Source organism: Salmo salar, chromosome ssa10 (assembly GCF_905237065.1).
Source record: "Salmo salar chromosome ssa10, Ssal_v3.1, whole genome shotgun sequence".
In the NCBI taxonomy this organism is placed as follows: domain Eukaryota; kingdom Metazoa; phylum Chordata; class Actinopteri; order Salmoniformes; family Salmonidae; genus Salmo; species Salmo salar.
In genome coordinates, this window is record NC_059451.1 from 117,692,053 (window position 1) to 117,764,141 (window position 72,089).

Here is a 72,089-nt window from a genome sequence, read left to right on the forward strand (position 1 = left end):
GCTATAAGCTATAAAGCTAAGAGATCTGTCTATAAGCAGCTTTATATAGGCTATATATAGCAGCTAAAAGAGTCTATAGCGCAATGCCTATAAGCATTTAAATTGTAATAGAATTTGAAAGAAGTGATATTGCTTAATTTCATACAGTTTTAGTAGGTGATACACGACATGAGAATTGCAATTTCTATTGGTCATGCTGCTGGACTGATGTTGCGGTACCCACTGTTTCTTTTAAATTGGGAAGGTCACCAATCTGCATCAATGTTCTCTCTGTGAGGATCAGAAAAGGGGCAATGATTTACCCACAATGCAGTCTTCCAGAGTCCCAGATGCTATTTCTGGTAGATTGGGTCTTCTTGGTACATAATTTCTGTTTGAAATGTTTTGTAGTGGTGGCCACGATTAAAAATCTATATAGGGGAAACACTATTGTTATATATATATATCTGTTATCCAACTACAGATTATTTCCATATCTGTACCTTGAATCTTTTCAATAATGCAAAATGTGTATCTCAAGGTATCTGATGGCTTCTTCTGGTGTTTATTATCAGTCTAATGTCTAAGGTGGAAGAAGCGTCAGTGAAAGGGAGGGCATAGACTTACAGTAAGTCGTATTTGTCAATCAATATTTTATGAGAGGGTAGCAGTGACACACACACACTCACACAGACACACACACACACACACACACACACAGGGGTGTATAAGGGTGTGTGTGTGTGTGTGTGTGTGTGTGTGTGTGTGTGTGTGTGTGTGTGTGTCACTATGACCCTGTCTACGCACACTGGACTGTAGCCCTAATCCCTGCTTTGCTGTAGCCACCTGGTGAACGTGTCCTACTAATGAAACTCATTGGTAAGCACATTAAAACTTGATGACCTAGTGAATACGTTGCTGGCTTGTGTTTGTCAGGTAGCCAGGGATCCAATATCCTCGTATCTGATTGTACCGATTCTGCAAGGCTCCCGAGTGGCGCAGCGGTCTAAGGCACTGCATCTTAGTGCAAGAGGTATCACTACAGTCCCTGGTTCGAATCCAGGCTGTATCACATCCAGCCGTGATTGGGAGTCCCATAGGGCGGCGCACAATTGGCCCAGCGTCGTCCAGGTTTGGCCGGGGTAGGCCATCATTCTAAATAAGAATATGTTCTTAACTGACTTGCCTAGTTAAAGGTTAAATAAATAAAAAAGGTCCCTATTGTATTATCAATCAATTGCCTTTTGGTAGTGGGACTATCTCATACTGCATTAAGCTGTATTCAAAAAGGAATCTCAGTGTAGAAGTGCTGATCTAGGATCAGGTCTTCCCCTGTACATATAATCAAAACTGATCCTATATCAGAACTCTGAGTATGGGCCCTGTTCTCTGTCTGTGTTCATTCTGGTGACCCATCACTCAAAAAATATGTTTTTGCATGTAACCAAAATGGCATCCTTTTTCCTTTATAGTGCACTACTTTTGACCAGGGCTCCCTTTATAGTGCACTACCATGGCTCTGGTCCCTATTCCCTTTATAGTGCACTACCATGGCTCTGGTCCCTATTCCCTATATAGTGCACTACCAGGGCTCTGGTCAAAAGTAGTGCACTATAAAGGGAATAGGGTGTCATTTCAGGCACAACCCCAATCCTCACCAATAAATCAAGAGAGGAAGGATTACAGCGACAACACGCCTGTGTGGATTACAGATAAGGTATTCTATTCAGGTAGGAAGACTTCCAACACCTTCAAAGCTCATTTATATTTTCACAGTTTCACAGTCGGAGAACCACCGAGTTGGGCGGATGAAACTAGTCGTAAACACTAAGCAATCTACATGAATACATAAATGAAAAAGGCTTGTGGGACTTGGCCAAGACTAGAATGGTTGGCCTGTTCCCAATCTCATGGCCTCTGGTCCTGCTAGGGTGGATCTCTTTGCGCAAAGAGTAAACACTCAAGGCACTGTCCTTTGTCCTTTTTGTTTCTAGTCCTTAATTGCTTTGAGGGCTAGCTTTGTTTGGTTTGATACTGGCTCCAGGGGGAATGGGTTAGATAAGGTGTGTGTGCATGCGTGAGTGCGTGAGTGTGTGTGTGTGAGAAGAGACTACTGTGGTAGCCTACATTTGTCCTTTCAGATTGTATTATGGTGACATCAGTTTCTGTTGTTTAACATGTTTGGAATGGTTGGAGTAGTGATAGGATTATGATAGGCTGAGACGTTTAGAAACTGCTCAAGTCACTGTCTCCAGTATGGTGGAGGGTGGAATGAAAGCAGGAAAATGTTATAAGGACACGCATGACGCCCAAACCGATATTTCATTTCAGAATGTAATTAGGCAAGGGTTTGGTTAAGGTTAGGGTTAAGGTAAAGGTCAGTTGTAGGTTTTGGCCGGTCGGTTTAAACGTCGGTTGTGTCGTTAACCTCACCCACGGTAGAAGGATAGGGTTAACCTCCTCCTGCTCCGCAGACCTTCAGCAGGGCGGAGTCTGAAGGCACATTGTTCAGTGTTTTCGGCTTTGGAAAGAGAGAGAATGGTCATATCAGTCTGTGTGAAGGGTCGGTCGACAAGGATCATGTCAGACTACAAATGATGAAACATCGTGAACGGAACACTACACCGACTCCAATTCCTAAAGCCAACCGCGAGACCGACTCGGTGATTATGGCCACCGCTGACTCAGCAGTGAGAAGTTTATCAGAAGTCGAAAAATACCTTAACAGCCGGAACGAAATGGTAATAACGACCTTTTCTCATGATTTCTTCTACTCCACATAGCCTACGCTGCTTAAACATAGGAGGCATTGTACTGTATCGTCATCATAATGCAGCGAAAGCATCAATATGCGAACACCTGCCGTGTCCCAGTTTTCGGTCAAATCTGATCAAATCTGATTTTACTCTTCTGGGTCGGTCATTTCTTATGTAGGCTTTTACGCCCATGAACTGGTCTGCTATCCTAGCGTATTGAGGCTCTCTAGTATGTGGGCTACATTGTGTACCATTGCTTGTGTTCATTACATTTTAGGTTAACTTGGAGGTGTTTACCTGATTTTCATTTAGCATTCAATTATTTTCAGCCCTGTTCATATTTTAACACATTTTTATAACACAATCATACCATTCAGAATTGCCTAATACATGTTTGGTTGATATTTGAGAAAATAAGAAAATTGTATCTAACTGTGATTTTATTTTTTAACAGTAAAAAAAAAAACATAGTATAATTTTTTTGGGTTCAATGCAATGTGCCTGTTGTTGAAAGCAATGTTCTGTTCTCTCTTCTCGGTTCCGTTTTCTGTTCTTCTGTTCTGATCTCTTGCAATGGTTACTGCTCCAAATGACAGCTGGATAGACATGTTAGGAGTCTGATAAATGTTTTAACAGCTGGAGAGTTTTAGCTCATTCCATGTTATTACAATGTTACAGCTGTACAAGTATTATCAAATCTCTCAGGGTCTTATTGAGTAACACGGACTTGTGCACATTATGTAAACGACTTGAGCACTTGGTAAATGTATTGATAGTTTACACCTTATTCGCAGTAGAGGATAAAACAACCTTATGTTTCAAGATGCATTTAAATGGTTGTAAATATCAGAGTGGCACAATTAAGGAAGTCATTGTTGAACACTGATCCTAATAGTAGGTCATCATGCAAATCTAAAACAAAACCGGTCTTCTCTTATAGGCGCCACACACACACACACACACACACACACACACACACACACACACACACAGTTTCCTCCTGCATGGTGTGTCTCGTGATTGTTTGTGAAGACATTACAAACCAGAAAATCACTCAACTGTTAAAACGAGAGCAAGTTGTTTCTCTTTCTCCTGTAGCGATCGTGCCTTCAGGGCAAATTTCATTTAATGGATTAACTGATTTGTATGACTGTTGACTGACTGTGTCACGCCCTGACCATAGAGAGACGTTTTATTTCTCTATTTGGTTAGGTCAGGGTGTGATGTGATGTGCATTCTATGTTGTCTATTTCTTTGTTTTTGGCAGAGTATGGTTCCTAATCAGAGACAGCTGTCTATCGTTGTCTCTGATTGGGAACCATACTTAGGCAGCCTTTTCGCCCCTGTGTTTTGTGGTTAGTTGTTTTTGGTTTCGTATCTGTACCTGACAGAACTGTGCGCTTTCGTTTAATTTTTGTTTGAGTGTTTTTGGTGAAAATAAAACATCATGAACACTTTCCACGCTGCACTTTGGTCTCATTCCGACGACAGCTGTTACAGACTGGTTATTTCCAGGCAGTTTATCATGTTTGAACCAGAGTGATGTCTTGACCTGGTTGTTAAAAGTGTCAAGTCCAAGTTCCTTTTATTACTTCAGTCACTGTCTCACCTCTCCTTCACAATATGAGTAATAAATTAACATCCACATGGTTCATCTTGTCAGTTTTGACATTTATCACCTCAATTATAGCTACACAGATCCCACTTCAAGTCAAATGTTATTAGTAACATGCGCTGAATACAACAGGTGTAGACCTTACTGTGAAATGCTTACTTACAAGCCCTTAACCAACAAGGCAGTTCAAGAAATAGAGTTAAGAAAATATTTACTAAATAAACTAAGGTATAAAAAGTAAAACAATAAAATATCAATATCGAGGCTATAAAGAGTGGGTACCGAGTGCGGGGGTACAGGTTAGTCGAGGTCATTTGTTAATGTAGGTAGGGGTAAAGTAATAAACAGCGGTAGGTAGGGGTAAAGTAATAAACAGCGGTAGGTAGGGGTAAAGTAATATACAGTGGTAGGTAGGGGTAAAGTAATATACAGCGGTAGGTAGGGGTAAAGCAATAAACAGCGGAAGGTAGGGGTAAAGTAATAAACAGCGGAAGGTAGGGGTAAAGTAATATACAGCGGAAGGTAGGGGTAAAGTAATAAACAGCGGTAGGTAGGGGTAAAGTAATAAACAGCGGTAGGTAGGGGTAAAGTAATAAACAGCGGTAGGTAGGGGTAAAGTAATAAACAGCGGTAGGTAGGGGTAAAGTAATATACAGCGGTAGGTAGGGGTAAAGTAATATACAGCGGTAGGTAGGGGTAAAGTAATAAACAGCGGTAGGTAGGGGTAAAGTAATAAACAGCGGTAGGTAGGGGTAAAGTAATAAACAGCGGTAGGTAGGGGTAAAGTAATAAACAGCGGTAGGTAGGGGTAAAGTAATAAACAGCGGTAGGTAGGGGTAAAGTAATAAACAGCGGTAGGTAGGGGTAAAGTAATAAACAGCAGTAGGTAGGGGTAAAGTAATAAACAGCAGTAGGTAGGGGTAAAGTAATATACAGCAGTAGGTAGGGGTAAAGTAATATACAGCGGTAGGTAGGGGTAAAGTAATATACAGCGGTAGGGGGTGGGGGAGGGGGGTGTCAATGTAAATAGTCTGGCTGGCCATTTGATTAGTTGTTCAGCAGTCTTATGGCTTGGGGGTAGAAGCTGTTAAGAAGCCTTTTGGACCTAGACTTGGCGCTTTGGTACCTCTTGCCGTAAGGTAGCAGAGAGAAACGTTTATGACGGGTGACTGGAGTCTTTGGGAAAAAAATTGGGCCTTCCTCTGACACCGCCTAGTATAGAGGTCCTGGATGGCAGGAAGCTTGGCCCCAGTGATGGACTGGGCCGTACGCACAACTAGTATATAGGTCCTGGATGGCAGGAAGCTTGGCCCCAGTGATGGACTGGGCCGTACGCACAACTAGTATATAGGTCCTGGATGGCAGGAAGCTTGGCCCCAGTGATGGACTGGGCCGTACGCACAACTAGTATAGAGGTCCTGGATGGCAGGAAGCTTGGCCCCAGTGATGGACTGGGCCGTACGCACAACTAGTATATAGGTCCTGGATGGCAGGAAGCTTGGCCCCAGTGATGGACTGGGCCGTACGCACAACTAGTATATAGGTCCTGGATGGCAGGAAGCTTGGCCCCAGTGATGGACTGGGCCGTACGCACAACTAGTATATAGGTCCTGGATGGCAGGAAGCTTGGCCCCAGTGATGGACTGGGCCGTACGCACAACTAGTATATAGGTCCTGGATGGCAGGAAGCTTGGCCCCAGTGATGGACTGGGCCGTACGCACAACTAGTATATAGGTCCTGGATGGCAGGGAAGCTTGGCCCCAGTGATGGACTGGGCCGTACGCACAACTAGTATATAGGTCCTGGATGGCAGGAAGCTTGGCCCCAGTGATGGACTGGGCCGTACGCACAACTAGTATATAGGTCCTGGATGGCAGGAAGCTTGGCCCCAGTGATGGACTGGGCCGTACGCACAACTAGTATATAGGTCCTGGATGGCAGGAAGCTTGGCCCCAGTGATGGACTGGGCCGTACGCACAACTAGTATATAGGTCCTGGATGGCAGGAAGCTTGGCCCCAGTGATGGACTGGGCCGTACGCACAACTAGTATATAGGTCCTGGATGGCAGGAAGCTTGGCCCCAGTGATGGACTGGGCCGTACGCACAACTAGTATATAGGTCCTGGATGGCAGGAAGCTTGGCCCCAGTGATGGACTGGGCCGTACGCACAACTAGTATATAGGTCCTGGATGGCAGGAAGCTTGGCCCCAGTGATGGACTGGGCCGTACGCACAACTAGTATATAGGTCCTGGATGGCAGGAAGCTTGGCCCCAGTGATGGACTGGGCCGTACGCACAACTAGTATATAGGTCCTGGATGGCAGGAAGCTTGGCCCCAGTGATGGACTGGGCCGTACGCACTACCTTCTGTAGCGGCTTATGGTCGGATGCCGAGCAGTTGCCGTACCAGGCGGTGATGCAACCAGTCAGGATGTAGAACCAGTCAGCTGTAGAACTTTTTGAGGATCTGGGGACCCATGACAAATCTTTTCAGTCACCTGAGGGGGAAAGGATTTTGTCGCGCCCGCTTCATGACTGTCTTGGTGTGTTTGGACCATGATAGTTTGTTGGTGATGTGGACACCAAGGAACTTGAAACTCTCGACCCGCTCCACTACAGCCCCGTCAATGTTAATGGGGCGTGTTTGGCCCGCCTTTTCCTGTAGTCCACGATCAGCTCCTTTGTCTTGCTCATGTTGAGTGAGAGGTTGTTGTCCTGGCACCACACTGCCTCCTCCCTATAGGCTGTCTCATCATTGTCGGTGATCAGGCCTACCACTGTTGTGTTGTCAGCAAACTTAATGATGGTGTTGGAGTCGTGCCTGGCCATGCAGTCGTGGGTGAACAGGGAGTACAGGAGGGGACTAAGCAGGCACCCCTCAGGGCCCCCTGTGTTGTGGATCAGTGTGGCAGATGTGTTGTTACCTACCCTCACCACCTGGGGGTGGCCCGTCAGGAAGTCCAGAATCCAGTTGCAGAGGGAGGTGTTTAGTCCCAGGGTCCTTAGCTTAGTGATGAGCTTTGTGGGCACTATGGTGTTGAACGCTGAGCTGTAGTCAATGAACAGCATTCTCATATAGGTGTTCCTTTTGTCCAGGGTGGGAAAGGGTGGTGTGGAGTGCGATTGTGGATCTGTGGATCTGTCTAACACCAATGTCCTTAATGCATTGCACTGGGCTGCAGTCCAACTGTAGGCCTATACTTGATATACTTATAGGGAAATGTATCTGCATTGATATACATGTTTTATTCCTTAGCCTACCAAGGTTAATATACTTTTGTGATTTAATATTTTCAGACATGATTTACAATTTGTTATTTAGTTTAAGTTTGATAAAAACATTTCTATTTCTTTTGTATATCGCTTAGTTTCAGTTTCAGTGTTAGTGACAGAAAGTAGCATATGCGTGGGAGGAGCCATTTATGTGTTTTTAGGATGTCACTTCTTTCCCCTGGGGGGTCAGAACGACATACATTTGGTTAGGTTTAAATATTAAAACTATCCTAATGTGACTTGGATTTAAAGGATAAGCACTCTTTGTTTTTACTTTAGTAGTAGATGTAAGAAGAATCAAGTACCTTTACCTTTATCTGACAGAGAGAGGAAACAACAAATGAAGTTATGTTATGTAAAGTTATGTAAAGTTATGTTGATGTAATATTAAACATGTATCACTGACTAACCCCTTCAAATAGGGTTGATGAAAACAATGGCAAAAACAAACAATACAACACTTCTTCACAAATCTGTCATGTCACAGCCAGCTTGTGTTTGTGTGGGGGTGTTTCCGTTCAACCAAACACGATTCTCTGGTTTATCTTCAAGAAGACTCTGTGTTCCAGAGAAGTGGTTGTTCGGTTTCTCAAGCCTGATGAAAGGCTGAATATTCTCTCCACAAATGCTTGGGATGCAGGGACAGAAACCAGATCCACTGTCACAGAGAACAGATTGGAATAAACAGCCATTCTTCCCTGCCAGAGCTGGAGAGATGACATAATAAACATTTCCCCTTTTACCTCTTCCAGGTATTTCCGCAGCTCACACAGGTTACTTAATGCCCTGCCAGGTTGACCCTTCAAATGGACAGTGAACTCAGACACAATCAAATCAAATGTTATTGGTCACATACACATGGTTAGCAGATGTTATTCCGAGTGTAGCGAAATTCTTGTGCTTCTAGTTCTGACAGTGCAGCAATATCTAACATGGTAATCTAACAATTCCCCAACAACTACCTAATACACGTAAATCTAAGTAAAGGAATGGAATAAGAATATATATACTACCGTTCAAAAGTTTGGGGTCACTTAGAAATGTCCTTGTTTTTGAAAGAAAAGCAATTTCTTTTGTCCATTAAAATGACATAAAATGGATCAGAAATACAGTGTAGACATTAATGTTGTAAATGACTATTGTAGCTGGAAACGGCTGATTTATTATTAAATATCTAAATAGGCGTACAGAGGTCCATTATCAGCAACCATCACTCCTGTGTTCCAATGGCACGTTGTGTTAGCTAATCCAAGTTTATACCATAAGACTTTTTTGGTCCTCCAATAATCGGTATCGGCGTTGAAAAATCATAATCGGTCGACCTCTAATTTAAACTTGAAACTTGCTTTCCTCCTTTCCTTCCCTCATTCTTTCCTTCTTTCATCCTTTCCTTCCTTCATTCTTTCCTTCTTTCCTCCTTTCCTTCCTTCATTCTTTCCTTCCTTCATTCTTTCCTTCTTTCATCCTTTCCTTTCTTCATTCTTTCCTTCTTTCATTCTTTCCTTCCTTCATTCTTTCCTTCTTTCCGTCATTCTTTCCTTTCTTCATTCTTTCCTTCCTTCCTCCTTTCCTTCCTTCTTTCTGTAGAAAACGACTGCACTTTTCCTTGAAATCCCCAACTTCAACTAGATGCAGGGATCGGGGGGCCCAGCGGTGATACAAGCGCTCCTTCAGCTCGTGCTGTAAACTGCAGTACTGCTTATTTTACGTTTCCACAGCCTCCTTACAGCTGTGGCTCTAGTCTTTAACTGATTGAGGTCAATAGTACATCGCTTTCTCAGAAGATTGATGGACTGTAGCTATCCCTACTTGAACTCAGCCTTTTTTGCTGATTATATTTTTTTGCGCTGTTTGACAAAGTGTCCGTGTTTCCATAACTTGATAATGCCACAGCTTCCTTACAACTGTGGCTCGTGTTTGAACTGATTTGGCCCTACAGTACATACAGTGGGATCCGAAATCATTGACACCATTGAAAAAGATGAGCAAAAATGACTGTATATTTAGATGCCAAACCCACCGCTGGTGAGTGTAGCCAAACAGCTCTATTTTCATGACCAAAACACCAGTTTCAATCCAAGAGCCACTGCTGTTTAGCAAACCCCAGGCGTTTACATTTGTTGAATGACATGAAAATAGAGCTCTTTGGCCACACACACCAGTGGTGGGTTCGGTGTTAAAATGAGAATGTATGAGCAGAAAATAACCACATACCTTCTACAAAATATGGTGGATCTTTGATGTTATGGGCCTATTTTGCTTCCACTGGTCCTGGGGCCCTTGTTAACGGTATGTTTACCCACTACCAGATTATTTTTGCTCCAAAACCGGTTTGCCTCTGCCGGGAGGCTTATACTTGGCCATAAGTAGATCTTCCAGCAAGGCAATAACTCCAAGCACACATCAAAATACACAAAGAAATTGTATACTGGCCACAAAATCTACATTTTTGTAATGGCCAATCTCAGTCTCTGTACTTGAACCCCATTGAACACCTGTGGTTTGAAGTGAAGAGGGCCGTCCATAAGTACAGGCAAAGGACATCAATGATATTGAAGTATTCTGTACTGAGGAATGGTCTACAATCCCTCCCAATGTGTTCTCCAACTCATGAAACATTTGAGGAAAATGCTCAGTGCCTTTATCCTCACAAGGTGAGGTGTTGAAAAACAGGCGTGACAATAATTTTCACCCCTACCCTTTAAGAGAAAAACATGCTTGTTAAACAAAAAATGTCTCTCAACAATTGTATTAGTAGTAGTATTTCTTTGAGCATACAATATAGCTCAGTGTTTGAATTATATTTTATACAGTAATTTTTGCTCATCTTTATCAAGGGTGTCAATCATTTCGGACTGTACACATGGCTGGAGACCTAGGTCTGGTCTATATGATACACATGGCTGGAGACCTAGGTCTAGTCTATATGATACACATGGCTGGAGGTCTACAGTAGGTCTAGTCTATATGATACACATGGCTGGAGACCTAGGTCTGGTCTATATGATACACATGGCTGGAGGTCTACAGTAGGTCTGGTCTATATGATACACATGGCTGGAGGTCTACAGTAGGTCTGGTCTATATGATACACATGGCTGGAGGTCTACAGTGGGTCTGGTCTATATGATACACATGGCTGGATACCTAGGTCTAGTCTATATGATACACATGGCTGGAGGTCTACAGTAGGTCTGGTCTATATGATACACATGGCTGGAGGTCTACAGTAGGTCTGGTCTATATGATACACATGGCTGGAGGTCTACAGTAGGTCTGGTCTATATGATACACATGGCTGGATACCTAGGTCTAGTCTATATGATACACATGGCTGGAGGTCTACAGTAGGTCTAGTCTATATGATACACATGGCTGGATACCTAGGTCTGGTCTATATGATACACATGGCTGGAGGTCTACAGTGGGTCTGGTCTATATGATACACATGGCTGGATACCTAGGTCTAGTCTATATGATACACATGGCTGGAGGTCTACAGTAGGTCTAGTCTATATGATACACATGGCTGGAGGTCTAGAGTAGGTCTGGTCTATATGATACACATGGCTGGAGGTCTACAGTAGGTCTGGTCTATATGATACACATGGCTGGAGGTCTACAGTAGGTCTGGTCTATATGATACACATGGCTGGAGGTTTACAGTAGGTCTACAACCTTCAATGTTATGTCATAATTACGTAGAATTCTGGCAAATTAGTTCACAACGAGCCAGGCGGCCCAAACTGTTGCATATACCCTGACTCTGCGTGCAATGAACGCAAGAGAAGTGACACAATTTCACCTGGTTAATATTGCCTGCTAACCTGGATTTCTTTTAGCTAAATATGCACGCAGAGTCAGGGTATATGCAACAGTTTGGGCCGCCTGGCTCGTTGTGAACTAATTTGCCAGAATTCTACGTAATTATGACATAAAATTGAAGGTTGTGCAATGTAACAGGAATATTTAGACTTAGGGATGCCACCCGTTAGATAAAATACAGAACGGTTCCGTATTTCACTGAAAGAATAAACGTTTTGTTTTTGAGATGATAGTTTCCGGATTCGACCATATTAATTACCTAAGGCTCGTATTTCTGTGTGTTTATTATATTATAATTAAGTCTATGATTTGATATTTGATAGAGCAGTCTGACTGAGCGGTGGTAGGCACCAGCATGCTCGTAAGCATTCATTCAAACAGCACATTTGTGCGTTTTGCCAGCAGCTCTTCGCAATGCTTCAAGCATTGCGCTGTTTATGACTTCAAGGCTATCAACTCCCGAGATTAGGCTGGTGTAACCGATGTGAAATGGCTGGCTAGTTAGCGGGGTTCGCGCTAATAGCGTTTCAAACGTCACTCGCTCTGAGACTTGGAGTAGTTGTTCCCCTTGCTCTGCATGGGTAACGCTTCTTCGAGGGTGGCTGTTGTCGATGTGTTCATGGTTCGAGCCCAGGTAGGGGCGAGGAGAGGGACAGAAGCTATACTGTTACACTGGCAATACTAAAGTGCCTATAAGAACATCCAATAGTCAAAGGTATATGAAATACAAATTGTATAGAGAGAAACAGTCCTATAATTCCTATAATAACTACAACCTGTAACTTCTTACCTGGGAATATTGAAGACTCATGTTAAAAGGAACCACCAGCTTTCATATGTTCTCATGTTCTGAGCAAGGAATTTAAATTTTTTTTACATTTTTGTCATTTAGCAGACGCTCTTATCCAGAGCGACTTACAGTAGTGAATGCATACATTTCATACATTTTTTTCTTCCGTACTGGTCCCCCGTGGAAATTGAACCCACAACCCTGTCGTTGCAAACGCCATGCTCTACCAACTGAGCCACACGGGACCTAGTGATGGGGAAAAAATAGATATAGTTACATATCAATATTATTTTGGACAATATTATATTGATATTTTGACTCAAAGTATCGATTTGCTAGGTAGTGTTAGCTCGCGCTAATCGGCTGTACCTGCACCAAAACTGGTATTTGTCATCCTATAGCTTGTTCTCCTCCATCTTCTTTTTAAAAATAGTTAGCCAACATAGGACGTGGTCTAGACCTAACATACACGGACATGGACTAGACCTAACACACATGGGACGTGGACTAGACTTAACACACATGGACGTGGTCTAGACCTAACACACACGGACGTGGACTAGACCTAACACACACGGACATGGACTAGACCTAACACACATGGGACGTGGACTAGACCTAACACACATGGGACGTGGACTAGACCTAACACACATGGGACGTGGACTAGACCTAACACACACGGACATGGACTAGACCTAACACACATGGGACGTGGACTAGACCTAACACACATGGGACGTGGACTAGACCTAACACACACGGACATGGACTAGACCTAACACACATGGGACGTGGACTAGACCTAACACACATGGACGTGGTCTAGACCTAACACACACGGACGTGGACTAGACCTAACACACACGGACATGGACTAGACCTAACACACATGGGACGTGGACTAGACCTAACACACAGACAGGCAACCCGGTTCATTCAGGAACTAATCAATAGCATATTAACAATACATATGTAGGGTGACCTTTCAACACATAGCCCTGCCAGAAGCCCTGCTCTCCCCTGTGGATTGACAGAGCACAGAGTGGAATCTCTTTTAGACCTAGTTAAATACTGCTATCTCTATTAGACTAAATGAAGTGAAAATACTACTTAAAAGGGGTGAACTCAACTTTAAATTGTCTCATCCATGTTGACAGCATCCTCGATTTCCAAACTTGCTGGCCTACATATAGGGCCTACATAGCAGTAAAAACAGGAAAACAGTGAGTGGAATTCTACTCTCCATTAACAACAACAAGGGAAAAAGGGGATGAATGCTGCATTGAGACCAGAAAATCAAGAGTCAACATCTAGACTTAGACCTCCAGCCATGTGTATCATATAGACTAGACCTACTGTAGACCTCCAGCCATGTGTATCATATAGACTAGACCTACTGTAGACCTCCAGCCATGTGTATCATATAGACTAGACCTACTGTAGACCTCCAGCCATGTGTATCATATAGACTAGACCTACTGTAGACCTCCAGCCATGTGTATCATATAGACCAGACCTAGGTATCCAGCCATGTGTATCATATAGACTAGACCTACTGTAGACCTCCAGCCATGTGTATCATATAGACTAGACCTACTGTAGACCTCCAGCCATGTGTATCATATAGACTAGACCTACTGTAAACCTCCAGCCATGTGTATCATATAGACTAGACCTACTGTAGACCTCCAGCCATGTGTATCATATAGACCAGACCTACTGTAAACCTCCAGCCATGTGTATCATATAGACCAGACCTACTGTAAACCTCCAGCCATGTGTATCATATAGACCAGACCTAGGTCTCCAGCCATGTGTATCATATAGACTAGACCTACTGTAAATATGCAGGTTTAAAAATATATACTTCTGTGTATTGATTTTAAGAAAGGCATTGATGTTTATGGTTAGGTACAGTCGTGCAACGATTGTGCTTTTTTCGCAAATGCGCTTTTGTTAAATCATCCCCCGTTTGGCGAAGTCGGCTGTCTTTGTTAGGAAGAAATAGTCTTCACACAGTTTGCAACGAGCCAGGCGGCCCAAACTGCTGCATATACCCTGATTCTGTTGCAAGAGGTGACACATTTTCCCTAGTTAAAAGAAATTCATGTTAGCAGGCAATATTAACTAATTATGCAGGTTTAAAAATATATACTTGTGTATTGATTTTAAGAAAGACATTGATGTTTATGGTTAGGTACATGTTGTAGCAACGACAGTCCTTTTTCGCGAATGCGCACCGCAGCGATTATATGCAATGCAGGACAGGCTAGATAAACTAGTAATATCATCAACCATGTGTAGTTAACTAGTGATTATGATTGATTGATTGATTGATTGTTTTTTATAAGATAAGTTTAATGCTAGCTAGCACCTTACCTTGGCTTCTTACTGCATTTGCGTAACAGGCAGGCTCCTCGTGGAGTGCAATGTAAAGCAGGTGGTTAGAGCGTTGGACTAGTTAACCCTGAACAAGGCAGTTAACCCCCGTTCCTAGGCCGTCATTGAAAATAAGAATGTGTTCTTAACTGACTTGCCTAGGTAAATAAAGGTGTAAAAAAATACCGATTACCGATTGTTATGAAACCTTGAAATCGGCCCTAACTAATCGGCCATTCCGATTAATCGGTCGACCTCTAGTCTCTAGCAGCAGGGGAGAGGAGTGTGTCTGTCTGTCTCTCTCTCTTCCCCCTCTCCCTCGTTCCACTGAGGATAGCTAGAGGGATGTCTCTAGCAGCAGGGGAGAGTGGTGTGTCTGTCTGTCTCTCTCTCCTTCCCCCTCTCCCTCATTCCACTTCGGCTAGCTAGAGGGATGTCTCTAGCAGCAGGGGAGAGTGGTGTGTCTGTCTCTCTCTCTCCTTCCCCCTCTCCCTCGTTCCACTGAGGCTAGCTAGAGGGATGTCTCTAGCAGCAGGGGAGAGTGGTGTGTCTGTCTCTCTCTCTCTCCTTCCCCCTCTCCCTCGTTCCTCTGAGGCTAGCTAGAGGGATGTCTCTAGCAGCAGGGGAGAGTGGTGTGTCTGTCTCCATGAGGATCAGTATTGACCAGCTGCCTGGAAGGAATACCAATAAAGCACCACAGGACCCTTCTTCTCTCTCATAGTGTGTGTTCTTCTTCTCTGCAGTGGTGTGAAATGAAGGGCTGTTTTGTTCTCAGAGAGAGAGCGAGAGAGAGAGTGAGAGAGAGGAGTCCCTGTCCTACCTTTACCCACTTGCAATGAATCAAAAAATGATGTGCTTGCATTAAGGTTGTTATGATAGAACAGATAAGGTGGCCTGTGTCTATTGTGTGGACTAGCAGAATATACATCCTTGTAACAACAAAGGGCCATAGCTTCCTGTTTGCTTAAGAAAATGTCTGTGTGTGTATTTTACTAAAACATTCACTGTGGATGCGCAATGGGTTCAGTATGGATCTGGCTTAATCCTTCCCCCTCTAGCTACTAAAACAATATGTTAAAATGTCCTTCCCTTATTTATCAGTTTAATACTCTTTAGTATATGGCTTATTCACACTATTTATGACATAACTCATAGTTATTTACTATCAAAGGACCACTTTGGAAACAAGTGCTAAACTCTGGGAATACAGTGTGCTTCTTGTTGTATATGTTTTAACCCAAATAAATGCAATTCAATTCAACTAGCAGAGTTTGACATGTGTTCTACCCTCTTGTCAAGGAGTCACTAGAGACTCAAAGCCACAAGAGAGTAGAACACATGTCAAACTCTGCTTGTTGACTGATTCCAGTTTTGGAGCTTCCATTGTCGTAATCTAGAATCGGCGTGCTAAACTCCATAGTCCAGGCATAAGAACTGGAAGTGTTTAAATTTAGTCAGATTGTAATATCCATCCAAGTCTATGGCAGATTATAACAGCAGTCCCTTCTTAATGCCCCCATTGTAGTGTATATATGAGCCTAATGTTAGTTAATATATCAAATTGGATTAGAACTCAGATCACTGATCCAAGGGATTCGCAGTGCAAGGTATTAGAGCAATATCTTCTATTAGTACAGAGTGCTCTATTGGCCCTGACCATGGCCAAACAAGTTGTCTGGCAGGGGATGTGAGTTGTTGGTTGGTTCTACATCAGGGGTGTCAAACATATGGCTTAAGTAAAACATGATGGTTGCTGATAATGGACCTCTGTATGCCTATGTAGATATTCCATAAAAAATCAGCCGTTTCCAGCTACAATAGTCATTTACAACATTAACAATGTCTACACTGTATTTCTGATCCATTTCATGTTATTTTAATGGACAAAAATGTGCTTTTCTTTCAAAAACAAGGACATTTCTAAGTGACCCCAAACTTTTGAACGGTAGCATACATGTACATATTACCTCAACTAACCCGTACCCCTGCACATTGACTCGGTAACCCCTGTATATACAGTGGCTTGCGAAAGTCTTCACCCCCTTGGCATTTTTCCTATTTTGTTGCCTTACAACCTGGAGTTAAAATAGATTTTTTGGGGGTTTGTATCATTTGATTTACACAACATGCCTAACACTTTGACGATTTGTTATTGTGAAACAAACAAAAAAATAAGATGAAAAAACAGAACTTGAGCGTGCATAACTATTCACCCCCCCCAAAGTCAATGCTTTGTAGAGCCACCTTTTGCAGCAATTACAGCTGCAAGTCTCCTGGGGTATGTCTCTATAAGCTTAGCACATCTAGCCACTGGGATTCTAGCCCTTTCTTCAAGGCAAAACTGCTCCAGCTCATTCAAGTTGGATGGGTTCCGCTGGTTTACAGCAATCTTTAAGTCATACCACAGATTCTTAATTGGATTGAGGTCTGGGCTTTGACTAGGCCATTCCAAGACTTTTAAATGTTTCCCCTTAAACCACTTGAATGTTGCTTTAGCAGTATGTTTAGGGTCATTGTCCTGCTGGAAGGTGAACCTCCGTCCCAGTCTCAAATCTCTGAAAGACTGAAATAGGTTTCCCTCAAGAATTTCCCTGTATTTAGCACCATCCTTCAATTCGGACCAGTTTCCCAGTCCCTGCCGATGAAAAACATCCCCACAGCATGATGCTGCCACCACCATGCTTCACTGTGTGGATGGTGTTCTCGGGGTGATAAGGTGTTGGGTTTGCATCAGACATAGCGTTTTCCTTGATGGCCAAAAAGCAACATTTTAGTCTCATCTGACGAGTACCTTCTTTCATATGTTTGGGGAGTCTCCCACATGCCTTTTGGTGAACACCAAACGTGTTTGCTTATTTTTTTTTCTTTAACCTCTCTGGCGCAGGCGTTCCACTAGCGACCCACCTCGACAACATCCAGTGAAATTGCAGAGCGCAAAATTCAAAATACATAAATACTCAAAATAAAAATTCATAAAAGGTACAAGTGTTATACATCGGTTTAAAGATTAACTTCTTGTTAATCCAGCCGCTGTGTCAGATTTGAAAAAGGCTTTACAGCGAAAGCATATCATGCGATTATCTGAGGACAGCGCCCCGCTTACAAAAGCATACAAACATTTTCAAGCCAAGTAGAGGAGTCACGAAAGTCAGAAATAGCGATAAAATTAATCACGTACCTTTGATGATCTTCATCTGGTTGCAGTCACAAGAGTCCCTGTTACACAATAAATGTTTGTTTTGTTCGATAAAGTTCCTCTTTATGTCCCAAAAACTCTGTTTTGTTGGCGTGTTTTGTTCAGTAATCCACTGGCTCAATGGCGGTCACAACATGCAGGCGAATACATCCTAATAGTACCGGTGAAGTTCGTCGAAACATGTCAAACGATGTTTATAATTAATCCTCAGGTTGTCTATTGTCTAAATAATCGATAATATTTCAACCGGACAATAGCGTCTTCAATAGAAAGGAAAAAGAACAAAGAGCAATCGGTCACGCGCGTAAACCAGCTCTGGTTCATTCTACAGTCCACTGACAAAATGGTCTCATTCTTCCTCATTTTTCAGAAAGCAAGCCTGAAACAATGTCTAAAGACTGTTGACATCTAGTGGAAGCCATAGGAACTGCAATCTGGGTCCTAACCCATTACATACTGTATAGGTATTCAATTGAAAACTATACACATAAAAATATCCCACTTCCTGGATGGATTTTCCTCAGGTTTTTGCCTGCCATATCAGTTCTGTTATACTCACAGACATTATTTTAACAGTTATGGAAACTTTAGAGTGTTTCCTATCCAAATCTATTATATACATATCCTAGCTTCTGGGCCTTAGTAACAGGCAGTTTACTTTGGGCACGCTTCTCATCCAGATGTCAAAATACTGTCCCCAAGCCATAACAAGTTAAATTACAGGTTGTAATGCAACAAAATAGGAAAAATGCAAGGGGGATGAATACTTCTGCAAGGCACTGTATAGCCTCGTTATTGTTATTTTATTGTGTAAGTTTTTTATTTTTACTTTATTTTAACTCTTATTTGTATTAAAACTGTTATTGTTGGTTAAGGGCTTGTAAGTAAGCATTTCACTGTAAGGATACATTTGTTGAATACATTTGATTTGAAGCTATACCTCCTTGGGCCTGGATGATGATGTGTGTTGGGGTGGGTTGTGTTGTGTTGGGTGGGGTTGTGTTGGGTGGGGTTGTGTTGGGTTGGGGAGGGTTGTGTTGGGTTGGGTTGGGGAGGGTTGGGTTGTGTTGGGTGGGGTTGTGTTGGGTTGGGGAGGTTTGGGTTGTGTCGGGTGGGGTTGTGTTGGGTGGGGTTGTGTTGGGTTGTGGAGGGTTGGGTTGTGTTGTGTTGGTTGGGTTGGGGAGGGTTGTGTTGGGTTGGGTGGGGTTGTGTTGGGTTGGGTTGGGGAGGGTTGGGTTGTGTTGGGTTGTGTTGTGTTGGTTGGGTTGGGTTGTGTTGGGTTGGGTTGTGTTGGGTTGGGTTGGGTTGTGTTGGGTTGGGGAGGGTTGTGTTGGGTTGTGTTGTGTTGGTTGGGTTGGGTTGTGTTGGGTTGGGTAGGGTTGGGTTGTGTTGGGTGGGTTGTGTTGGGGTGTGTTGGGGTGGGTTGAGTTGTGTTGGGTTGGGTTGAGTTGGGGTGGGTTGAGCTGTGTTGGGGTGGGTTGAGTTGAGTTGGGGTGGGTTGAGTTGTGTTGGGGTGGGTTGAGTTGAGTTGGGGTGGGTTGAGTTGAGTTGCAGTGGGTTGGATTGGGTTGGATTGGGTTGATTTGAGTTGGGGTGGGTTGTGTTGAGTTGGGTGGGTTGTGTTGAGTTGGGGTGGGTTGTGTTGGAGTGTGTTGGGGTGGGTTGAGTTGTGTTGGGGTGGGTTGTGTTGGGGTGGGTTGCGTTGGGGTGGGTTGCGTTGGGGTGGTTTGTGTTGGGGTGGGTTGAGTTGTGTTGGGGTGGGTTGAGTTGTGTTGGGGTATGTTGGGGTGGGTTGAGTTGTGTTGGGATGGGTTGAGTTGGGGTGGGTTGCGTTGGGGTGTGTTGGGGTGGGTTGAGTTGTGTTGGGTTGGGTTGAGTTGGGGTGGGTTGAGCTGTGTTGGGGTGGGTTGAGTTGAGTTGGGGTGGGTTGAGTTGTGTTGGGGTGGGTTGAGTTGAGTTGGGGTGGGTTGAGTTGTGTTGGGGTGGGTTGAGTTGAGTTGCGGTGGGTTGGATTGGGTTGGATTGGGTTGATTTGAGTTGGGGTGGGTTGTGTTGATTTGGGGTGGGTTGTGTTGAGTTGGGGTGGGTTGTGTTGGAGTGTGTTGGGGTGGGTTGAGTTGTGTTGGGGTGGGTTGTGTTGGGGTGGGTTGCGTTGGGGTGGTTTGTGTTGGGGTGGGTTGAGTTGTGTTGGGGTGGGTTGAGTTGTGTTGGGGTATGTTGGGGTGGGTTGAGTTGTGTTGGGATGGGTTGAGTTGGGGTGGGTTGCGTTGGGGTGGGTTGAGTTGTGTTGGGGTATGTTGGGGTGGGTTGTGTTGGGGTGTGTTTGGGTGGATTGAGTTGTGTTGGGATGGGTTGTCAATCTCTTTTAACTGACACACTGAACTGAAGAACTCAGGATAGATGACTCAGATTGGTGTGTGTGCGCGTGTGTGTGTGTGACCAGGCAGGTTGAGTTTGATGTTGCCACACCCTCCAGCTAATAAATAATACACCTACCTAACATGACATATTGACGTTTTAGACACCATTGTTAAGGACCGGAATTATGATTAAACTTGAATCATTATAATTGCCTGCTAAACATTATGAATCTAGAGCCCTCGTGCTGGAGCAGACAGGGTTAGAGTAGGGTCATCTCTGGCCAGCCCCTGCCTCAGCCACGGTAACACAAATGTCTGACACTTTTTAGGCCAAGCACCGGTGTAAATCTCTGCAGTGGAAATGGCCCATGAGACTACCCTGTGACACCCAAACGTTGCACACCCCTATAATTTCTCCTTACATTTTCAGAATCCTCTTTCCACTCCTCTCTGTTTGTTGGGCCAGGAGTCCTCAGGCCGGGGGCACCTGACCGTATGAACCCCACTCCACACACCGCTCCTCTCCCTCTGGCCTCTGCCTCCCAAGAGTATAGGCCCCTCAAACTCAACTCTGGACCTCGAAGCCAGTTTCACTGCATTTCTTCATTGTTCCCATCTAGTCAGGGACTGCTTTAGACCTGGGACACCAGGTGTGCAATTAATTATTAGGTAGAACAGAAAAGCAGCAGTCTCCGGACCTTTTTGGTTAAGAGTTGACTAACCCTGGGTATGCCCGCACAGCTCAAGTGAAAATTAGGGTGTCGTCACGGCAACTTGAAAGTACAGTCGGTGCACTTTCTTATGAGCTTTGATTCAGTTAGAAGAGCCTCTCATCCAGGGAAAAGTACAGATTGTAAAAAGGAAAGTAGAAACGTGAGATGAACAGCAGCATAAGTTCTAGCGTGACAAGGAGCAAGTGCTCAGTAAATGTCAATGTACTGATTTCGTTTTTTTCAGACGAGGAGCCTATTATTCTTTCTGACCCAGTCATGTCGGGCTTTGCTTCAGCTGCAGGCTATACCATTAGTGTCGAGTCAAGCGTCGTCAATATAGCAGTCATCCGAGTACCAAACCTCTCCCTTTAATTAATCTATGTCTGTTTCTATGTTCCATATCATAGCACCTTTCAGTACTTTAATCCCATTAGCAGCTTTAATATAAACCTAAAATAGCCAAAATGATTTGTTTCGAACCAAAGGCATGAAATCAAAGAACTGTTGCCTCAAGCATTTTCCAGTGGTGTCAGACTAACATGCAATGCGTTCTGGGTAACTCTGAGGCTGACACAGACAAGTGTTTGTGTTGCTCTCTGAACTCAAATGCACTTCTTGTAATCGGACCAGACTGACACACACACACACACACACACACACACACACACACACACACACACACACACACACACACACACACACACACACACACACACACACACACACACACACACACACACACACACCTCTCTGCAATTCCTCATCAAAGAGGACTTGACCAGCTTCTCTCTCGGAGTCTGACTGAGTGGACCATTTTAAGTTTCAGAAGGATTTAAAATACAGTGTTCTGTTGGAGTTGTCACATAGGCGCCATCGTAGATATTACAATAAGATTAAACTCGTCCCTCCCAGGGCCCATATGTCAGGATTCAGGACTCTCACAGGATTCAGGACACTCACAGGATTCAGGACACTGAATGACTGATTCAGCACAGAGGATCCATATGCATTAGGTGGTCCGTTGGACCGCAGTCCAAATCCCGGGCCAGAGGCTGGAGGCTGGACAATGGGTTGTTCTCTGCAGAGAAAGAGGTTTCTGTTTAGCGAGGCCTGACACACAGTGAGAGGTTGGAGAAAGCGAGGGAGAGGGAGATGTTGAGAGAGGGAGGCTGGAGAGAGAGACGGGCATAGCTGTGGTTGTCTGTTCTGCCTCTTGTTCTCCAGTATTTCTACATATTATACAGTAGCTACATGCTACCATAGAATGACAGATACAGTAGCTACATGCTACCCTAGGCAGATATATAGTAGCTAAATGCTACGATAGAATGACAGATACAGTAGCTACATGCTACCCTAGGCAGATATATAGTAGCTAAATGCTACGATAGAATGACAGATACAGTAGCTACATGCTACCCTAGGCAGATATATAGTAGTTAAATGCTACGATAGAATGACAGATACAGTAGCTACATGCTACGATAGAATGACAGATACAGTAGCTACATGCTATGATAGAATGACAGATACAGTAGCTACCTGCTAAGATAGACAGATACAGTAGCTACCTGCTACGATAGAATGACAGATACAGTAGCTACCTGCTACGATAGACAGATACAGTAGCTACATGCTACGATAGACAGATACAGTAGATACCTGCTATGATAGAATGACAGATACAGTAGCTACATGCTACGATAGAATGACAGATACAGTAGCTACATGCTACGATAGAATGACAGATACAGTAGCTACATGCTACCATAGAATGACAGATACAGTAGCTACATGCTACGATAGAATGACAGATACAGTAGCTACATGCTACGATAGACAGATACAGTAGCTACATGCTACGATAGACAGATACAGTAGCTACCTGCTACGATAGAATGACAGATACAGTAGCTACATGCTACGATAGGCAGATACAGTAGCTACATGCTACGATAGAATGACAGATACAGTAGCTACCTGCTACGATAGAATAACAGATACAGTAGCTACATGCCACGATAGAATCTCAGATACAGTAGCTACATGCTACGATAGAATAACAGATACAGTAGCTACATGCTACAATAGACAGATACAGTAGCTACCTGCTACGATAGAATGACAGATACAGTAGCTACATGCTACGATAGAATAACAGATACAGTAGCTACATGCTACGATAGACAGATACAGTAGCTACATGCAACGATAGAATGACAGATACAGTAGCTACATGCTACGATAGAATGACAGATACAGTAGCTACATGCTACGATAGAATGACAGATACAGTAGCTACATGCTACGATAGAGTAACAGATACAGTAGCTACATGCTACGATAGACAGATACAGTAGCTACCTGCTACGATAGACAGATACAGTAGCTACATGCTACGATAGAATGACAGATACAGTAGCTACATGCTACGATAGAATGACAGATACAGTAGCTACATGCTACGATAGAATGACAGATACAGTAGCTACATGCTACGATAAACAGAAAAATAGTAGCTACAAAACATTAGGAACACCTTCCTAATATTGAGTTGCTCCCCCTTTTGCCCTCGGAACAGCCTCAATTCATCAGGTCATGGGCTCTACAAGGTGTCAAGCGTTCCACAGGGATGCTGGTCCATGTTGACTCCAATGCTTCCCAAGATGTGTCAAGTTGGCTGGATGTCCTTTGGGTGGTGGACCATTCTTGATACACACAGGAAACTGTTGAGTGTGAAAAACCCAGCAGCGTTGCAGTTCTTGACACACTCAAACCGGTGCGCCTGGCACCTACTACCATACCCTGTTCAAAGGCATTTAAATATTTTGTCTTGCCCATTCACCCTCTGAATGGCACACACACACAATCCATGTCTCAATTGTCTCAAGGCTTAAAACCTCTTACATCTAGACGTTCCGCTAGCGGAACACCTGCTCCAATATCCAATGATAGGCGTGGCGCGAATTACAAATTCCTCAAAAAACCCAAAACTTCCATTTTTCAAACATATGACTATTTTACACCATTTTAAAGACAAGACTCTCCTTTATCTAACCACACTGTTCTATTTCAAAAAGGCTTTACAGCGAAAGCAAAACATTAGATTATGTCAGCAGAGTACCCAGCCAGAAATAATCAGACACCCATTTTTCAAGCTAGCATATAATGTCACAAAAACCAAAACCACAGCTAAATGCAGCACTAACCTTTGATGATCTTCATCAGATGACAACCCTAGGACATTATGTTATACAATACATGCATGTTTTGTTCAATCAAGTTCATATTTATATCCAAAAACCAGCTTTTTACATTAGCATGTGACGTTCAGAGCTAGCATACATTAGATTATGTCAGCAGAGTACCCAGCCAGAAATAATCAGACACCCATTTTTCAAGCTAGCATATAATGTCACAAAAACCTTCGGTGAATTTACTAAATTACTCATGATAAACGTTGACAAAATACATAACAATTATTTTAAGAATTATAGATACAGAATTTTAAAATAGCTTTTCGGTGAAAGCACATTTTGCAATATTCTGAGTAGATAGCCCAGCCATCACGGCTAGCTATTTTGACACCCACCAAGTTTAGCACTCACCAAACTCCGATTTACTATTAGAAAAGTTTGATTACCTTTGGTGTTCTTCGTCAGAATGCACTCCCAGGACTGCTACTTCAATAGCAAATGTTGGTTTGGTTCAAAATAATCCATAGTTATATCCAAATAGCGGCGTTTTGTTCGTGCGTTCAAGACACTATCCAAGGGTGACGAAGGGTTACGCGCCCGACGCGTTTCGTGACAAAAAATGTCTAAATATTCCATTACCGTACTTCGAAGCATGTCAACCGCTGTTTAAAATACATTTTTATGCCATTTTTCTCGTAAAAAAAGCGATAATATTCCGACCGGGAAAGCGTGTTTACGTTCAAAGACGAAAGAATAAAAACATGGGGTCGCCTCGTGCACGCGTGCGCCAGTCTCTGTACTCTGTTCGACCACTATCAAAATGCGCTAATGTTTTTCAGCCAGGGCCTGCAAAGCCACGATTCAGCTTTTTGCCGCCTTCTGAGAGCCCATGGGAGCCGTAGGAAGTGTCACGTAACAGCAGAGATCCCCTGTATTGGATAGAGATAATCAAGAAGGCCAAGAAATGGTCAGACAGGGTACTTCCTGTACAGAATCTTCTCAGGTTTTGGCCTGCCAAATGAGTTATGTTATACTCACAAACACCATTCAAACAGTTTTAGAAACTTTGGAGTGTTTTCTATCTAAAGCTAATAATTATATGCATATTCTAGTTTCTGGGCAGGAGTAATAATCAGATTAAATCGGGTACGTTTTTTATCCGGCCGTGAAAATACTGCCCCCTAGTCATAACAGGTTAAACAAAGTATCCTCCCCTACACTCAATCATCTCCCCTGACTGAAGTAGATTCCAACGGTGACATCAATAAGGATTCACCTGGTCAGTCTGTCATGGAAGCGTCGGTGTTCCTACTGTTTCGTACACTCAGTGTATTTTGACAGTGAAGCTAAAATGTTAAATGTGGCTCTATACTCCAGCATTTTGGCTTTGAGATCAAATGTTTCATGTGAGGCGACAGTACAGAATGTCACCTTTTATTCATGGGTATTTTCATACATATCTATTTTACCGTTTAGAAATTAAAGCACTATATGTACAGTACATGACCAAAAGTATGTTTGAGTTTGAGTTTAGTTTGAGTTTATTTTATTTTTACAGGGACAGTGCACATTAATCAACGTTTCAGTAAAAGTGTCGGTTTTAGCCAGCCGGCTAATTTTCAACCGCAGTCCCTCGGCAGGTTATTAAAAACAATTACAATATAGACAATCATTGAGCAGTGAGCACACGCAGAGCAACATAGGACAAGCAAGACATAGCATACAGACACAGCAACATAGAACAAAAAGCAACAAGACAAAATCCATAAAAGCAACAAAGTGTTTCCACACCTCACAAGCTACAGACAACAGACAACATGGAAAGCGGCAATACACAGCTAGGGATTATGTTCACAAATCTGATTGACCTTCAGCCATGTCTTCATGCATTTTGTGAAAGTGTGATAGGTGGTGCAGTTATGTGTGGACACCTGCTCGTCGAACATCTCATTCCAAAATCATGGGCCTTTGCTGCTATAACAGCCTCCACTCTTCTGGGAAGGCTTTCCACTAGATGTTGGAACATTGCTGTGGGGACTTGCTTCCATTCAGCCATAAGAGCATTAGTGAGGTCGGGCACTGATGTTGGGTGATTAGTCTTGGCTCGCAGTCGGCATTCCAATTCATCCCAAAGGTGTTTGATGGGGTTGAGGTCAGGGCTCTGTGCATGCCAGTCAAGTTCTTTCACACGGATCTTGACAAACCATTTCTGTATGGACCTTGCTTTGTACACAGGGGCCTTGTCATGCTGAAACAGGAAATTGCCTTCCTCAAACTGTTGCCACAAATTTGGAAGCACAGAATCATCTAGAATGTCATTATATGCTGTAGCGTTAAGAATTCCCTTCACTGAAACTAACGGGTCTAGCACGAACCATGAAAAACAGACCCAGACCATTATTGCTCCTCCACCATACTTTACAGTTGGCACTATGCATTGGGGCAGGTAATGTTTTCCTGGCATCTGTCAAACCCAGATTTGTCCTTTGGACTGCCAGATGGTGAAGCGTGATTCATCACTCCAGAGAACGAGTTTCCACTGCTCCAGTGTCTAATGGCGGCGCGCTTTACACCACTCCAGCCGATGCTTGGCATTGCGCTAGGTGAACTTAGGCTTGTGTGCGGCTGCTTGGCCATGGAAACCAATTTCATGAAGCTCCCGACGAACAGTATTTGTGATGACGTTGCTTCCAGAGGCAGTGAGTGTTGCAACCGAGGACAGACAATTTAAACGCACTAAGCACTTCAGCACTCGGAGTTCCCATTCTGTGAGCTTGTGTGGCCTACCACTTTGCGGCTGAGCCGTTGTTGCTCATAGACGTTTCCACTTCACAATAACAGCACTTACAGTTGACCGAGAAAGCTCTAGCAGGGCAGAAATTTGACGAAAGGTGGAAAGGTGGCATCCTATGACGGTGCAATGTTGAAAGTCACTGAGCTCTTCAGTCAGGCCATTCTACTGCCAATGTTTGTCTATGGAGATTGCATGGCTGTGTGCTCGATTTTATACACATGTCAGCAACGGTTGTGGCTGAAATAGCTGAATCCACTAATTTCAAGGGGTGTCCACATACTTTGTATAAATAGTGTATCTATTTCTCTGTGTGTATTTGGACAAATGGTTTATCAAAGTAGTCAAAAGGTGTTGTTTATTTCTCACATATTTCTTGCATGTAATGACTATATCAAGTTTGTGACTCTACAAAGTCATTGGACAATGACTTGAGTAATTTTTATATTAGTATGCCTTTGTTGTGGCCTTGTAAAACACATCTAACCCTTGTGTGGCAGTATAAATGTTGTATGAACACAAATTTCAGAGATCCAGCAATTTGGTGTTACTAAATATAGGCTACCAAGAGCTTGATACAGTTTTATAAAATACCAAAATATGGGTACTGACAGTGACAGGAATGAAAAGAAGAAGCGTTGAGCTGAATGTGTCTATCTGAATGTGACTGTGTGTGTGGTTGTGGTTGTGTGTGTGTGTGTGTGTGTGTGTGTGTGTGTGTGTGTGTGTGTGTGTGTGTGTGTGTGTGTGTGTGTGTGTCTTTTTGTGTGTGTTAGTGAGTGTCTCTCTCTTTGTGTGTGTGTGTGTGTGTCAAAACAACTTAACCAGTCTGTTTCTGTAAGCCATACCTTCTCACTGTTTCACCTGACACACAGTCATGAGGCAGGCAGGTAGCTGTCAGGTAATTTATAATGTGCTGAAATGTTAAGTAGTAGTGAAAGACTGGTAAGTCTGGTTGGGCCACCACCACACACCCACACAAACACACACACACACACACACACCCAAAACCACGCGTTTAGTGATTGTTAGCCTAAGTGCTGGTCTGAGAACCAGCCAACTGTGTGACAGTTCATTGATCAAGGATAAGGCTGTGTTGTTGTTGTGAGGTAAGGCTGTGTCTGCCCTTACCTCACATTGTGTCGTCCCAAATGGCACCCTATGCCCTTTGTAGTACTCTACTTCCTTTGGGTCCTGGTGACAGTAGTGCGTTATAAAGGGCATAGAGTGCCATTTGTACATTGACTGAGGGGTTAAGTTACAACATTTCTCCTACAGTCGTATGTTTTATGATGTCTGTGTTCATCTCACATTGCCTTCATAATCAGTGTTGCAAAAGGTCAGGCTAACAGTACATGCTGTTGTGAACCTACACTGATCTTGATTTAGCAGCTTGTTGGTGGTGTGTTTGTCTTTACTGTGGTTTCTATGGTTACAGCCTTTTCACCTCACATGATAGTCAATGTTACAAAATAGTAAAACACTTAGAGAAGTGTTGAAGCTTTCTTTTTCTTCTCGTAATTATGAAGTTTAATATTTACACATCGTGTAATATTCTCACTCAACGGTTTGCAAAGATGGTCCACTTCATCTTGATTAGCTCTGTAGCAGGCTGTACTTTAGTGAAGGCCACGTGAACAGCACACTGCAACAGAGACGCTAATCCCAACCATTAGTTATTAAATGTAGGCCTATGTTTGTTTCTAGTCAGTTGTGGTGTAGATTCTATTTCTAAGTTGCCGGTGTCAGCATGGTATGTAAATATCAGATTAGTACCACTGTTTCACTTCCCTAAAATACCAACTGGATCGGCGTGATAAGAGTGTGTTGATACCATAGGAAAATGGTGCATTACTGTAAAAACAAATGAAAAACACTCACTAGCACTAGTAGGGAGGGGAATCGTATGTGTTGATGTCATAGAGAAATAATAACATTGTGTTGATGTCATAGGAAAATAAGTACATTGTGTTATTGTCATAGGAAAATAAGTACATTGTGTTGTTGTCATAAGAAAATAAGTACATTGTGTTGTTGTCATAAGAAAAAAAGTACATTGTGTTGATGTCATAGGAAAATAAGTACATTGTGTTGTTGTCATAGGAAAATAAGTACATTGTGTTGTTGTCATAAGAAAATAAGTACATTGTGTTGTTGTCATAAGAAAAAAAGTACATTGTGTTGATGTCATAGGAAAATAAGTACATTGTGTTGTTGTCATAGGAAAATAAGTACATTGTGTTGATGTCATAGGAAAATAAGTACATTGTGTTGTTGTCATAAGAAAATAAGTACATTGTGTTGATGTCATAGGAAAATAAGTACATTGTGTTGTCATAGGAAAATAAGTACATTGTGTTGATGTCATAGGAAAATAAGTACATTGTGTTGTTGTCATAGGAAAATAAGTACATTGTGTTGATGTCATAGGAAAATAAGTACATTGTGTTGATGTCATAGGAAAATAAGTACATTGTTGTTGTCATAGCAAAATAAGTACATTGTGTTGATGTCATAGGAAAATAAGTACATTGTTGTTGTCATAGGAAAATAAGTACATTGTGTTGATGTCATAGGAAAATGGTGCATTATAGTGAAACCAATGACTAGCTACTTTCTAGTAGAGATTTTCTGAGTGTGGTGCATTCATTAGAAACATGTTGATGTCATAGGAGAGTGGTGCATCAGCACAGTAAAACCCATGGCTTACTGTCTAGTACAGTAGGGGGATTTTCTGAGTGTGTCGCTGGGTGTGTGTGTCTTGCTCTGTCATTATCTTTGACCTAGATGTACGGGCTCCATTTCTCATAATCATTACTCATAATATGGCCATCATCCTGTCATCTGGACGCTACAGCGTAAACAAATTAGGAGCTGGGTCCCATAATATAACAGACGTAACAAATAAGGGATTTACACACACACACACACACACACACACACACACACACACACACACACACACACACACACACACACACACACACACACACACACACACACACACACACACACACACACACACACACACACACACACACACACACACACACACACACACACACACACACACACACACACACACACACACACATTTGGAATAGCCTTTGTGTCAATCAAGATATGGTTAAGCCTTCCAGTGGAGTATGTCTCATCAGTCAGGGGATTGAATGTGACATTGTATTATTGTATAGCCTAGTGGTTAGAGCATTGGGCCAGTAACTGGAAGGTTGCTGGTTCAAATCCCTGAGCTGACAAGGTAAAGAAATCTGTTGTTTTTCTCCTGAACAAGGCAATTAACCCGCTGTTCCCCGGTAGGCCGTTATTGTAAATAAGAATTTGTTCTTAACTGACTTGCCTAGTTAAATGAATGTATAAATAAAGATGTGTTGTGTTCCTTCCAGTGTCTGTCTGACTGAAGGTTGTGTTCCTTCCAGTGTCTGTCTGACTGAAGGTTGTGTTCCTTCCAGTGTCTGTCTGACTGAAGGTTGTGTTCCTTCCAGTGTCTGTCTGACTGAAGGTTGTGTTCCTTCCAGTGTCTGTCTGACTGAAGGTTGTGTTCCTTCCAGTGTCTGTCTGACTGAAGGTTGTGTTCCTTCCAGTGTCTGACTGACTGAAGGTTGTGTTCCTTCCAGTGTCTGTCTGACTGAAGGTTGTGTTCCTTCCAGTGTCTGTCTGACTGAAGGTTGTGTTCCTTCCAGTGTCTGTCTGACTGAAGGTTGTGTTCCTTCCAGTGTCTGTCTGACTGAAGGTTGTGTTCCTTCCAGTGTCTGTCTGACTGAAGGTTGTGTTCCTTCCAGTGTCTGTCTGACTGAAGGTTGTGTTCCTTCCAGTGTCTGACTGACTGAAGGTTGTGTTCCTTCCAGTGTCTGTCTGACTGAAGGTTGTGTTCCTTCCAGTGTCTGTCTGACTGAAGGTTCTGTGGTTGTGTTCCTTCCAGTGTCTGACTGAAGGTTCTGTGGTTGTGTTCCTTCCAGTGTCTGACTGAAGGTTCTGTGGTTGTGTTCCTTCCAGTGTCTGACTGAAGGTTCTGTGGTTGTGTTCCTTCCAGTGTCTGACTGAAGGTTCTGTGGTTGTGTTCCTTCCAGTGTCTGACTGAAGGTTCTGTGGTTGTGTTCCTTCCAGTGTCTGACTGAAGGTTCTGTGGTTGTGTTCCTTCCAGTGTCTGACTGAAGGTTCTGTGGTTGTGTTCCTTCCAGTGTCTGTCTGAAGGTTCTGTGGTTGTGTTCCTTCCAGTGTCTGACTGAAGGTTCTGTGGTTGTGTTCCTTCCAGTGTCTGACTGAAGGTTCTGTGGTTGTGTTCCTTCCAGTGTCTGACTGAAGGTTCTGTGGTTGTGTTCCTTCCAGTGTCTGACTGACTGAAGGTTCTGTGGTTGTGTTCCTTCCAGTGTCTGACTGAAGGTTCTGTGGTTGTGTTCCTTCCAGTGTCTGACTGAAGGTTCTGTGGTTGTGTTCCTTCCAGTGTCTGACTGAAGGTTCTGTGGTTGTGTTCCTTCCAGTGTCTGACTGAAGGTTCTGTGGTTGTGTTCCTTCCAGTGTCTGACTGAAGGTTCTGTGGTTGTGTTCCTTCCAGTGTCTGACTGAAGGTTCTGTGGTTGTGTTCCTTCCAGTGTCTGACTGAAGGTTCTGTGGTTGTGTTCCTTCCAGTGTCTGACTGAAGGTTCTGTGGTTGTGTTCCTTCCAGTGTCTGACTGAAGGTTCTGTGGTTGTGTTCCTTCCAGTGTCTGACTGACTGAAGGTTCTGTGGTTGTGTTCCTTCCAGTGTCTGACTGAAGGTTCTGTGGTTGTGTTCCTTCCAGTGTCTGACTGACTGAAGGTTCTGTGGTTGTGTTCCTTCCAGTGTCTGACTGAAGGTTCTGTGGTTGTGTTCCTTCCAGTGTCTGACTGAAGGTTCTGTGGTTGTGTTCCTTCCAGTGTCTGACTGAAGGTTCTGTGGTTGTGTTCCTTCCAGTGTCTGACTGAAGGTTCTGTGGTTGTGTTCCTTCCAGTGTCTGACTGAAGGTTCTGTGGTTGTGTTCCTTCCAGTGTCTGACTGAAGGTTCTGTGGTTGTGTTCCTTCCAGTGTCTGACTGAAGGTTCTGTGGTTGTGTTCCTTCCAGTGTCTGTCTGAAGGTTCTGTGGTTGTGTTCCTTCCAGTGTCTGACTGAAGGTTCTGTGGTTGTGTTCCTTCCAGTGTCTGACTGAAGGTTCTGTGGTTGTGTTCCTTCCAGTGTCTGACTGAAGGTTCTGTGGTTGTGTTCCTTCCAGTGTCTGACTGAAGGTTCTGTGGTTGTGTTCCTTCCAGTGTCTGACTGAAGGTTCTGTGGTTGTGTTCCTTCCAGTGTCTGACTGAAGGTTCTGTGGTTGTGTTCCTTCCAGTGTCTGACTGAAGGTTCTGTGGTTGTGTTCCTTCCAGTGTCTGACTGAAGGTTCTGTGGTTGTGTTCCTTCCAGTGTCTGACTGAAGGTTCTGTGGTTGTGTTCCTTCCAGTGTCTGACTGAAGGTTCTGTGGTTGTGTTCCTTCCAGTGTCTGACTGAAGGTTCTGTGGTTGTGTTCCTTCCAGTGTCTGACTGAAGGTTCTGTGGTTGTGTTCCTTCCAGTGTCTGACTGACTGAAGGTTCTGTGGTTGTGTTCCTTCCAGTGTCTGACTGAAGGTTCTGTGGTTGTGTTCCTTCCAGTGTCTGACTGACTGAAGGTTCTGTGGTTGTGTTCCTTCCAGTGTCTGACTGAAGGTTCTGTGGTTGTGTTCCTTCCAGTGTCTGACTGACTGAAGGTTCTGTGGTTGTGTTCCTTCCAGTGTCTGACTGAAGGTTCTGTGGTTGTGTTCCTTCCAGTGTCTGACTGAAGGTTCTGTGGTTGTGTTCCTTCCAGTGTCTGACTGAAGGTTCTGTGGTTGTGTTCCTTCCAGTGTCTGACTGAAGGTTCTGTGGTTGTGTTCCTTCCAGTGTCTGACTGAAGGTTCTGTGGTTGTGTTCCTTCCAGTGTCTGACTGACTGAAGGTTCTGTGGTTGTGTTCCAGGCAGAAAGGAGCAGTGGTGAAGGGAACAGCCTGAACATTCCGGAGTCGATGTGTCGAGGCAGCTCAGAGAACAACCTAGATCTGGATCTGAGCGGTATCCCAGACTCCCAACGCTACCTGGACTCCTCCCACCGCAGCTTAGACTCCTCCTACCGCTCCCTGCCCCCCGGACTCAACAGCCTGCAGCAGAAGATCCTCCGGGTAAATGAGGAAGTCCTCAGTGAATCACACATGGACTCAAGTATTATTTTTCATTGACTGTCTTGTTGGTAATGATTTGATCATCTTGATATTTCTTAATGTCTGCACAAGGCCATAGCAGAATGTCCTTATGGGGATAGTAAAGTTCTTCTGTTATTTTAGGTGACTGAGGAGTTGAAGATTGAGCAGGAGGCTCGTGATGACAATGTGGCTGAGTACCTGAAATTGGTGAACAGTGCCGACAAGCAGCAGGTCTTTAACTCAACTTTTTCTTACCCTGACTAACACTTTTCATTTCTTGCTAGCACTGATTTTGCTGAATATAGTGGCTGAAGAAGAAGTACTGAAGAAAGTTTGATTTGCAATGATTGCGATAAGTGTTTGTTAAACCTACCTATGATGAATGCACTGATAGCACGTCCCTCTGGAGCGTCTTATTGCTGAATGTCTAATTGTGTACATGTGAAAATGCAGGTGGGGCGCATCAAGCAGGTGTTTGAGAAGAAGAACCAGAAGTCAGCCCACAGGTACTGTTTTATAATACCTCTCTGTAACTTTGTTTTTATGTTGTGAAGTGCTGTTGTGACTTGGGGTTAAATGCACTTTAAATCCAATTATAAACTGGACCGTTCAAGCCCTGAATGCTGATTGGCTGACAGCTGTGGTATATCAGACTGTATATCATGTGTATGACAAAACATTTATTTTTACGGTTCTAATTAGGTTGGTAACCAGTTTATAATAGCAACAAGACACCTCTGGGGTTTGTGGTATTTCACCAATATACCACGGCTAAGGGCTGTATCCAGGAACTCTGCGTTGCGTCGTGCCTAAGAACAACCCTTAGCCGTGGTATATTGGTCATATACCACACCTCCTCGGGCCTTATTGCTTAAAGAACCCTATGTCAGAAGCATGTTGAATACCTACAGTGGTCTTGCAGAAACAAGCACACCAATACACTTGAAACGTTGACGGAAACGTCACGTTAAGTACCTCTCTTAAAGAACCCTATGTCAGAAGCATGTTGAATACCTACAGTGGTCTTGCAGAAACAAGCACACCAATACACTTGAAACGTTGAAAACATTCCCCAGCTTGATTCCTCTTTTTAACCAAACCCAGCCATGCATTTGATACAGCATCGCCAACATGCAGAAGAAGCTGGAGCAGTATCATAAGAAGATGAAGGACAGCAGTGAGAAGGACGCCAGCTCCAAACACCACAGCAGTCCCAAGGTGACCTCCAAGGACAGGCTGAGTCTCACTGTGAGCAACGTCAGCAGTGGTAGTGGACGTCACCCCACGGACAAGATCAAGACTGTAGGGCCTGGTGTCTCACTCTCACCGCCATTCTTCTTCAGCAAGCCCCGGGACTTTGCCAACCTCCTCAGGTACTGATGCTGTACTGCTCCAACTGTGTGTGTGTGTGTGTGTGTGTGTGTGTGTGTGTGTGTGTGTGTGTGTGTGTGTGTGTGTGTGTGTGTGTGTGTGTGTGTGTGTGTGTGTGTGTGTGTGTGTGTGTGTGTGTGTGTGTGTGTGAGCTAACAAAGCCCTCTGGGATTGATTATGGGTCTCAGACAGAAGAGACAGCTTGTCTCAGTGGATATGGAATCATCATGACATCATACATTGACCTCTGTGTTTCTATGACGATAGATAATAAAAGTTAATCTTCTTTTTCTCCAGGAACAAGTTTGGCAGTGCCGACAACATCGCCCACCTCAAGACCTCCCTGGACACGCCCAATTCCTTCCGCTGTGAAGGCACTGGGCGGACCCTGAGCGGCAGTGCCACCATCGGGGATGGGAAGACAGCAACCCCCGCCGCCACAACGACCCCCAAGTACACCAGCGATGACGAGTGTTCCTCTGGCACGTCCCTGTCTGCGGACAGCAACGGGAACACCGTGGCTCTTGGGGTTGGCCTGGGTCTAGAAGGGGGTTTGGGGGCTGCAGTGACACCTGGACAGAGCCTGGATGTTGGGGACGGCCAGGGGAGACTTGACCTGACCATGGAGGAGGTGAGGGAGATCAGGGAGACCCAGGGGCAGCTGGAGGAGGACATGGAGACACTCAGGACCCAGTTCAAGAAAGACTACGGTTTCATCACCCAGACGCTACAGGAGGAAAGATACAGGTGTGTTTACGCTCAGTAACTCTACTAGCACATGGCAGCAATTGGATCCCATTGCAGAGTGTTGGAGGAATGTTGTAGGAATGTTGTAGGAATGTTACTGGAGGTGAGCTACAGGTCAGAACACACAGCATTGGGAACCTCCATTTAAACAGAGTAGTAGCAGCTACAGCAGCAGGAACAACATGGCTGGCATGCTCAGCACCTTTCCTGGTACTTGTATAGTACACAGATGGTGTTAGTCCTCTATATGCCAAGCTGGGAACACAGCAGTTTCTTTGGCTGTTTTGTTCTGCTTGTCTCCAGCGGTTCTTGTTGCTATGTACCTAAATAGCCGGTGAATGACAAATCACCATTGTGTATACATTTGTATTTCCTGTTAGGTATGAGTGAATAACCCATTCTTCTTCTATTTCCTGGTAGGTATGAGCGGTTGGAGGACCAGCTGAATGACCTGACAGAGCTCCACCAGGCGGAAACAGCCGACCTGAAACAGGAGCTGTCCAGCATCGAGGAGAGAGTAGCCTACCAGGCGTACGAGAGAGCCAGGGATATACAGGTACTGTAGGAGGAGAGGAGAGGAGAGGAGAGGAGAGGAGAGGAGAGGAGAGGAGAGGAGAGGAGAGGAGAGGAGAGGAGAGGAGAGGAGAGGAGAGGAGAGGAAGAGAGGAGAGAGTAGCCTACCAGGCGTACGAGAGAGCCAGGGATATACAGGTACTGTAGGAGGAGAGGAGAGGAGAGGAGAGGAGAGGAGAGGAGAGGAGAGGAGAGGAGAGGAGAGGAGAGGAGAGGAGAGGAGAGGAGAGGAGAGGAGAGGAGAGGTGAGGAGAGGAGAGGAGAGGAAGAGAGGAGAGAGTATCCTACCAGGCCTACGAGAGAGCCAGGGATATACAGGTACTGTAGGTGGAGAGGAGAGGAGAGGAGAGGAGAGGAGAGGAGAGGAGAGGAGAGGAGAGGAGAGGAGAGGAGAGAGGAGAGGAGAGGAGAGGAGAGGTGAGGAGAGGAGAGGAGAGGAAGAGAGGAGAGAGTATTCTACCAGGCCTACGAGAGAGCCAGAGATATACAGGTACTGTAGGTGGAGAGGAGAGGAGAGGAGAGGAGAGGAGAGGAGAGGAGAGGAGAGGAGAGGAGAGGAGAGGAGAGGAGAGGAGAGGAGAGGAGAGGAGAGGAGAGGAGAGGAGAGGAGAGGAGAGGTGAGGAGAGGAGAGGAAGAGAGGAGAGAGTATTCTACCAGGCCTACGAGAGAGCCAGGGATATACAGGTACTGTAGGTGGAGAGGAGAGGAGAGGAGAGGAGAGGAGAGGAGAGGAGAGGAGAGGAGAGGAGAGGAGAGGAGAGGAGAGGAGAGGAGAGGGTATTCTACCGGGCCTACTAGAGGGAGATGGATAATCAGGGAGTTCTCTTTTCATTCATCAAAAGCAGCGTGCACAGTGCACTGTATGGCTGCAAGAATTCTTTTAGAGTGGAAGAAAGTGGGCAGGCAGCCAGCCTTTACAGGGGCCTTTTGAAGTGATTGTTTGACAGTCAGATAAAAACATCATGACTGGTTGTGGTTCAAATAGGGATTCTATATGTCATTCTATGATTAGACCGCTCAACATGTTCCACCTAAGAAGTCCTGTAGCTTTAGGAAATGACATGTACTTTCACCCTGGATAATAGCTACATACAATCCTTTACCAAGCTCTGGTAATAAACGATAGATAACGGCCTGTCCTGGTGGTGTACTTGCACGTCAAGCTACCTCCCGCTACAGAAACAGCTCCTGCATTATGGGCCATTGTTATGGGCCATTTTGGCCGAGACAAGTTACTACTTACTTAACTACCAATGTGTCCTTGAGCAAGGCTAAACTGTGACAGAGGCTCTGCACTACACTTCACTCTGTGCTTACAAAATGTGTCATGAGTGTGTCTGGAAGGGTTGGGAGCAAAATCATTTGCTTTCCAAGATGAACAATAAAGTACTAATCTATTCTAGGAGAAGGAGGACTGGACTAGACATATTAAAGGGCTATATAAACTCCTTTAATATGAAATCAATCCCATTGCTCCTCTGTTTAAACCCAAGGCTATGTTTGCTAGACGTGCTTTATTGACCACTGTTTCCCTCCCTCCCTCCCACCCACCCCCCCTCCCTCCCTCCCACCCACCCCCTCCCTCCCCCCCTCCCACCCACCCCCTCCCTCCCTCCCTCCCTCCCTCCCACCCACCCACCCTCCCTCCCTCCCCCCTCCCACCCACCCCCCTCCCTCCCTCCCTCCCTCCCACCCACCCCCTCCCTCCCTCACCCTCCCCCTCCCACCCACCCTCCCTCCCTCCCTCCCTCCCTCCCGCCCTCCCTCCCCCCTCCCACACTCCCTCTGACCTCTACAGGAAGCTCTAGAGTCGTGCCAGACTCGGGTCTCTAAGCTAGAGCTCCAGCAGCAGCAACAACAAACTGTACAGCTCGAGTCCAGTGACGCCAGGGTGCTTCTGGGTAAGAGCATCAACATCATGCTCGCCCTCGTCACCGTGATCCTTGTGTGCGTCTCCACAGCCGCCAAGTTCGCCGCGCCCCTCCTGAGGAGCCGACGCCACGTGATGGGCACCTTCCTGGGCATGTGTCTGCTGGCCCTATTCTGGAAGAACTGGGAGAATTTTCAGCGTGCTATGGAGAGTGTCCTGGTGTCAGCCTAATGCTGTCCACAACCACACACAGCAACAAATCATCTCCGGATGGATCTCAGAGCGCAGAACATCAAAATAGTATATTTCTAAGTGATTAGAACCTACAGTGGTGAGATTCTACAGTATACCGTTGGTCCTGGTGCCTGCCTGGTGAGGGAGAATGGATCTGTCAAAACATGGTCACTGACTGGTTAATCTCACCAGCCAGAATAACACTGAATATCAAGTCAATGTGAGGTGCAAGAACACACAACAAGAACAGACATCATAACAACAGACTGCTGAGAATGTTGTAATCCTTGATTAATGCTGGTTCTCGCAATGTTAAGTCATATCACGAGAAACTACTTCCTGTTCACTCCTAAGATTTCCATTGGTCAGAAGAGGATGATGCAGTCCACAACGTCACAATGCAACATATGATCTCCGGACTCAGTCAGAACTCCATCAGAATGGTATATTTGTAAGTGATGAAGATGAGAAGAAGTGGGATCGAGCCTGATGGTTTTGGACAGGGGACTTGGTTAAAGCATGGTTACTAACTTACTGTTCATTATACAATAGAATCTCAATCTCCCTTGTCTCTGATGGGATTGATCACGGAACATAATCAAGTGTGCACAGTTCTGTTGCCTCATGGTCGGAGAAGTTCATCGGTCTTCATGGACACACACACACACACACACACACACACACACACACACACACACACACACACACACACACACACACACACACACACACACACACACACACACACACACACACACACACACACACACACACACACACACACACACACACACACACACACACACACACACACACACATCTTGTTTTATGATTTGAATGGATGTGTCCCAAAAGGCACCCTATTCCTTTTATAGTGCACTGCTTTTGACCAGAGCCCTATGGGGCCTGTAGTGCACTACTTTAGACCAGAGCCCTAAAGTGCACTACTTTAGACCAGAGCCCTATGGGGCCTGTAGTGCACTACTTTAGACCAGAGCCCTATGGGGCCTGTAGTGCACTATATAGCGAGGGTGCCATTTGGGACGTACCCTATGGACTTTGTTTCATGTCTTACAGACAGACGTTCCTCATTTCTTCCTTATTGCCTGCAGTTACACGTTTGTCATCTTTTAAAACTGACTTGGTTTGTTTTTCTTCTTTTATTGGATCAAGTTTAAAAGTGCAATATGTTGTTTGATACATGTTTGTTTTTTACAACTTCTTTGTTGTTGTTTTTATTTAGAAAATCATTTATAGAGAAGGGACGAGGTGCTGTCTGATGAATCCATACCCACTAAGGCCACTGAGGTTTAGTGATAAGACAAGCTGTCTCTTCTGACGGAGACAAAATCAATCCTACGGGGTTATCAGTTTGTGTTCCCACCAGGTTATCGCTCGATAAACATCAAGACAATATAAAGACAGCATAAAGACATATCTCATGGGATTTTATTTATGCGGTTTTACGGAATTCCAATAGTAATAAATAATTTGAACAGCTGAGAAGAGTGGACTGTCTACAACACTGTGATATGAGAGGTTATTTTACCACCCCACTGAGAAACATTTTTCTCGCGACAGCAGGGTCGTTCCACCAATTCAGTGACTTTTGAGAAGTGTAATTTGGTAAAAAAACCAAAAAAACTTTGATTTAAACAAATGTTTACACTCTGTCATAAAGAGCATATGTTCAACTTAATAAAAATAACATGTTTTACCATCTCAAGAGTTTAAATTTAAAAAATGACTATATTAAGTGCCAAATAAAGTAACAGGGTTGACCGTTACAAGGTTGTTACGATTTCTTCTTAAATCAGCCATAAATCTCCTTGTGACAGGTGGAATGGAAGCTTGTTGTGTCCAACAAGGAGTGGCAATTGAATGCAAGGTTCACGCTCACTCTTCCACCCGAAAACACCAGAAAACGGGCAAAAAGAGCAGGACCAGCTCACCTGCTTTGACTTTATGATTTAACTATTAGAGATGTTCAATGGTGCGTTTGAAAAAAATATTTTAAAAGGAATAGTTCCACCTTATTAAAACGAGAGTTCAGTTCATGTAATAGGGTTGACCGGGCGACAGGTGGCCTAGTGGTTAGAGCGACAGGTATCCTAGTGGTTAGAGCGGCAGGTATCCTAGTGGTTAGAGCGGCAGGTATCCTAGTGGTTAGAGCGACAGGTATCCTAGTGGTTAGAGCGGCAGGTATCCTAGTGGTTAGAGCGGCAGGTATCCTAGTGGTTAGAGCGACAGGTATCCTAGTGGTTAGAGCGGCAGGTATCCTGGCAGTTAGAGAGGCAGGTATCCTAGCGGTTAGAGAGGCAGGTATCCTAGCGGTTAGAGAGGCAGGTATCCTAGCGGTTAGAGAGGCAGGTATCCTAGCGGTTAGAGAGGCAGGTATCCTAGCGGTTAGAGAGGCAGGTATCCTAGCGGTTAGAGAGGCAGGTATCCTAGCGGTTAGAGAGGCAGGTATCCTAGCGGTTAGAGCGGCAGGTATCCTAGCGGTTAGAGAGGCAGGTACCTAGCGGTTAGAGCGACAGGTATCCTAGCGGTTAGAGGTGCAGGTATCCTAGCGGTTAGAGCGACAGGTATCCTAGCGGTTAGAGAGGCAGGTATCCTAGCGGTTAGAGCGACAGGTATCCTAGCAGTTAGAGCGGCAGGTATCCATCCTAGCGGTTAGAGCGACAGGTATCCTAGCGGTTAGAGCGACAGGTATCCTAGCGGTTAGAGCGACAGGTATCCTAGCGGTTAGAGAGGCAGGTATCCTCGCGGTTAGAGCGACAGGTATCCTAGCGGTTAGAGCGACAGGTATCCTAGCGGTTAGAGAGGCAGGTACCTATCGGTTAGAGCGACAGGTATCCTAGCGGTTAGAGCGACAGGTATCCTAGCGGTTAGAGAGGCAGGTATCCTAGCAGTTAGAGCGACAGGTATCCTAGCGGTTAGAGCGACAGGTATCCTAGCGGTTAGAGCGACAGGTATCCTAGCGGTTAGAGCGACAGGTATCCTAGCGGTTAGAGAGGCAGGTATCCTAGCGGTTAGAGAGGGAGGTACCTAGCGGTTAGAGCGGAGGCAGGTATCTTAGCGGTTAGAGAGGCAGGTATCCTAGTGGTTAGAGAGGCAGGTATCCTAGCGGTTAGAGAGGCAGGTATCCTAGCGGTTAGAGCGACAGGTATCCTAGCGGTTAGAGCGACAGGTATCCTAGCGGTTAGAGAGGCAGGTATCCTAGCGGTTAGAGCGACAGGTATCCTAGCGGTTAGAGCGACAGGTATCCTAGCGGTTAAAGCGACAGGTATCCTAGCGGTTAGAGAGGCAGGTATCCTAGCGGTTAGAGAGGCAGGTATCCTAGCGGTTAGAGAGGCAGGTATCCTAGCGGTTAGAGCGACAGGTATCCTAGCGGTTAGAGGGGATGGTATCCTAGCGGTTAGAGCGACAGGTATCCTAGCGGTTAGAGAGGGAGGTACCTAGCGGTTAGAGCGACAGGTATCCTAGCGGTTAGAGAGGGAGGTACCTAGCGGTTAGAGGGGCAGGTATCCTAGTGGTTAGAGCGTTGGGCCAGTAACCGAAAGGTTGCTGGATCAAATCCCTGAGCTGACAAGGTAAAAATCTGTTGTTCTGCCCCTGAGGAAGGCAGTTAACCCAGTGTTCCCTGGGCAACGTGGATGTTGAGTAAAGCAGCCCCCTGCACCTCTCTGATTCAGAGGGGTTGGGTTAAATGCGGAAGACACATTTCAGTTGAATACATTCAGTTGGAGAACTGACTAGGTATCCCCCTTTCCTTAAAATGAGGGACAGACCTAAATGAATCACTAATCACAATAAATAATCATCTTCAGAAATGACTGTCAAAGCATCAAAATAACTGGGACTTTCAACAGGACGCAAAAGACACTCAATTTGTGGAACGGCCCAGCAACTCTATTACAGAGGACACTACAGGTGTACTCCACAGTGGATAGAGGATACTACAGGTGTACTCCACAGTGGATAGAGGATACTACAGGTGTACTCCACAGTGGATAGAGGATACTACAGGTGTACTCCACAGTGGATAGAGGACACTACAGGTGTACTCCACAGTGGATAGAGGACACTACAGGTGTACTCCACAGTGGATAGTGGATACTACAGGTGTACTCCACAGTGGATAGAGGATACTACAGATTTACTTCAAGATGAGCCTTGAAAGGAGTCTATGGACTGATGTGTGATTCTGAGTCTGAGGAGAGACTGGTATGAGGACTAGGATCTAACTGGTATCTGTGTGAGGACTTTCCATGACCAATACGGACCATATCTAATATTTGTTTATTTTAATAACCTTTCACCTCTAGTTTGTTGGTTTGTTTGTGTTGACCTCAGACAGGTTAGTTGTTGTTCATCTGCTGCTGACTATTTGCAATATGGGATTCTGGTAACGTTTTATTTTACAATCCGGTTTAAGATGGTATTAGGGTTACAATATTCAGGTCACTCCAGAAGCGGAATTTTGCAACCCTTAGATGGTACTTGATTGGTTCAATGAATCTCAACGAAACCGAAGTGTTATATGCAATTATCACGTAATTAGCGTTTTAATTTGTAAGTAACTACCCTTCCTGCTTAACGGTGGGTTGTAAAATGAAACATTACTGAGATTCTTTGTTTCTCCGTTTTGATACACCTGAAAATGTACATGCAATGATCATGAATTTGATTTGACCTGTTGTTTTGTTCTCATGTATTATGTGCCTTTCTGTATGTGACAATTCTGTTTAAATTAAACAAACATTTTTAATCAACAAACCACTCCATGATTTTTTTATTTATTTAACTAGGCAAGTCAGTTAAGAACAAATTCTTATTTACAATGACAGCCTACCGGGGACAGTGGGTTAACTGCCTTGTTCAGGGGCAGAACGACAGATTTTTACCTTGTCAGCTCGGGGATTCAATCCAGCAAAGTTTCGGTTACTGGCCCAATGCTCTAACCACTAGGCTACCTGCCACCCCAGGTGTTTGAATGAGTGTGGTGGACATGTTGTTGTTGACGGTTTGATTTGCTTGAGAAAAAGTTGTGAATACCACCTTAGTGGTGTGGATGACAATAATGGTCAAAATAATGAATGAACTGATTAAATGAAATGAAATTAAGTAATTGGTAATTTATTAATGTCTGAGTTTTTTGCATTGATTAATATGATCTACCCTACAAGCTGGAGTAAGTGCTTCATCATTGATCATGAAACATAGTTACTTTGGTGGTGCAACAGCGGCCTCTACTGGTCATAATATATAATTCATGACATGATTATTAAATTCTCTCCCATCTACAATGGGGGAAAACACAGATTACCCCTGCCTCTGCAATGTGGCACACCTAACTGACAGTGCAAAACACAACACACACACACACACACACACACACACACACACACAATAATGACTGTATACAGTAAACAATTCACATACTGAGCTATACTGTATGCTCAACATTCTTTGGGGAAATTATATTATTTTATACTAATACATTTGCACATTTGAAAGATTTTGTTTAACAAGTAATACTTTTTTCCCCTCAAAAAGGTACGGCTCAAATGATTGACACCCCTAAATATTCGTATAAATAAAGTTTAGTATTTGGTCCCATATTCCTAGCACACAAAACATCAACCTTCTGACTCTACACACTGGTTGGATGCATTTGTTTTTTGTTTTGGTTGTGTTTCACATTATTTTGTGCCCAAAAAGAAATGAATTGTAAATAATGTATTGTGTCTTTTTGGAGTCACTTTTAAAAAAATTGTTAATGAGAATAGAATATGTTTCTAAACACTTCTACATTAATGTAGATACTACCATGATTACAAGTAGTCCTAAATGAATCGTGAATAGTGATGAGTGAGAAAGTTAAAGGTCATATCCCCAAGACATGCTAACCTCTCACCATAACCAATAACAGAGGAGTTTAGTCTTGGGGGCATGACCCTTACCTTTATGAGGAAAACAGTATTACTTGTAAAACCAAATCTTTCTGTACTACTATAAAATAATATAATTTCTAAATTTTTGTTGCTGTAATTATCGGACCCCAACGTAGATTGACAGCTGTATCTGTAAAATAACTATATAAACAAGATAGCTGTATCTGTGTTGATCTCATGGCACGTAGACTGGGAGGATGCACCTCACTGATCCAGGAAGAGTTAGTGAAAAAGAAAGAGAGAGACATAGAGAGAGAGAGAGAGCAGAGAGAGAGAGACATAGAGAGAGAGACAGCAGAGAGAGAGAGAGACAGCAGAGAGAGCGAGCGTGAGAGGAGAGAGAGAGAGAGAGAGAGAGCAAGAGAGAGAGAGACATAGAGAGAGACAGTAGAGAGAGCGAGCGTGAGAGAGAGAGACAGAGAGAGAGACAGCAGAGAGAGAGAGCGAGCGCAAGAGAGAGACATAGAGAGAGAGACATAGAGAGAGAGACAGCAGAGAGAGCGAGCGTGAGAGAGAGAGAGCGCAAGAGAGAGAGAGACATAGAGAGACAGCAGAGAGAGAGACATAGAGAGAGACAGCAGAGAGAGAGACATAGAGAGAGAGAGACAGCAGAGAGAGAGAGAGAGACAGCAGAGAGAGAGACATAGAGAGAGAGCAGCTCAACATGCTCTGCTCACACCTACTGTGACGGTCTGGACCTAAACCACACAAAAACAACACTAAACAAAATGGAACACAAAGCTTTTACTATCTCATCCTGGAATATACAAGGTCTGAGGCCATCTGCCTTTGGCCTAAAGAGCAGGAACCCAGACTTCAACAAAGAAATTGGAAATACAGTAGTTATTGGGGTCAAATTTGGATCCTGATCACCACAATCCACAAAAATGGATCAAAATTTGACCCCAATAACTACTGTGGGATATGAGTCAACAGCAACCTTGGGAAAATCCTCTGCATTATCATTAACAGCAGACTCGTACATTTCCTCAGTGAAAACAATGTACTTAGCAAATGTCAAATTGGCTTTTTACCAAATTATTGTACGACAGACCACGTATTCACCCTGCACACCCTAATTGTCCACTCACCAACCAATAATTCACAAAATGGGACAAACACCAAATTAAGACTCTGCATGCAGAATTCTGCAAAAATATCCTCTGTGTACAATGTAAAACACCAAATAATGCATGCAGAGCAAAATTAGGCCGATACCCGCTAATTATCAAAATCCAGAAAAGAGATGTTAAATTATACAACCACCTAAAAGGAAGCGATTCCCAAACCTTCCATAACAAAGCCATCCCCTACAGAGAGATGAACCTGGAGAAGAGTCCCCTAAGCAAGCTGGTCCTGGGGCTCTGTTCACAAACACAAACAGACCCCACAAAGCCCCAGGACAGCAACACAATTAGACCCAACCAAATCATGAGAAAACAAAAAGATAATTACTTGACACATTGGAAAGAATTAACAAAAAACAGAGCAAACTAGAATTCTATTTGGCCCAACATGGTCAACACAACATGGTAGCAGCACAACATGGCAGCAGCACAACATGGCAGCAACACAACATGGTAGCAGCACAACATGGTAGCAACACAACATGGTAGAAACACAACATGGTAGCAGGACAACATGGCAGCAGCACAACATGGCAGCAGAACAACATGGTAGCAGAACAACATGGTAGAAGAACAACATGGTAGCAGGACAACATGGTAGCAACACAACATGGTAACAGCACAACATGGCAGTAGCACAACATGGTAGCAACACAACATGGTAGAAACACAACATGGCAGCAACACAACATGGTAGCAACACAACATGGTAGCAACACAACATGGTAGCAACACAACATGGTAGCAACACAACATGGTAGCAACACAACATGGTAGAAACACAACATGGCAGCAGCACAACATGGCAGCAACACAACATGGCAGCAGCACAACATGGCAGTAGCACAACATGGTAGCAGACACAACATGGTAGAAGCACAACATGGCAGCAGCACAACATGGTAGCAGCACAACATGGCAACAACATGGCAGCAGCACAACATGGCAGAAGCACAACATGGTAGCAGCACAACATGGCAGCAGCACAACATGGCAGAAACACAACATGGTAGAAACACAACATGGCAGCAGCACAACATGGCAGCAACACAACATGGCAGCAGCACAACATGGCAGTAGCACAACATGGCAGCAGCACAACATGGTAGAAACACAACATGGCAGCAGCACAACATGGTAACAGCACAACATGGCAGCAGCACAACATGGCAGCAGCACAACATGGTAGAAACACAACATGGTAGCAGGACAACATGGCAGCAGCACAACATGGCAGCAGAACAACATGGTAGAAACACAACATGGTAGCAACACAACATGGTAGCAACACAACATGGCAGCAGCACAACATGGCAGCAGCACAACATGGCAGCAGCATAACATGGTAGAAACACAACATGGTAGCAACACAACATGGCAGCACCACAACATGGTAGCAACACAACATGGTCAACACAACATGGCAGCAGCACAACATGGTAGCAACACAACATGGTAGCAACACAACATGGCAGCAGCACAACATGGTAGCAACACAACATGGTCAACACAACATGGCAGCAGCACAACATGGCAGCAACACAACATGGTAATAACACAACATGGTAGCAGAGCAACATGGCAGCAGCACAACATGGTAGCAACACAACATGGTAGCAACACAACATGGCAGAAGCACAACATGGTAGAAGAACAACGTGGCAGCAGCACAACATGGTAACAGCACAACATGGCAGCAGAAAAAAAACAGAGTACATACATTGGGCACAGACAACAGCACAAAGGACAAGAAGGTAGAGGCAACAAATAATCAATGTCTTTCAATATTGGCATTACAGAAGTATTTATACAGAGATTGATAGCTTCTAGTATAAAAAAAAAGGCCTATCTAATAATGACTTCAGACAAAGGTACCTGTATGAGTGGCAGTCCGTTTTACCAGTACATGACTTAAGCACATTTCATAGTTTATACTGTATATTGTTATTGTGTATATATTTCCAATCATAACTACTTTTTTTTTTACGACTTTATTACTTAGCTATTTGTGTATATTTTTGTTAAGGAGAGCTTGCAAGTAAGCATTTCACTGTAGTTTACACCCTGTATCCTGTGCATGTGACGAATTAACTATGGTATGATGATGAACTCACCATTCATATCAGCTGTCATAGTCAACAGAATGGTTGACTAACACTATCCAGTCATCAATTGCGTTATGGGGAACTACCATTAAAGTAACTATCATCACGATCCTAATGTCGAACACTAGACAAGACTGTTACCTTTTCTTTACAACAGCAGGGGGTGCACCGCTCCTGGAGGTACTGCAATACCAGGTCGATGCGTGGAGTGGACGGAGCAAGCCCCTATTCCATCTCCCTATTCCAAAAATCAATTTAATATATGGTCCCCAGATAGGGGACGTATCAGATATTAAACTGATAAGAACAGATACTACACTTGATCTTAGCCAAAAGGCCGAGAAGCGATACCGTAATGCTTTCGAGAGGAAGGTGCCGTTCTCGGACACGTCAAATTTGTTAACGGTTACACCAAAATGAGCTCTGTAAACTTTCCACTAAATATTAAAGATAATGCTTTAAAAAAAGGGTGACACAGATTGGGAGTTGATCAACGTCAGGAATAACCACTTTTGACTGTTACAAAGTAACATATTGGGAGGATCCCCAGTCACGGCGTCATCCACCCTCCAATCGGAAACGAGAGAAAGCCTTGTTGAATTAAAACCAGATTAACAGCTAAATTTTAATAATAATACATGAAATACTGGTGGGGGAAACAATTTGGAGACAATTATATTCACATAACATTTGATTTTATATCAAATATCTCTGGTAGCAGTACTGCCACAAGGGAACGGAAGTAATTGTCCACTTGGTGGCGCAAGAGTTCCACCGACCGTCGCCTTGTTCAAGTGGTACAACAAGCGTCGAAGGCACTGCATCTCAGTGCTACAGGCGTCACTACAGACACCCTGGTTCGAATCCAGGCTGTATCACAACCGGCCGTGATTGGGAGTCCCATAAGGCGCTGCACAATTGGCCCAGCGTCGTCCGGGTTTGGCCGGTGTAGGCCGTCATTGTAAATAAGAACTTGTTATTAAGTTCTTAACTGACTTGCCTAGTTAAATAAAAGTTAACTCAAATAAAGGTTAAATAAAATAATAAATAATAATCAAAACATTCTAAATCGCATACATCAACTCGGCAGGTTTAGCCCTACAGAAGCCTATAGCTTGGTTCTCCATAATTCATACATGCAAATCAGAACACTATCAGAATTCGGAATAATGGCACAGCTATTTATATCCTATTTCACTGTGGAAAAATCTATCTAATATATGGTCCCCAGATATATGGTCCCCAGATATTAAACTGATAAGAACAGATTTCTTTCATTTTTGATAATTTTTTCTTAAAATAGCTCATACTTTTACATAATCATTTGTACACCTTAAAATGGCATAATATGCATAAAAACTGCATTGAAACATGATATGTTAAAATAAGTACTTTTAGAGAGAAAGAGAGACATAGAGAGAGAGAGACATAGAGAGACATAGAGAGAGAACAAGTGAGAGACAGAGAGAGACAGGAGAGAGAGAAACAGCAGAGAAACAGCAGAGAGACAGCAGAGAGAGAGACATAGAGAGAGAGAGACAGCAGAGAGACAGCAGAGAGAGAGAGAGAGCGACAGCAGAAAGAGAGAGAGAGACAGCAGAGAGAGAGAGAGACAGCAGAGAGAGAGAGAGAGAGAGAGAGAGAGAGAGAGACAGAGAGAGAGAGAGAGAGACTACCGTGGGATATGCGTCAACAGCAACCTTGGGAAAGTCCTCTGCATTATCATTAACAGCAGACTCGTACATTTCCTCAGTACTGAGCAAATGTCAAATTGGCTTTTTACCAAATTACTGTACAACAGACCATGTATTCACCCTGAACACCCTAACTTGACAAACAAACAAACCAAAACAAAGGCAGTCTTCTCATGCTTTGTTGATTTCCAAAAAGCCTTCAACTCAATTTGGCATGAGGGTCTGCTATACAAATTGATGGAAAGTGGTGTTGGGGGTAAAACATACGACATTATAAAATCCATGTACACAAACAACAAGTGTGCGGTCAGGGGCGGAAATCCCGGGGGGAGACGGGGGGGACACGACCCCCCCATCCTGGGAAAAATATGATTTGTCCCCCCCAATATATCACTGAAACATAACTATGTAATTTAAATAATATTAATAATACGCAATGAAAGCAATTGTGCTGATTATAGACACTTAATAGCGCGTTTTTAAGTTTCAAAAGATTGCAACCCCCCACCCTTTGCCTCACAATGGTTTGATCCACTGCCAGTTCCTTAGCTTGCTAGGTAACAGAGAGGTCGTATCTACTGTCTGAAAGGCACTCAATGCACGTAACTGACGTGAGGTTAATCCAGTCAATCGCGCACACACACTAGCTGAATATGCTCGCTAGCTTTGCAAATTCAGCTATTGTTGGAAGCCAGCCAATATGAAACAAACTATTAAAATTACAAAAGGTTGCAGCATATGTTGTGTAAATGGTGAACTCATACAGCTGTCAACTCTTGTCATTTTAATCCGTTTCACATTTGCTAGCTACCTTTTAGATCGAAGCCCAAATAGAATGATTGAAGATGATAGAAGCCCATCTCCTACTGTAAATAACATACACACTGTGTGTGTAGCCAGCCAGCCAGCCAGGTAGAAAAATGGCAGAAAAATAAAAGACGGACATCAGAGTATTTTTCAATACACCAAAACGCATAGTAAGAACCCTAGTAGCCTAATATCTCAAAGACTAGTTGATAAAATGTTCATAAGAAAGAAATGAAATTCTAATGGAAATGTTTCACAATGATGTCATTAGGCAGAGCAGGCAACAGATGGCACACAGACAGCAGAGTTGGGGACAGATATGCAGGGACAGACTGGCAGAGACAGGGAGTCTCAGGTAAGTTTGTTCAGTCTTTGTTTGGCAACATTATGAAAGGTTCTTAATTTTTTTGACTTGTAAAATAGGAACATAATTGAAAAATGCCATGGATACCCCCACTCTCAACTTAAACTGGTGACTGAACTAAGATTTGTTAAAGGCAATGGTATTGCTGTTGTGATTAGTTGTGTAGTTTTGGGTACCGGTAGTTAGGAGTACGGCAAACACCTTATTTCTTTGGTTCCTCAATATACATTTACCATATTACAATGTAGGCTATGTGTTACAGCACTACTTTTGGTGTCCCCCTCAGGAATTGCTCTTGAGAAAATTTCATGTAATTGTCCCCTCCAAAGTTGATATCAGATTTTCGCCAATGTGTGCGGTTAAAATAGGCAAAAACACACACATTTCTTCCCATAGGGCCGTGGGGTGAGACAGGGATGCAGCTTAAGCCCCACCCTCTTCAACATATATGTCAACGAATTGGCGTGGTCACTAGAAAAGTCTGCAGCACCCGGCCTCACCCTACTAGAATCTGAAGTCAAATGTCTACTGTTTGCTGATGATCTAGTGCTTCTGTCACCAACCAAGGAGGGCCTACAGTAGCACCTAGATCTTCTGCACAGATTCTGCCAGACCTGGGCCCTGACAGAAAATCTCAGTAAGACCAAAATAATGGTGTTCCAAAAACGGTCCAGTCGCCAGGACCCCAAATACAAATTCCATCTAGACACCATTGCCCTAGAGCACACAAAAAACTATACATACCTTGGCCTAAACATCAGCGCCACAGGTAACTTCCACAAAGCTGTGAACGATCTGAGAGACAAGGCAAGAAGGGCATTCTGTGCCATCAAAAGGAACATAAAATTCAACATACCAATTAGGATCTGGCTAAAAATACTTGAATCAGTTATAGAACCCATCGCCCTTTATGGTTGTGAGGTCTGGGATCCGCTCACCAACCAAGATTTCACAAAATGGGACAAACACCAAATTAAGACTGCATGCAGAATTCTGCAAAAAATATCCTCAGTGTACAACGTAGAACACCAAATAATGCATGCAGAGCAGAATTATGCCGATAATCCAGAAAACAGCCTTTACATTCTACAACCACCTAAAAGGAAGCGATTCCCAAACCTTCCATAACAAAGCCATCATCTACAGAGAGATGAACCTGGAGAAGAGTCCCCTAAGCAAGCTGGTCCCGGGGCTCTGTTCACAAACACAAACAGACCCCACAAAACCCCAGGACAGCAGCACAATTACACCCAAGCAAATCATGAGAAAACAAAAAGATAATTACTTTACACATTGGAAAGAACAGGGCTCCGGGCAGCCGAGCAGAAATGGAGGAAAACTCGCCTCCCTGCGGACCTGGCATCCTTTCACTCCCTCCTCTCTACATTTTCCTCTTCTGTCTCTGCTGCTAAAGCCACTTTCTACCACTCTAAATTCCAAGCATCTGCCTCTAACCCTTGGAAGCTCTTTGCTACCTTCTCCTCCCTCCTGAATCCTCCTCCCCCTCCCCCCCCTCCTCCCTCTCTGCGGATGACTTCGTCAACCATTTTGAAAAGAAGGTTGACGACATCCGATCCTCGTTTGCTAAGTCAAACGACACCGCTGGTCCTGCTCACACTGCCCTACCCTGTGCTTTGACCTCTTTCTCCCCTCTCTCTCCAGATGAAATGTCACGTCTTGTGATGGCCGGCCGCCCAACAACCTGCCCACTTGACCCTATCCCCTCCTCTCTTCTCCAGACCATTTCCGGAGACCTTCTCCCCTACCTCACCTCGCTCATCAACTCATCCTTGACCGCTGGCTACGTCCCTTCCGTCTTCAAGAGAGCGAGAGTTGCACCCCTTCTGAAAAAACCTACACTCGATCCCTCCGATGTCAACAACTACAGACCAGTATCCCTTCTTTCTTTTCTCTCCAAAACTCTTGAACGTGCCGTCCTTGGCCAGCTCTCTTGCTATCTCTCTCAGAATGACCTTCTTGATCCTAATCAGTCAGGTTTCAAGACTGGGCATTCAACTGAGACTGCTCTTCTCTGTGTCACGGAGGCTCTCCGCACTGCTAAAGCTAACTCTCTCTCCTCTGCTCTCATCCTTCTAGACCTATCTGCTGCCTTTGATACTGTGAACCATCAGATCCTCCTCTCCACCCTCTCCGAGCTGGGCATCTCCGGCGCGGCCCACGCTTGGATTGCGTCCTACCTGACAGGTCGCTCCTACCAGGTGGCGTGGCGAGAATCTGTCTCCGTACCACGTGCTCTCACCACTGGTGTCCCCCAGGGCTCTGTTCTAGGCCCTCTCCTATTCTCGCTATACACCAAGTCACTTGGCTCTGTCATATCCTCACATGGTCTCTCATATCATTGCTATGCAGACGACACACAATTAATCTTCTCCTTTCCCCCTTCTGACAACCAGGTGGCAAATCGCATCTCTGCATGTCTGGCAGACATATCAGTGTGGATGACGGATCACCACCTCAAGCTGAACCTCGGCAAGACGGAGCTGCTCTTCCTCCCGGGGAAGGACTGCCCGTTCCATGATCTCGCCATCACGGTTGACAACTCCCTTGTGTCCTCCTCCCAGAGTGCTAAGAGCCTCGGCGTGACCCTGGACAACACCCTATCGTTCTCCACTAACATCAAGGCGGTGACCCGATCCTGTAGGTTCATGCTCTACAACATTCGCAGAGTACGACCCTGCCTCACACAGGAAGCGGCGCAGGTCCTAATCCAGGCACTTGTCATCTCCCGTCTGGATTACTGCAACTCGCTGTTGGCTGGGCTCCCTGCCTGTGCCATTAAACCCCTACAACTCATCCAGAACGCCGCAGCCCGTCTGGTGTTCAACCTTCCCAAGTTCTCTCACGTCACCCCGCTCCTCCGCTCTCTCCACTGGCTTCCAGTTGAAGCTCGCATGCGCTACAAGACCATGGTGCTTGCCTACGGAGCTGTGAGGGGAACGGCACCTCCGTACCTTCAGGCTCTGATCAGGCCCTACACCCAAACAAGGGCACTGCGTTCATCCACCTCTGGCCTGCTCGCCTCCCTACCTCTGAGGAAGCACAGTTCCCGCTCAGCCCAGTCAAAACTGTTCGCTGCTCTAGCACCCCAATGGTGGAACAAGCTCCCTCATGACGCCAGGACAGCGGAGTCAATCACCACCTTCCGGAGACACCTGAAACCCCACCTCTTTAAGGAATACCTGGGATAGGATAAAGTAATCCTTCTAACCCCCCCCTTAAAAGATTTAGATGCACTATTGTAAAGTGGTTGTTCCACTGGATATCATAAGGTGAATGCACCAATTTGTAAGTCGCTCTGGATAAGAACGTCTGCTAAATGACTTAAATGTAAATGATGTAATTAACAAAAAAACTGAGCAAACTAGAATGCTATTTGGCCCCAAACAGAGAGTACACAGTGGCAGAATACCTGACCACTGTGACTGACCCAAACTTAAGGAAAGCTTTGACTATGTACAGACTCAGTGAGCATAGCCTTGCTATTGAGAAAGGCCGCCGTAGGCAGACATGGCTCTCAAGAGAAGACAGGCTATGAGCACACTGCCCACAAAATTAGGTGGAAACTGAGCTGCACTTCCTAACCTCCTGCCAAATGTATGACCATATTAGAGACACATATTTCCCTCAGATTACACAGATCCACAAAGAATTCGAAAACAAACACCATTTTGATAAACTCCCATATTTACTGGGTGAAATTCCGCAGTGTGCCATTACAGCAGCAAGATTTGTGACCTGTTGCCACAAGAAAATATCAACCAGTGAAGAACAAACACCATTGTAAATACAACCCATATTTATGCTTATTTATTTCCCCCTTTGTACTTTAACCATTTGTACATTGTTACAACACTGTATATAGACATAATATGACATTTGTAATGTCTTTATTCTTTTGAAACTTCTGTATGTGTAATGTTTACTGTTAATTTTTATAGTTTATTTCACTTTTGTATATTATCTACCTCACTTACTTTGGCAATGTTAACACATGTTTCCCATGCCAATAAAGCCCCTTGAATTGAATTGACAGCAGGAGAGAGAGAGAGAGAGAGAGAGAGAGAGAGAGAGAGAGAGAGAGAGACAGCAGAGAGAAAGACAGCAGAGAGAGAGACAGCAGAGAGAGAGAGAGAGAGAGAGAGAGAGCAGAGAGAGAGAGAGAGAGAGACAGAGAGAGAGAGAGAGAGACAGCAGAGAGAGAGAGAAAGACAGAGAGAGAGATACATAGAGAAAGAGCTGTCTTTTTATGTAATCTCATCATTGAGTGTGTTCTATTCACTGCTTCCCAGTGACTCTTAGAGCTGTGTGTGTGTGTGTGTGTGTGTGTGTGATGCCTATTTATTGGGCTCTGCTCTATAATGAGCTAGTAATTATCCTGGGACTTCATCAATTATCTACAGACACACAAAGTATGCATATACAGTATAGGGCTCTACCTTTAACCAGGCCCTATAGGACCAGGGGGATGGGACGGGGAAGAGGACAGCAGGGCAGGGGGATGGGACAGGGAAGAGGACAGCAGGCCAGGGGGATGGGACAGGGAAGAGGACAGCAGACCAGGGGGATGGGACGGGGAAGAGGACAGCAGGGCAGGGGGATGGGACGGGGAAGAGGACAGCAGGCCAGGGGGATGGGACAGGGAAGAGGACAGCAGGCCAGGGGGATGGGACAGGGAAGAGGACAGCAGGCCAGGGGGATGGGACGGGGAAGAGGACAGCAGGGCAGGGGGATGGGACGGGGAAGAGGACAGCAGGCCAGGGGGATGGGACGGGGAAGAGGACAGCAGACCAGGGGGATGGGACGGGGAAGAGGACAGCAGGCCAGGGGGATGGGACGGGGAAGAGGACAGCAGGGCAGGGGGATGGGACAGGGAAGAGGACAGCAGGGCAGGGGGATGGGACGGGGAAGAGGACAGCAGGCCAGGGGGATGGGACGGGGAAGAGGACAGCAGGCCAGGGGGATGGGACGGGGAAGAGGACAGCAGGGCAGGGGGATGGGACGGGGAAGAGGACAGCAGGGCAGGGGGATGGGACGGGGAAGAGGACAGCAGGGCAGGGGGATGGGACGGGGAAGAGGACAGCAGGCCAGGGGGATGGGACGGGGAAGAGGACAGCAGGCCAGGGGGATGGGACGGGGAAGAGGACAGCAGGGCAGGGGGGATGGGACGGGGAAGAGGACAGCAGGCCAGGGGGATGGGACGGGGAAGAGGACAGCAGGCCAGGGGGATGGGACGAGGAAGAGGACAGCAGGGCAGGGGGATGGGACGGGGAAGAGGACAGCAGGGCAGGGGGGATGGGACGGGGAAGAGGACAGCAGGCCAGGGGGATGGGACGGGGAAGAGGACAGCAGGCCAGGGGGATGGGACGGGGAAGAGGACAGCAGACCAGGGGGATGGGACGGGGAAGAGGACAGCAGGGCAGGGGGATGGGACAGGGAAGAGGACAGCAGGGCAGGGGGATGGGACGGGGAAGAGGACAGCAGGGCAGGGGGATGGGACAGGGAAGAGGACAGCAGGCCAGGGGGATGGGACGGGGAAGAGGACAGCAGACCAGGGGGATGGGACGCGGAAGAGGACAGCAGACCAGGGGGATGGGACGGGGAAGAGGACAGCAGGGCAGGGGGATGGGACAGGGAAGAGGACAGCAGGCCAGGGGGATGGGACGGGGAAGAGGACAGCAGGCCAGGGGGATGGGACGGGGAAGAGGACAGCAGACCAGGGGGATGGGACGGGGAAGAGGACAGCAGGCCAGGGGGATGGGACGGGGAAGAGGACAGCAGGCCAGGGGGATGGGACGGGGAAGAGGACAGCAGGCCAGGGGGATGGGACGGGGAAGAGGACAGCAGGCCAGGGGGATGGGACGGGGAAGAGTGGACTGAAAAGGGCTGCTAGAGGAGGGGATTGTGAAGGTGCGACTATACTTGCATAGAGAGTAATTACACAATCATGTGTGCAACATCACAAAATCATTTGATGTTACCTTGATATCATATTGTGTGTGTGTGTGTGTGTGTGTCTGTGTGTGTGTGTGTGTGTGTGTGTGTGTGTGTGTGTGTGTGTGTGTGTGTGTGTGTGTGTGTGTGTGTGTGTGTGTGTGTGTGTGTGTGTGTGTGTGTGTGTGTGTGTGTGTGTGCGAGCGAGAGTGTTCTCATGTGTGTGTGTTTATTTCCAAGATGAGAAAGTCCTGCAGCAACTTTCAGGCCATTATTTACACTTTTCTGGAGGTAAAGGACTCTTCCCATTTCCTGTTGCTGCTGTCATGGCAACAGTACATTTCTATCTTCACCTCACACTCCATAGAACTATAAATAACAGAATGTAGATCCTGGGTCTGTTCATTAGGGATACAATGTATCAATGCACTTTGAAACACAAAATACTTACATTACACAATTTCCCAAGGATCATAGGATATCTTCCTCAACCAAACACATATGATTCCTAATTCTGCTTTCTGTCCAAGTATTTGATCAGTAAGGTCCCTGTTACGTAAGCCAGCCAAGCACTTTAAAATGTCCTAATTCAAAGGCACCTCAGATTCGCTTCTTTTGTTGCTTAGCAACCGCCCAGTGCCACTGCCATGCTTCGGGTTAAAACGCAGCAGATGCAGCTGTTTCCTAGCAGTAGATTGTAGCCTATGTTGGGGGAATGTGAAGCACTCTATTATTGAACCCAGATGTTGGATTACATGTATTAGCTATTGTAACATTGTGAAAAGGGGTATTTCATTTTTTTGTATTCCAATTAGTTTTTTTTTGCCCAAAACTGCAGTACCTCAGTCTATTAGCAATAGCAGTCTTATAGTACCTCAGTCTATTAGCAATAGCAGTGCTATAGTACCTCAGTCTATTAGCAATAGCAGTGCTATAGTACCTCAGTCTATTAGCAATAGCAGTGCTATAGTACCTCAGTCTATTAGCAATAGCAGTGCTATAGTACCTCAGTCTATTAGCAATAGCAGTCTTATAGTACCTCAGTCTATTAGCAATAGCAGTGCTATAGTATCTCAGTCTATTAGCAATAGCAGTGCTATAGTACCTCAGTCTATTAGCAATAGCAGTGCTATAGTATCTCAGTCTATTAGCAATAGCAGTGTTCTAGTATCTCAGTCTATTAGCAATAGCAGTGTTATAGTACCTCAGTCTATTAGCAATAGCAGTGCTATAGTATCTCAGTCTATTAGCAATAGAAGTGTTATAGTACCTCAGTCTATTAGCAATAGCAGTGCTATAGTATCTCAGTCTATTAGCAATAGCAGTGTTATAGTACCTCAGTCTATTAGCAATAGAAGTGTTATAGTTCCTCAGTCTATTAGCAATAGCAGTGCTATAGTATCTCAGTCTATTAGCAATAGCAGTGTTATAGTACCTCAGTCTATTAGCAATAGAAGTGTTATAGTACCTCAGTCTATTAGCAATAGCAGCGCTATAGTATCTCAGTCTATTAGCAATAGCAGTGCTATAGTATCTCAGTCTATTAGCAATAGCAGTGCTATAGTATCTCAGTCTATTAGCAATAGCAGTGTTATATTACCTCAGTCTATTAGCAATAGCAGTGCTATAGTACCTCAGTCTATTAGCAATAGCAGCATTATAGTACCTCAGTCTATTAGCAATAGCAGTGCTATAGTACCTCAGTCTATTAGCAATAGCAGCATTATAGTACCTCAGTCTATTAGCAATAGCAGTGCTATAGTACCTCAGTCTATTAGCAATAGCAGTGCTATAGTACCTCAGTCTATTAGCAATAGCAGTGCTATAGTACCTCAGTCTATTAGCAATAGCAGTGCTATAGTACCTCAGTCTATTAGCAATAGCAGTGCTATAGTACCTCAGTCTATTAGCAATAGCAGCATTATAGTACCTCAGTCTATTAGCAATAGCAGTGCTATAGTACCTCAGTCTATTAGCAATAGCAGTGCTATAGTACCTCAGTCTATTAGCAATAGCAGCATTATAGTACCTCAGTCTATTAGCAATAGCAGTGTTATAGTACCTCAGTCTATTAGCAATAGCAGTGCTATAGTATCTCAGTCTATTAGCAATAGCAGTGTTATAGTACCTCAGTCTATTAGCAATAGAAGTGTTATAGTACCTCAGTCTATTAGCAATAGCAGTGCTATAGTATCTCAGTCTATTAGCAATAGCAGTGCTATAGTATCTCAGTCTATTAGCAATAGCAGTGCTATAGTATCTCAGTCTATTAGCAATAGCAGTGTTATATTACCTCAGTCTATTAGCAATAGCAGTGCTATAGTACCTCAGTCTATTAGCAATAGCAGCATTATAGTACCTCAGTCTATTAGCAATAGCAGTGCTATAGTACCTCAGTCTATTAGCAATAGCAGCATTATAGTACCTCAGTCTATTAGCAATAGCAGTGCTATAGTACCTCAGTCTATTAGCAATAGCAGTGCTATAGTACCTCAGTCTATTAGCAATAGCAGTGCTATAGTACCTCAGTCTATTAGCAATAGCAGTGCTATAGTACCTCAGTCTATTAGCAATAGCAGTGCTATAGTACCTCAGTCTATTAGCAATAGCAGCATTATAGTACCTCAGTCTATTAGCAATAGCAGTGCTATAGTACCTCAGTCTATTAGCAATAGCAGTGCTATAGTACCTCAGTCTATTAGCAATAGCAGCATTATAGTACCTCAGTCTATTAGCAATAGCAGTGCTATAGTACCTCAGTCTATTAGCAATAGCAGCATTATAGTACCTCAGTCTATTAGCAATAGCAGTGCTATAGTACCTCAGTCTATTAGCAATAGCAGTGCTATAGTACCTCAGTCTATTAGCAATAGCAGTGCTATAGTACCTCAGTCTATTAGCAATAGCAGTGCTATAGTACCTCAGTCTATTAGCAATAGCAGTGCTATAGTACCTCAGTCTATTAGCAATAGCAGCATTATAGTACCTCAGTCTATTAGCAATAGCAGTGCTATAGTACCTCAGTCTATTAGCAATAGCAGTGCTATAGTACCTCAGTCTATTAGCAATAGCAGCATTATAGTACCTCAGTCTATTAGCAATAGCAGTGTTATAGTACCTCAGTCTATTAGCAATAGCAGTGCTATAGTATCTCAGTCTATTAGCAATAGCAGTGTTATAGTACCTCAGTCTATTAGCAATAGAAGTGTTATAGTACCTCAGTCTATTAGCAATAGCAGTGCTATAGTATCTCAGTCTATTAGCAATAGCAGTGCTATAGTACCTCAGTCTATTAGCAATAGCAGTGCTATAGTACCTCAGTCTATTAGCAATAGCAGCATTATAGTACCTCAGTCTATTAGCAATAGCAGTGCTATAGTACCTCAGTCTATTAGCAATAGCAGTGCTATAGTACCTCAGTCTATTAGCAATAGCAGCATTATAGTACCTCAGTCTATTAGCAATAGCAGTGTTATAGTACCTCAGTCTATTAGCAATAGCAGTGCTATAGTACCTCAGTCTATTAGCAATAGCAGTGTTATAGTACCTCAGTCTATTAGCAATAGCAGTGCTATAAAACTGTTGATGTGCCCTTGAGCAAGGCAGTTAAACCTAATCGCTCCTGTAAATCGCTCTGGATAAGAGCGTCTGGTAAATGACTAAAATGTCAAATGTAAGATCATCAAGGACCTCAACCACCGAGCCACGGCCTGTTCTCCCCGCTTCCATCACTTTGACGAGGGCAGTATAGGAGCATCATGGCAGAAACTCAGACTGGCTAATAGCTTCTTCCCCCAGACCATCTGATAAATAGCCACCACTCGGCAGCTATCTGCTCTCCCTGTGCCTCTGACATTCTACCCCCACACTGCTGCTCCGGACATTTACCCTGCCCCCTCCGCACAATGGGAGTGTAATGTGTGAAATGCTTGATAATGTCTGTGATATCAACAGAGAGGTATATTTTCTGGGTGATTTAAATATTGACTTGCTTTCATCAAGCTGCCCACTCAAGAAAAAGCTTCAAACTGAAACCACTAACTGCAGCCTGGTTCAGGTTATCAGTCAACCTACCAGGGTAGGTACAAACAGCACAGGAATGAGATCATCAACATGTATTGATCACATCGTTACTAATGCTGCAGAAATGAGCTTGAAAGCAGTATCCAGATCCATCGGATGTAGTGATCACAATATATTAGCCATATCTAGGAAAACCAAAGTTCCAAAGGCTGGGCCTAATATAGTGTATAAGAGGTCATACAATAAGTTTTGTAGTGATTCCTACGTTGTTTATGTAAAGAATATTTGTTGGTCCATGAGGAGGAGCAAACAGATGTTGCACTTGACACATTTATGAAATTGCTTATCCCAGTTACTAATAAGCATGAACCCATTAAGAAAATCACTGTAAAAACTGTTAAATCCCCATGGATTGATGAGGAATTGAAAAATGGTATGGTTGTGAGGGATGTGGCAAAAGGAATGGCAAATAAGTCTGGCTGCACAACCGATTGGCAAACGTACTGCAAATTGAGAAATCATGTGACTAAACTGAATAAAAAAGAAGAAGAGACTACACTATGAAACAAAGATAAATGAATTAAAGAATGCTAGTAAAAAGCTTTGGAGCACCTTCAATGAAATGTTGGGAAAAAAGGCAAACTCAGCTCCATCATTCATTGAATCAGATGGCTCATTCATCACAAATCCCACTGAACTACTTTAATGATTTTGTTTTCATTGGCTAGATTAGAAAACTTAGGCATGACATGCAAGCAACAAATGCCGACCCTACACATCTAAGTATATCTAACCAAATATATGATATTCTGTGAAGTGAGTATGGAAGAGGTGAAAAAATTATGGTTCTCTATCAACAATGACAAGCCACCGGGGTCTGACAACTTGGATGGAAAATGACTGAGGAGAGTAGCGGACGATATTGTCACTCCTATTTGCCATATCTTTAATTTAAGCCTACTAGAAAGTGTGTGCCCTCAGGCCTGGAGGAAAGCTAAAGTCATTCCGCTACCTAAGAATAGTAAAGCCCCCTTTACTGGCTCAAATAGCCAACCAATCGGCCTGCTACCAACCCTTAGTAAACTTCTGGGAAAAATGGTGTTTGACCAGATACAACACTATTTTACAGTAAACACATTGACAACAGACTTTCAGCACGCTTATAGGGAAGGACATTCAACAAGCACAGCACTTACACAAATGACTGATGATTGGCTCAGAGAAATTGATGATAAAAAGATTGTGGGAGACGTTTTGTTAGACCCCAGTACGGCCTTTGACGTTATCGATCGTAGTCTGCTGGTGGAAAAACGTATGTGTAATTTTTTTTTCAATGTTTTTTTTTAGCCTTTATTTAACCAGGTAGGCTAGTTGAGAACAAGTTCTCATTTGCAACTGCGACCTGGCCAAGATAAAGCATAGCAATTCGACACATCCAACAACACAGAGTTACACATGGAATAAACAAAACATACAGTCAATAATACAGTAGAACAAAAGAAAACAAAAAGTCTATATACAGTGAGTGCAAATGAGGTAAGATAAGGGAGTTAAGGCAATAAATAGGCCATGGTGGCGAAGTAATTACAATATAGCAATTAAACACTGGAATGGTAGATGTGCAGAAGATGATTGTGCAAGTAGGGATACTGGGGTGCAAAGGAGCAAGATTAATAAATAAATACAGTATGGGGATGAGGTAGGTAGATAGATGGTGCAGTGATCTGTGAGCTGCTCTGACAGCTGGTGCTTAAAGCTAGTGAGGGAGATATGAGTCTCCAGCTTCAGAGATGTTTGCAGTTCGTTCCAGTCATTGGCAGCAGAGAACTGGAAGGAAAGACGACCAAAGGAGGAATTGGCTTTGGGGGTGACCAGTGAGATATACCTGCTGGAGCGCGTGCTACGAGTGGGTGCTGCTATGGTGACCAGTGAGCTGAGATAAGACGGGGCTTTACCTAGCAGAGACTTGTAGATAACCTGAAGCCAGTGGGTTTGGCAACGAGTATGAAGCGAGGGCCAACCAACGAGAGCGTACAGGTTGCAATGGTGGGTAGTGTATGGGGCTTTGATGACAAAATGGATGGCACTGTGATAGACTGCATCCAATTTGTTGAGTAGAGTGTTTGAGGCTATTTTATAGATGACATCACCGAAGTCAAGGATCGGTAGGATGGTCAGTTTTATGAGGGTATGTTTGGCAGCATGAGTGAAGGATGCTTTGTTGCGATATAGGAAGCCGATTCTAGATTTAATTTTGGATTGGAGATCCTTAATGTGAGTCTGGAAGGAGAGTTTACAGTCTAACCAGACACCCAGGTATTTGTAGTTGTCCACATATTCTAAGTCAGAGCCATCCAGAGTAGTGATGCTGGACGGGCGAGCAGGTGCGGGCAGTGATCGATTGAAGAGCATGCATTTAGTTTTACTTGTGTTTAAGAGCAGTTGGAGGCCACGGAAGGAGAGTTGTATGGCATTGAAGCTCATCTGGAGGTCAGTTAACACAGTATCCAAAGAGGGGCCAGAAGTATACAGAATGGTGTCGTCTGCGTAGAGGTGGATCAGAGAATCACCAGCAGCAAGAGCAACAACATTGATGTATATAGAGAAGAGAGTCGGCCTGAGAATTGAACCCTGTGGCACCCCCATAGAGACTGCCAGAGGTCCGGACAACAGGCCCTCTGATTTGACACACTGAACTCTATCAGAGAAGTAGTTGGTAAACCAGGCGAGGCAATCATTTGAGAAACCAAGGCTGTCGAGTCTGCCAATAAGAAGGTGGCGATTGACAGAGTTGAAAGCCTTGGCCAGGTGGATGAATACGGCTGCACAGTAATGTCTCTTATCGATGGCGGTTATGATGTCGTTTAGGACCTTGAGCATGGCTGAGGTGCACCCATGACCAACTCTGAAACCAGATTGCATAGCGGAGAAGGTACGGTGGGATTAGAAATGGTCAGTAATCTGTTTGTTGACTTGGCTTTTGAAGACCTTAGAAAGACAGGGTAGGATAGATATAGGTCTGTAGCAGTTTGGGTCTAGAGTGTCACCCCCTTTGAAGGGGGGGATGACCGCGGCAGCTTTCCAATCTTTGGGAATCTCAGACGACACGAAAGAGAGGTTGAACAGGCTAGTAATAGGGGTTGCAAAACATTCGGCAGATAATTTTAGAAAGAGAGGGTCCAGATTGTCTAGCCCGGCTGATTTGTAGGGGTCCAGATTTTGCAGCTCTTTCAGAACATCAGCTATCTGGATTTGAGTGAACGAGAAATGGTGGGGGCTTTGGCGGGTTGCTGTGGAGGGTGCCGGGCAGTTGACCGGGGTAGGGGTAGCCAGGTGGAAAGTTATGGCTTTACACCCCCTGCTATATTGTGTATAAAGAGTTACATGTCTAACAGAACACAGAGGGAAGCCTCTCCAAGCTTTAATGGAAGCCTCTCCAACATAATCCAGGTAGAATCAGGAATTCCCCAGGGCAGCTGTCTAAACCCGTTACTTTTTTCAATCTTTAATAATTACATGCCTCTAGCTTTGGGTAAAGCCAGTGTGTCTATGTATGCAGATGATTCAACACTATACACGTCAGCTACTACAGCGACTGAAATGACTGCAACACAACAAAGAGCTGAAGTTAGTTTCAGAATGGGTGGCAAGGAATAAGTTAGTCCTGAATATTTCAAAAACTAAAAACATTGTATTTCGGACACATCATTCACTAAACCCTAAACCTGAACTAAATCTTGTAATAAATAATGTGGAAATTGAGTAAGTTGAGGTGACTAAACTGCTTGGATTAACCCTGGATTGTAAACTGTCATGGCCAAAACATGTTGATACAACAGTAGCTAAGATGGGGAGAAGTCTGTCCATAATGAAGCACTGCTCTGCCTACTTAACAGCACTATCAACAAGGCAGGTCCTACAGGCCTTAGATTTGTCACACCTGGACTGCTGTTCAGTCGTGTGTTCAGGTGCCATAAAGAGGAACTTAGGAAAATTACAATTGGCTCAGAACAGGGCAGCACGACTGGCCCTTCAATGTACACGGAGAGCAAACATTAGTAATATGAATTTCAATCTCTAATGGCTCAAAGTGTAGGAGAGATTGACTTCATCACTACTTTTATTTATGAGAGGTATTGACATGTTGAAAACACAGAGCTGTCTGTTTAAACGACTAGCACACAGCTCAGATATGCATACCCCACAAGACGTGCCACCAGAGGTCTCTTCACAGTCCCCAAGTCCAGAATAGACTATGGGAGGCGCAAAGTATTACTTAGCAGTAAAATTTGATTTAAAAAACAAATAAAAATACACCTTGTGGAACAGCGGGGACTGTGAAGCAACACAAACCTAGACGATAACATACGATTTTGTGTTGTAGATATGTGGTAGTGGAGTAGAGGCCTGAGGGCACACACTTAGTGTGTTGGGAAATCTGTTATGAATGTATTGTAATGTTTTCACTGTACCCTGAAAATACATCTGTGCATTTGACTAGTAAAATCATCTATCTAATGAACAAAAATCCGGGACACTATATGTTACGTTTGGTTGGTATGAATTAATTTGTGGATGTCTGTCATCCATTTCGATATGAATTACAATTCCTATGATATGTTACAAATTGCAATTCGTAGAATATGTTACAAATTTGCAATACATATGATAGTCTACAATTTACAGTTTGTTGTGGCTAACGTTAGCCAGCTGGCTAGGTGGTTAACGCTAATGTTAGCTAGGTGGCTAACATTAGCTAAGCTAGGGGTTAGGGGAAGGGTTAACTAACGTGCTAAGTAGTTACAAAGTAGATTCAAACACGCAACCTTTTGGTTGCAAGACATTTGCACTTTACGCCCACCCATCCGCCTCGACTAACCACCTTCCTTCCATTTTTTCCTTAAGTAACCTTCTGTCTTATGTAACCATACTAAACATAACAACAAGTATCATACTAATTTCACTGTCACTTATTTTCGTTTACTATGTTACGCTTAGTCTATGAGACCAGCCTGGTTAATTATATTTCTATGGTTCAGGTTACAGAGATAAATATTAGCCTCGTGTCAGATCTGTTTTTTTTTTGTGTGTTTTTTTTACCCCTTTTTTGCTGGTATCCAATTGGTAGTTACAGTCTTGTCCCATCACTTCAACTCACATATGGACTCAGAAGAGGCAAAGGTCAAGAGCAATGCATCCTCCCAAACATGACCCTGCCAAGCCGCACTGCTTCTTGACAAACTGCTCACTTATCCCAGAAGCCAGACGCACCAACGTGTCAGAGGAAATGCAGTACAACTGGCAACTGAAGTCAGCTTGCAGGCGCCCGGCTCGCTACAAGGAGTCACTAGAGCGCAATGGGACAAAGACATCAAATCCTTTCCTAACCCGGACAACGCTGGGCCAATTGTACCCCACCTGATGACACCGCCTGGGATCGAACCCGGGTCTGTAGTGACGCCTCAAGCACTGTGATGCAGTGCCTTAGACCGCTGTGCCACTCGGGAGGAACCATATATGTTGTTTTGAATATTAGCCTGATGTCAGATCTGTTGTTTTGAATATTAGCCTGGTGTCAAATCTGTTTGCGCTCTTGCCAACTTAATTGATGTCATTTTCAAGCCACACATGGCATTTTTAGCATGACAAGGAGTGACAAGGATTTGGCGTGATAGCACAAACAGACTGGCACTCAGGCTAGATAAATCTATGTTTCAGTTCAACTTGACTGCAGTGAGAACTAAGCATTTCACTGTAAGGTCTACACCTGTTGTATTCAGCGCACGTGACAAATAAACTTTGATTTGATTTGACTGACGCCGTGAACGACGGGCATCACTTCATCTCAGAACTCACTCTACATGTGACTGTTCCTTTCCTGTTTTTGTGTGTGGGCAACATTAGGCCACCAGTTCCTCATCTGATGGTATCACAGATATTTCAGGAAACTGATGAAACTGGTTCATAAACAGACATCAATCTCTCTGTCTGTTGTTGTTTTTCTTATCTTACTGACTCTGGGTGTTATTTCTCTCTCTCTCTCTCTCTCTCTCTCTCTCTCTCTCTCTCTCTTTCGCTCTTTCTGTCACACACAGACACAGAGCACAATTGCACCCATCGTCACTTACCAAAATATTTATGTGCACTCTACAGTATTTACAGTCAGTTTCGTCACATCACATGCATGAGTTGGTTTTTCTGTGCTGTCCAAATATAGGAAAACAATTTATCATTCAGATTAAAACATGCTACTTGATTCATGTGTAAGCACTTCCTGCTTTGTGACAGTGTCGTGGTATGAACATCCTCTGGGGAGGGAGGGAGGAAGGGGGAGGCCAGCGAGGGGTTAAGCAAGGGCCTCGCTCCTCTCTTCTCCTCTCCTCTCTTCTACTCTCCTCTCTTCTCCTCTCCTCTCCTCTCTTCTCCTCTCCTCTCCTCTCCTCTCTTCTCCTCTCCTCTCTTCTCTTCTACTCTCCTCTTGTCTACTCCTCTAAAGCCATGTATTCTGACTCTGTCTCACGGCACAATGCATTTCTGGCTTGTTGCGTAGATAAGCTACCAGATGTGAGAAAGAGGGAAAGAGAGAGAGAAAGAAAGAGAAGACGAGCGGGGGGTGAGAGGAGGGCGGATACATAAGACACTGTTTTTAGATTGAGGAGCCGTTCATTAGCAGTGAACACTGGAGAGAGAGAGAGAGAGCGAGCCCAGGGGAGGGGAAAGGAACAATGAAGGGGAAATGATCAGTAATCTACAGAGGTTGCTGCCAGCCTCCAGAGCCACACACACGCAGTCTGGATCTCATTAAAGGTAAATACATTTGGCAGAGGGGATGTGTGTGTGAGTACGTCCATGTAAGGGAGTGTGTGCTTGAGCAGGAGAGAGCAAGAGGGAGCGCAGAAAAGCTTTGAGAACTTGGCCACACACAGCACTTGTCCAGAGTCAGTTGTAGAAAAAGGGAAGGAGAGACAGAGAGACACACAGAGAGAGAGACACACAGATAGAGAGATAGATAGAGAGAGATAGAGAGAGAGAGATAATACGACATTTGAAATGTCTTTATTATTTTGGAACTTCTGTGAGTGTTGTTTATTTCACTTGTGTTTATTATCTATTTCACTGGCTTTGGCAATGTAAACATATGTTTCCCATGCCAATAAAGCCCTTACATTGAATTGAATTGAGAGAGAGAGAGACACAGGGCTGTGCTGCAACAACTCAGAGTGAGAGAAAGAGAGAGAGAGAGAGAGAGAGAGAGAGGGAGAGAGAGAGAGAGAGAGACTTTTCTCTCGACCTCTTTTCTCTCCGCATCTTTCTCTCCCACGCTCCCGAGAAGAGGGCAGACTTTTCAGCTACCTGGGACCCTCCACTACTCCCCAGGTACTGACTGTGTGTGTGTGTGTGTGTGTGTGTGTGTGTGTGTGTGTGTGTGTGTGTGTGTGTGTGTGTGTGTGTGTGTGTGTGTGTGTGTGTGTGTGTGTGTGTGTGTGTGTGTGTGTGTGTGTGTGTGTGTGTGTGTGTGTGTGTGTGTGTGTGTGTGTGTGTATGTTGAGGTGTGTGTGTGTGTGTGTGTGTGTGTGTGTGTGTGTGTGTGTGTGTGTGTGTGTGTGTGTGTGTGTGTGTGTGTGTGTGTGTGTGTGTGTGTGTGTGTGTGTGTGTGTGTGTGTGTGTGTGTGTGTGTGTGTGTGTGTGTGTGTGTGTGTGTGTGTGTGTATGTTGAGGGGGGGTGTATATGTGTGTGTGTATGCTTGCCTGTTGCTGCGCTGACTTTCAGCTCTCTGTGTGTTTTGTCTTTGCCTGCAGCTAAGGTGGGCGTGTGGAGGAGTTTTCTGACCCTTTCGCCTACTCTTTCTCTCCTCCCCCATTATTATCTCTGTCTGTCTGTCTGTCTGTCTGTCTGTCTGTCTGTCTGTCTGTCTGTCTGTCTGTCTGTCTGTCTGTCTGTCTGTCTGTCTGTCTGTCTGTCTGTCTGTCTGTCTGTCTGTCTGTCTGTCTGTCTGTCTGTCTGTCTGTCTGTCTGTCTGTCTGTCTGTCTGTCTGTCTGTCTCTGTCTGTCTGTCTCTGTCTCTGTCTCTGTCTCTGTCTCCCTCTCTGTATCTCTACAGCTGCAGGGAGTTTATAGATGGATTGTGATGACCTCATAGAGGAGGCGCTGTACTCTACAGGTCTGTGCACCCGCTGCCGGCGCGTGTGTTCATGAGTGTGTGCAAATGTTTGTTGTGTATGAGTTTACGAATGTATGTGTTTACGTGTGTGTGTGTGTGTGTGTGTGTGTGTGTGTGTGTGTGTGTGTGTGTGTGTGTGTGTGTGTGTGTATAACCTATTTTAACAGCACTAGGCCAAAGAGCAGATATGATCAAATGATATGATAATTGCTTTGTTTGTATAGGTCAGTGGTAAGTGTAGAATCAGAGGAACACAGAGAAAGTTCCTGAACAGTCAGTAGAGAGGGATGAACTGTTGAACTGAGGAGGAGGAGGAGAAAGGACAAGTGGTCAGGTGGTTTGAGGAGAGGGAAGAGGAGGAGGAGAGAGATAGTCTGTTCTTCTTGTGTCAGATAAAAGAGAGCTATATTCCATCTCTGAGTTGTCAGGCTTCAGGACTACAGAGTGGAGAGACTGCAGAGTGGAGAGATTGGACAGAGTGGAGATTGGACAGAGTGGAGATTGGACAGAGTGGAGATTGGAAGTTACTGTGTGCTATGGGATTACAGGAGATTTAATGGATAAATCACAGCATCAGGTATGAATGGACGGGAATATAGGGGATAGCAGGGCCAGGGTTTTAAACTGGGGATAGCAGGACCAGGGTTTTATACTGGGGATAACAGGGCAAGGGTTTTAAACTGGGGATAGCAGGGCCAGGGTTTTAAACTGGGGATAGCAGGACCAGGGTTTTAAACTGGGGATAGCAGGACCAGGGTTTTATACTGGGGATAACAGGACCAGGGTTTTATACTGAGGATAACAGGGCCAGGGTTTTATACTGGGGATAGCATGTCCAGGGTTTTAAACTGGGGATAACAGGACCAGGGTTTTAAACTGGGGATAACAGGACCAGGGGTTTAAACTGGGGATAACAGGGCCAGGGTTTTATACTGGGGATAACAGGACCAGGGTTTTAAACTGGGGATAACAGGGCCAGGGTTTTAAACTGGGGATAACAGGACCAGGGTTTTAAACTGGGGATAACAGGACCAGGGTTTTAAACTGGGGATAGCATGTCCAGGGGTTTAAACTGGGGATAACAGGACCAGGGCTTTAAACTGGGGATTTATTTTTTATTTTTATTTATTTATTTGACCTTTATTTAACCAGGTAGGCAAGTTGAGAACAAATTCTCATTTACAACTGCGACCTGGCCAAGATAAAGCAAAGCAGTTTGACACATATAACAACACAGAGTTACACATGGAATAAACAAAAACATACAGTCAATAATACAATAGAAAAATAAGTCTATATACAACGTGAGCAAACGAGGTGAGATAAGGGAGGTAAAGGCAATAAATAGGCCATGGTGGCGAAGTAAATTCAATATAGCAATTAAAACACTGGAATGGTAGATTTGACAGTAGATCAGTGTGCAAAGTAGAAATACTGGGGTGCAAAGGAGCAAAATAAATAAATAAATAAATTCAGTAGGGGAAGTGGTAGTTGTTTGGGCTATTTATAGATGGGCTATGTACAGGTGCAGTGATCTGACAGCTGGTGCTTAAAGCTAGTGAGGGAGATAAGTGTTTCCAGTTTCAGAGATTTTTGCAGTTCGTTCCAGTCATTGGCAGCAGAGAACTGGAAGGAGAGGCGGCCAAAGGAGGAATTGGCTTTGGGGGTGACCAGTGAGATATACCTGCTGGAAAAACATACCAATCAAACGAGTGGGTGCTGCTATGGTGACCAGCGAGCTGAGATAAGGCGGGACTTTACCTAGCAGGGTCTTGTAGATGACCTGGAGCCAGTGGGTTTGGCAACGAGTATGAAGCGAGGGCCAGCCAACGAGAGCGTACAGGTCGCAGTGGTGGGTAGTATATGGGGCTTTGGTGACAAAACGGATGGCACTGTGATAGACTGCATACAATTTGTTGAGTAGGGTGTTGGAGGCTATTCTGTAAAGGACATCGCCAAAGTCGAGGATTGGTAAGATGGTCAGTTTTACGAGGGTCTGTTTGGCAGCATGAGTGAAGGATGCTTTGTTGCGAAATAGGAAGCCAATTCTAGATTTAACTTTGGATTGGAGATGTTTTATGTGAGTCTGGAAGGAGAGTTTACAGTCTAACCAGACACCAAGGTATTTGTAGTTGTCCACATATTGTATGTCAGAACCGTCCAGAGTAGTGATGCTGGACGGGCGAGCAGGTGCAGGCAGCGATCGGTTGAAGAGCATGCATTTAATTTTACTTGAAATTTAAGAGCAGTTGTAGGCCACGGAAGGAGAGTTGTATGGCATTGAAGCTCGTCTGGAGGGTTGTTAACACAGTGTCCAAAGAAGGGCCAGAAGTATACAGAATGGTGTCGTCTGCGTAGAGGTGGATCAGAGACTCGCCAGCAGCAAGAGCGACATCATTGATGTATACAGAGAAAAGAGTTGGCCCAAGAATTGAACCCTGTGGCACCCCCATAGAGACTGCCAGAGGTCCGGACAACAGGCCATCCGATTTGACACGTTGAACTCTATCACAGAAGTAGTTGGTGAACCAGGCGAGGCAATCATTTGAGAAACCAAGGCTATTGAGTCTGCCGATGAGGATGTGGTGATTGACAGAGTGGAAAGCCTTGGCCAGGTCAATGAATACGGCTGCACAGTACTGTTTCTTATCGATGGCGGTTAAGATATCGTTTAGGACCTTGAGCGTGGCTGAGGTGCACCCATGACCAGCTCTGAAACCAGATTGCATAGCGGAGAAGGTACGGTGGGATTAAAAATGGTCGGTGATCTGTTTGTTAACTTGGCTTTCGAAGACCTTAGAAAGGCAGGGTAGGATAGATATAGGTCTGTAGCAGTTTGGGTCAAGAGTATCCCCCCCTTTGAAGAGGGGGATGACCGCAGCTGCTTTCCAATCTTTGGGAATTTCAGACGACACGAAAGAGAGGTTGAACAGGCTAGGGGTTGCAACAATTTCGGCAGATCATTTTAGAAAGAAAGGGTCCAGATTGTCAAGCCCGGCTGATTAGTGGGGGTCCAGATTTTGCAGCTCTTTCAGAACATCAGCTGACTGGATTTGGGAGAAGGAGAAATGGGGAAGGCTTGGGCGAGTTGCTGTGGGGGGTGCAGTGCTGTTGACCGGGGTAGGGGTGGCCAGGTGGAAAGCATGGCCAGCCTTAGTAAAATGCTTATTGAAATTCTCATTTATCGTGGAGTTATCGGTGGTGACAGACTTTCCTATCCTCAGTGCAGTGGGCAGCTGGGAGGAGGTGCTCTTATTCTCCATGGACTTTACAATGTCCCAGAACTTTTTTGAGTTTGTGTTGCAGGAAGCAAATTTCTGCTTGAAAAAGCTAGCCTTGGCTTTTCTAACTGCCTGTGTACATTGGTTTCTATCTTCCCTAAAAAGTTGCATTTCACGGGGGCTGTTCGATGCTAATGCAGAACGCCACAGGATGTTATTGTGTTGGTTAAGGGCAGTCAGGTCTGGAGAGAACCAAGGGCTATATCTGTTCCTGGTTCTAAATTTCTTGAATGGGGCATGCTTATTTAAAATGTTGAGGAAGGCATTTAAAAAAAATAACCAGGCATCCTCTACTGACGGGATGAGGTCGATATCCTTCCAGGATACCCGGGCCAGGTCGATTAGAAAGGCCTGCTCGCTGAAGTGTTTCAGGGAGCGTTTGATAGTGATGAGTGGAGGTCGTTTGACCGCTGACCCATTTCGGATGCAGGCAATGAGGCAGTGATCGCTGAGATCTTGGTTGAAAAGAGCAGAGGTGTATTTAGAGGGCAAGTTGGTTAGGATGATATCTATGAGGGTGCCTGTGTTTACGGCATTGGGGTTGTACCTGGTAGGTTCATTGATAATTTGTGTGAGATTGAGGGCATCAAGCTTAGATTGTAGGATGGCCGGGGTGTTAAGTATGTCACAGTTTAGGGCACCTAGCAGCACGAGCTCTGAAGAGAGATGGGGGGCAATCAGTTCACATATGGTATCCAGAGCACAGCTGGGGCAGAGGGTG

At 44.5% G+C, this 72,089-nt stretch overlaps 3 protein-coding genes, 1 long non-coding RNA gene and 1 other non-coding gene across 13 annotated transcripts in view; 4 read left to right on the top strand and 1 right to left on the bottom strand.

Annotated features, from left to right (window-relative positions):
- Positions 1-2,297: 2,297 nt before the first annotated feature.
- On the top strand, positions 2,298-39,619 carry LOC106561689 (transmembrane and coiled-coil domain protein 3). The gene is made up of 8 exons (XM_014125890.2): positions 2,298-2,720; positions 32,879-33,079; positions 33,242-33,331; positions 33,554-33,606; positions 34,222-34,473; positions 34,769-35,218; positions 35,639-35,774; positions 37,591-39,619. Exons 1-8 carry the CDS (start codon positions 2,574-2,576, stop codon positions 37,891-37,893), a joined length of 1,632 nt encoding a protein of 543 aa, XP_013981365.1. The 5' UTR covers positions 2,298-2,573; the 3' UTR covers positions 37,894-39,619.
- Positions 39,620-41,316: 1,697 nt separating this feature from the next.
- On the top strand, positions 41,317-43,023 carry LOC123724519 (uncharacterized). Its single transcript, XR_006757107.1, has 2 exons — positions 41,317-41,829; positions 41,862-43,023. It is a non-coding gene; the product is annotated as an uncharacterized lncRNA (long non-coding RNA).
- Positions 43,024-46,835: 3,812 nt separating this feature from the next.
- On the top strand, positions 46,836-55,898 carry LOC123724591 (glycine-rich cell wall structural protein 1.8-like). Its single transcript, XM_045688760.1, has 2 exons — positions 46,836-46,851; positions 54,427-55,898. The coding sequence occupies exons 1-2, from the start codon at positions 46,836-46,838 to the stop codon at positions 55,896-55,898; spliced, it is 1,488 nt and encodes a 495-aa protein (XP_045544716.1).
- LOC123724737 (U2 spliceosomal RNA) lies at positions 47,244-47,434 on the bottom strand. The gene has a single exon (XR_006757243.1). It is a non-coding gene; the product is annotated as a U2 spliceosomal RNA (small nuclear RNA).
- A 10,514-nt stretch (positions 55,899-66,412) lies between the features above and the next one.
- LOC106561691 (coiled-coil domain-containing protein 136) overlaps positions 66,413-72,089 on the top strand; it is a 61,288-nt gene continuing 55,611 nt past the window's right edge. Inside the window, exons 1-2 of one of the 9 annotated variants that reach the window (XM_045688492.1) lie at positions 66,413-66,732; positions 68,509-68,664. Coding sequence is in view for 2 of the 9 variants with exons in the window: in XM_014125892.2 (XP_013981367.1) it covers positions 68,045-68,087 (43 nt within the window). In the remaining 7 variants the exon portion in view is untranslated. Of the gene's footprint in view, positions 66,733-66,760; positions 67,303-68,027; positions 68,088-68,508; positions 68,665-72,089 lie in introns of those variants that run through there. The other 8 variants (XM_045688494.1, XR_001318881.2, XM_014125892.2 and 5 more) reach the window with 8 other exon arrangements.

Bases quoted from the DNA above. Each gene is read 5' to 3' on its own strand.
- LOC106561689 (XM_014125890.2), top strand. From the start codon at position 2,574: ATGATGAAACATCGTGAACGGAACACTACACCGACTCCAATTCCTAAA. The intron at 2,721-32,878 runs GTAATAACGACC...GTTGTGTTCCAG, and splicing joins TTAACAGCCGGAACGAAATG to GCAGAAAGGAGCAGTGGTGA. The intron at 35,219-35,638 runs GTGTGTTTACGC...ATTTCCTGGTAG, and splicing joins CTACAGGAGGAAAGATACAG to GTATGAGCGGTTGGAGGACC.